This window comes from Diadema antillarum, unplaced genomic scaffold (assembly GCF_040938485.1).
Source record: "Diadema antillarum isolate AM-2024a unplaced genomic scaffold, OU_Dant_1.0 seq00002459_RagTag, whole genome shotgun sequence".
NCBI classification, from domain to species: Eukaryota; Metazoa; Echinodermata; class Echinoidea; order Diadematoida; family Diadematidae; genus Diadema; species Diadema antillarum.
Window position 1 is genome coordinate 35,907 of NW_027273066.1, and position 72,089 is coordinate 107,995.

Consider the following 72,089-nt stretch of genomic DNA (forward strand, 5'->3'; position numbering starts at 1 on the left):
TTTGAATCGTCTTCTTGGTTATTCTTTTTTTTCACGCAAATTTCAAGTGACTCTCAGGAAGCTACTAGTAATAACTACAAAATGAGCATTTCCGATTTTCTAATTCCACTCACAATGCATTTTTATCGAATAGATGAAATGTGTCATGCAAGTCCAAAGACACCTGTCTTATTTTCATCAAAGACACCTGTTTAAAAATATGTATCAAAAAAATCATAAAACACCAAGTAGGTCCTAAAACGTGGAGTACTTTCTATGAATAAATATGCATCCACACGCAGAAAGGAAAAAGGGCTTTGCTGACATTTTACCCTCATCGACAAATTATTCTCAGTTGAACCCTCTACCGAATGTTAAAATTGAGATTACCTACGGCGTTTCGGTCATGAACAGAAAGTGCTCTCCTCAATTACCAGTCCAACAGAATATTGTACATTCGATACCAGACACTCATGTTAATGGTTCCCAAAACGTTGTACGTCCGGTACCAGACGCTCGGGTTAATGATCCCTAAAACGTTATACATTTTGATAACAGACTTTATGATGGTCCTCCAAACTTTATATATCAACAGACATAGTGGTTTCTCAATATTTCGCAAAACGTTACAAGCTAAATCCTCATCTCAACCAGTACTGTACAGTCCCTTTAAACGAATTAAAGCAGCATAGACTAATGAAGTAACACACAATCCGTCCCCACCCCCCCCCCCGGAATTGAACTGAAAGGAACAAACTTAACTAAACAAAGAATGTAAAAATTGTATAGTGAATTACCTGAAATTGAATATCTTGTTCGGATTGGTATTTTCAGTATATTTTACTGCGTTATCAAGGGAAATCTCATTTTGGGAGAATTTTTTTTTTGACAAAACTAACAAACAAACAAACAGACAAACAGGTAATCACAACCCATTACATTTCTGTGAGTCTTGTGTCTAGGAAAGGATAATGTCTGTCCATGTAAGCTGAAGAAAAAAAAAGAGATAAAGCAAGCTCTCTTTCGGGCAAGATTTTTTTTTCTCCATCAGTGGAACATATCTTTTTGGATCCTGTCCACAAGCCTTGGTGTCAAATAGGGCAGGTTGTGACATACATCCTGCCCACACTATTCAAGTAGGCAGAGGATAATGAATCCACACGAGCAGGAAGCCGGAGAGTTCCTACCTTGAACTGCAGTTGATACTTTAACCACCCATCAATACACATCTAACAATATTGTCTCTGATATAGAGTAACTAGAATCATTCTAACATATTTCATTGTCTCCAATCTGTCTTGTGATCACACAACAAGCGTTTATTTTCTCTTTTCTAGGTAGTTTAACAAAATGGAATATATCTGAAATATTGTAATGGGATTATCGTGCCGATGAGGATGTAGATAGATAGATATATAGAAGACAGAGAGAGAGAGAGAGAGAGAGAGAGAGAGAGAGAGAGAGCTGTTGAATCATGCATAATGATACCTTAATCTGTACCAAGACTTGAGTCATTTCGATACATATTTCCATTCTGACATTGTCGATCATTCTCCTGGATCATTGTTCACCCCACGGATTGGCCAGTTTCCCCAGCCCTCATTATTAAACAACATCACAAATTATATCTAAGAAATATAGAAATATTCAGTTCTACTCAATCGATAGTCTCGAAAAGCAGCTAGTATAAAAACAACTTTAATGTGTTCAGCACGTAGATAAACTTTAAAGCGTTTCCCTTCAGTCCCTGCGAAAGAATGATAAATTTGTTAGATATCGAAGGCGTATCAAAAAGAGCTACATATATAACAGTAGACTAGAGCCCGGGGTAATATCTAGTGAACCTTTGAACACCCACAGTCAAACTTTTTTTTTGTTTTGTTTTACCGCACCGGAAACGGACGGCACTAAGATAGCAGTTGGCCGAATTTATCATCAAAATGACGTCAGTGTCCGATAATGAAATGAAAGAAAAATAAACAGAAACATAAAACACGACAGCAATGCGAATCTTCGTCATCAACGTACGACAATTTAATAGCGACATAGTATAATATTCGCTTTCATATAAATTACATCTTTTTATATAACACTGAGGAACAGAAGTGAATATCAACTTATTATAATAATCCAGAGTCTGATTAAACATGGCAGTTAGGTGAGGACGTATATAAGACACCATAAGGTTTGTTTCAGAACATTCAATAACCTAATCGTAAAATGCGAAGAAACACCGTGCAGAGATAAAAGGATACGGACAACCATTTTGCCATCTTCGAACAGACGTCATGCCGCAGTTAAATGTCGGAGTCGTCGTTTTATGTTAGTTGGATCATACTAATGTAAAAGAAAATGGAATTTCTACTAGCATGAAATCATTAACTCTAAAAAACGCGAACTGGTAAACGTATTTGCTACTAAATTTGATAATGCAGCCACTGCACTGCAGAAAATCGATACAACACTGATAAACACAAAACACCACAGATTCGGGTCATACAGAAATCGTGACATTCAGAGTGTACATGCGCTATTTATCTGCGCATTCTTTCGTAGGCGACTAGTAGCCATTTCTTTATTGGCTGTTTTTCCCAAATGGGCTTAAAAATAAATACAAACAAACAATCAAATGGTTGTTTTTTCAATTCAATTCAATTCAATTCAAACTTTATTTCATCTTTCGAAAAAAACATAAACATTTCACTTTCATTGGTAACAAAGAATAAGGTTACATAATCAAAACAAAGTAAAATTGAAAAGAGAACATAATTGTGGAACCTTGAAGTAACAAATAATGTTGTAATGAAAATTGACTGAAGTGATATAGACGATATAACATTACACAAAATATCGAAAAATGGAGGGACCCACTAAAAAGGCAATGCTTGTAGAATGTGGGCCCCTCAAGTACAGAATGTCAGTAGAAAACGAACAGATGCAAAAAGGGGAAAAAAGATCGGGAATAAAGTCAGATTAAAAAAAAAGGTCTGGAAGCCCAATAAGAAGACAGAGTGACGGACAGACACACATACACAGGCGAATGAACATTAAACGAGACTGAGACGACAAAACTTATGAAAGGGGACTTCAATGCAAGACAGAACGAGACAAGGTTGACATATAGGAAGACAATACAGCGGACAGAAAGGAAAAACAGATCCAGCGATCCTCGACAGAACTATGTCGAAAAAATATTGGGATGCGAGGAAGGGATACATAAATATGGAAAAATAGAGAGAAATAGATGCGGAGGTACTACAAGTAGAATTGAATCTACTCAGTAAGAGTCTCAGGACATCAGGGACGAGAGAATATGTGAGAGTATATTATTGGTAATCATAATTCTTCGGAAAAAATTAAAATGAGCCAACAGGCTGATTCACTTCTGTAGGAACATAACATTGCAATAGAAACAACTTTAATCTCCTTTTAAATGAAAATATAGAAGGTGAATTTCTTATGTCATTATTCAGAAAATTCCAATATGTTGGGCCAGTATAAATAAGTGTGTTCTTAGCAAGAATCGTTCGTAAGAGAGGTAAGTGAAATTCATTGGAACGTCGAGTGGGATAGTCATGGAATGATTGATTTCTTTGAAACATAGAATCGAAAATGGAGGGGAGTGAGTTGTTGCTGTACGTATACATAAATTGCCCCAAATTAAATAAATACAAATCTTTAATTTTTAGCAGCTTATTTGCGGCAAATAACATATTTGAGTGGGAGGGTATGAAAGGATAACTGATGACACGGAGAGCTTTCTTTTGTAGAAGGAAAACTCTATCCAGTAGGTTCTGGTGAGTGTTGCCCCAAACTTTTCACATGGTTTTGCTGATGGCTGTGTTTTGAAGCATTTGTGTTGTTTTTTTTTTTGCTTTAGACATCAAATTGATTCAGAAGTTGTCTTAAAGTATACCACGAATTGATATGACTTTTCATCAATGCCATGTGATTTTTGATTTGTTGTTTTGTTTTGTATACTTTCGATAAGGGATGCCATTTTCTTCTTAGAACGGAGACCTCTTGCACAAAACCAACAAAAGGGTAATCATCTAGTGGATCTACAAATATCATGTTCTGACAGACAGGGGTCACCTGTTTCTATATCTGTTAGAAATTTGTAAGCACAAAATTAAGTGTGAGTAGTGTTTGTCACAGTTTTCGTACACCAAAGATATATGTTTGCAGTTTTCTCTCATGACTCGTAATTTTACAATGTTAAGTTATCATACGATGTAAATGATGGTCCAGTGACATTTGCTCCTGTGGCAACTGTCCTATGAAATATCTGCACGTTAAGGAAAACATAAATTCTACCTATTCAAAGATAATCCTAACCCTAATTCTAATCCTCACATCAAACAAAATCTGAAACCCTATCATAACCTAAAATCCTAACCGTAAGTTCTTGGGGAAAATAACACCGGAGCAATTGTCGCAGGAGTAAATGTCATGTTACCGTAGATAATACATGATAATGCAGATTTTTTGAAATCAACAAAACGGTGATCAAAGTAGCATTCATACCGGTTTGAATTACAATTAGATAACATTTACAAACATGACTCGAATGAATTATTCCAAAACTGTAGTTCGATGGGAGGTTAAATATTTATAGCTATTCTCCATGTTAATAGTTCAAGCTCAACGAAGAAACAACACCTTGCTTACAGAGGTTTGGTGCTAGCTTTTTGGCCACTGGCTCATCGCTTTTGCTTTCTTCTTGGGACGAATAGCTTTGAGTCCATTGTGTGTGAGCGCGAATGTAGTCTGGTGCAAGCGTAAGGCTGGGTCGAATCGGGCATCATGGCATTGAGGCTCCGCGAAAAGGCATCTTGATCGATGGACGCATACTCCGGTGACCTCGGCCCCTGCTCTCTCTCCTGCAGGTCGAAACAATCGTGGGACTGGTAAGTTGAGACAGGGCGCGAACGGCTCTTCTGCGGAATCTGGGGCGTCGACATACCGGGAAGGGCCCATAGACTCTTAGTTCTGCCCCGCATGTCCTCATCGGTTGCGTTGAGGGCTGCAGCAGCCATTGCGAGCCGACTGTCGGAGGTGCTGCGGAGCATCCTATTGGCTCGACCTTGTCCTATCTCCATGACGGTGCTGTTCATGTACTCGCTCCGCTGGCTTCGAGCGTCGTACTCTGGCTGGGTGTAACTTGAACTTTGGAAATATTCATGTTCAATGGTGTCGTCTCCCACAGTGTATGTGTAATCATTAACATTCTGCGGCGCACTTTCCGTGCTTGGCGCCACAACCTTCCTTTTTAGGCGGCATCGGACGATTGCACAAATGATACAGATACAGATAAGCAGTGCAACGGAAATGCCGATCGTCGGAACGATGATATGAATAAACTCCTGGAAAAAGTTCAATGGCAAAGACGTTGGAATCTGCGGTGAAGCTGGGATCGGAGTTCCAGTTGAAGTCGTAGAAACTGGACTAGATGTTGATCTGATCGTACTCATAGGAATTGTGGTTGTGCTTTTAATATCTTTTGTAGTCGAGGGAAGACGAGTTGATGAAGAAACTGTTGTAGGCGGTAATTCAACAACGCGAACTAGTGAAAGTCCGTGATTCTGGGTAGCAATTCCCCCGTCAGCAGAGCAATTCAAAATTGTCACGTTGTCTCGATTTCTTGCTCTGGTTAGAATGTATTCACCGTAAGGCGTGACGCGAACTCTTGAAGAATTTCTCACCTCTGCAAACGTGCTGTCACCGCTGGTCTTGGCCCTCCAAGTCACGGCTGACTGCTGGGTCACCTCCCCGTCTCGTCCTAGACACGTTACCATCGCTCGTCGTCCGACACCTACATTTTGCGTCAGCGGGTCGACACGTACATCGGCTCTCAAGGTACTGCATTGGGAAACCTGCCGAATTTTTCCACAAAGAGGATGGAATAGAGAAGACTCACAAACAATATCACTTGAAGAAAAATTTCCCTCCGTGACGCCAGTAAAGATTTTCCTGCTGATAATTAGTTTATCCTGTTGGAGAGTTAGCTGGGCCCGTATCGCATCGGACCCATACTTAAACGAGATCCCGTCGATTGGGTATTCATGGTTCCATGAGCACGACATTTCAACTTCCACCTGGTTTGGGACAAAGTTGTCAGGGTGCACTGGTAGGAAAGCTGCCCGACACGACATGGGCTTGGGTAGCAAGTCCCTATCGCAGGCAGAGCTTACCGCCAGTCCAGATGTTGTCATCGAAATACAAAGCTCAAATCTTGCTAGCCAAGAGAGAAGAATGGCGAATTCCGTAAAACGAATAGATTCCATGTTTTCACAGCGAAGACTGACACAACAGCAACTGCACAGAATAAAATTGTAGTAAATGTTTCAAAACATTGCTCGATCGCCTTTCCCGTGTTACCGTTGCTTTAGCAGTCAAATGTAATAATGGATAAATGCGCAACAGATACATTCAGAGCTATGTGCACGGAGGGCTTTGGAAACCTATTAATCAGCTGTATATGACTTCCGGAGGAAGCATGAGGTCACTAGCGCGCGCTCTCTCTACCGGTATCCCGTAGTTCTATGAGCAAAACTCGTTGTTCTTGTTGACCCACTTACCGGATGGTTGGAGTGATTGTAACTACCGGTTAGTGTGCAGCGTCTAATATGTCCTGTTGATTCTACCAGATATTGTACCACCAAGACACTGCGCTGTGAGTTTGCTCTAACCACGTCATTAAGTGGTCCGATGACGTCTGGAGAAATAGCATTTTTCTTTTAAGCCTACAGTCGGGGAAAATCCGTAACCAGAAAACACGGGATTTTATAGAAACCTTGCCGATGCTTTCTCCATCAAATGCATGACTATGCCTGTGACTTTTCAAGTAGGCCTACATCATTTTTGTGGGTTATGCATGTCGATCGCACGTTTGGTGTACAAACAGTATTGTTATTGGTGTAAACCGATACAAAAGTCAATGACGACACTTCAGGGCTGCCAGGCTCCACGCTTTGAGCATGGGAGTTACACATTCAATGTACTTCTCACGCTCTCAGAATCTCATGCTTGGAAGGAACTGATGTGATGAATATCGAAACCTTTTCAGCTTTTGACGTAAATTCTGTGCGAACGGCCTTGAAGGTATACACTTTTTTATGTAGCTAGGCCTACTTGAAGAATTATCGAAGGTCATCTAAGACACTGACAGTAAAGAGTATCGAAGAATGCAGAAGATATCACATATATCATTTACTGGGATATATCTTTCAGATACATCTTATAAAAGGTGATAATTCTTAAATTTTGCAACCTTAATTCTGCACACATTTTATATCAAAGTCAATAGAAGCACTTAAATGATTGCATATAGGCATTTTACAACTGGAAAATCTTCTTTTGAAAATTACCAGAGAAGATATGAAAATCTACTCATGTTTGCTGGTCAGATGGAGTTTGTTAAAGATGGGTTCTTTCATGTTTCCCTCGGCATCTTCCCAATCCATGTCCTTACATCAGGTGATTACTATATTTTGAATAACGAGAAGACAATATATTATTGTAACAGAGCAAGGGAGAAGTTGCGTGACAGAGTGGGGAAAGAAGGAATGGTATAAGAGTGGAGAGAGAGAGAGAGAGAGATAAGGAGAGGAAAGAGTGAGAATAGAGCAATTAAGAGAGGGAGATAGAGACCGCGAGAGCTGGGAGAAAAAATAGAGACGGTGAAAATACAGCAGAATTGCTGATAACAAAGTAAATTCCTAGGCAGCCGCGCAAACACACTTAATTTCAAACATCTCTAATTCGTTTTGTAGATCATCTTCATCCGCAGCAGTCGGATGCAGCGGAGAGCTCGTCTCTATCGACCGCTCATTTCGCTCTTGTATTTCACGGGAATAGAAATCATCGCGATCAGATGCGGTTGGTACCTCGTCAGAGTAACCACGAATCGCCATGTGTAAAACGAGGAAAATTGACGATGGCACTCCGGACGTTAAGTTGGCGCCAAATCTTTGTCTTGTCGTTTGTTGTATCGCTGCCGCGGTGCGAAGGATGCTCAGGCATACTCTTCTGTGAGTAATTTCAGATTGGGATTTTGTCTTGATCTCGCTTGCTTCATCTAACATATCATATCTAGGATTTTGTGATTTGAAATAGAATATCGTTGCCATTTGCCTTGAATGACGGTAACTTATGAGATTAGATTATACCCTTCAGTAATAAGATGAACAGCTATATGATGTGCATGTCATGAGGCAACGACGTACGTAATGCAAAAGAAGGCAAAACTATTCAGCTACAGTGTTAAAAGGCATTTTGTTGTTCATCCCATCCATTGAAACCGCTTGGGTTTGCTTCTTCGTTCCTACCATGACTGAGTAATTCTTAATCGTTTCATTAACAGCCCGTGTCGCCGCAAGTTCCCTGAGTGTTGAATTTAACACCGTCCATTCTACAGACATCGTGTCAAATCGGACCATGTACGATCTCCGGGCAAACATTTCTTGGGAGAGACCAACATCCAACGGTAGGAGAACACAGTTTCGTCTAAATTCAATGAAGGGACACGAATGACATTTCCTAAACTTAAAGATATTTAAATGAAATTCTTCCTATGAAGAAACATTCTTTTATTCAATCTGGCAGTTTGCGTTTATGAACTTAAATCTTCCACCGTATAACTTTCTAGTTGATACCTTTTCACAAAATTTCTTCTTTTTTTCGGGGGGGGGGGTTGATTTGCAAAACATTAAAAAAATGTTTCTTTACCAATTTTAAGCTGCCTCGAAATCGCTTCATATTATTTCAAAAATAATTTCCAGTTTTTGTAGTTTAGTGAAAATCGCTGGTAGGTTAAATTGTTTCAAATTGTTTCCTGTATACAAGGATCACTTTGTATTTTTTCCCATCGACTTTTGCAATCATGTCTTAAATACCGGATGTCGTCTCATTTTGAACATAAATTATTTTTGTCCTTCTTAATTGCGCTTAGCAGCGGAATACATATTAAATGTCCCTTGGTTTCCGTTGTCCTGACTGTTTTATGCAGTGAAATAATCTTAACTCGGAGTTTTTTTAATATTTGTTTTATTTTTTTATCCGAATAGCATATCCAATGTTTGGCTTTAGTGTGATGATCATGAGGAAATGGAGGATGTATGAAAAATGAAGAAATGATGGCATATGGCTTTACACGATTGGTCGAAAGTCTCAATACGCATAAACGCGTTTAATAAGCATACAGTATTACGTCATACTTTTAACCTGAATTAAATCCATCTCATACGCGCTATTATCATTGTGTAGGGGGCCTATCCTTTGCACGTTATGTCTTTTGATTTTCTTTTCTTGTTTTCATGTAGATTATGACGGGTTCCGGGTTCGAATCGTGAGAGAAGATGAAGAAGTCTCGAGTTTCCTTCTATGTTATGCTGATACAGCACTGTTTACGGTTAATCATTTAATCTATTTTCTCAGAACGTGTTACTGCGAATGTATACTAAATGTATAGGACTATTCTAAAGAACTTATAGTGTAAAGACATGAATACAATGATTCAAATATAAATAAAGAAAATAATGAGTCACAGATATCCTTTGCCTGTTATATACTAAGAGCACCTAAACTTGTTCATCCTTTCTTATTACATGTAATATGCAGATGTTAAACTGAAAATAGTTGTTAATGAATGTGGTATAATTATAATCATTATCATCGTTTGAGTTGAACATAATATGCCGTTGAAAAACAGCGTAGAAACTTTTAATTATTTCAAATGGCCTATGTAGATATTGCATAGAATGCATAAAACGCTCTGTGTACTAAGCCTATACATACGGAAATACTGTTACTTGAACTTAACTTAACATGTATTTTATTCTACAGGGTGAAACCTCTGTAGAATTCCGCAATCTCCTCCATGGATATCAATACAGATTTCAGGTAAGATCATAGAAAACAGTGGGAAACAAAGGCTCTTCGTACCATGATTACCATTTTCCGTAGCTGCACATTGAAGATTGTAGACAGTAATTACATAGCATCATTCGGGGTTTTTTTATGATGGAAATATAGGATTTTTTAAAGAGTGTATTAAAACATCACTTTAGAATACGAATTCCATGGCCCTACTTTCAATGTAATGGCAGTAAATGATTTCCGGTTATCTTTTTGTTTCTTAAGGGTTGACATCCGCTTCTTATGTGTCGATTCTTTTTTTACCGAACTTTACGGAGGTAATAGTGGATTCGTAATGATAACAATGTGAAATAATATAGATTGTGAACACAATGCCTGTGATAGACTCGCATGTTATATGAATCTATAACCTTATGTTTCATAACATACGCACACGGCATATACCTCATATAGAAGCTGTTGAAACTTTTTTTGTACCAAACCATTGCTTATTTTCAGTAGACTTGAGATTACAAACAACTAATAAATTAAACTATGGATTAATATGGTACTAAGAATTACGTTCATCCGTTGTATACACGTACATATAAATCTGTTAAAACAAAAACGCTTACATCTCGGCAAAGATCATAACAATGCAATCATGAACAAAATAATGAGCTTGTAGAAAGAATGAAAAAGGAAATCTCGACTGATGATATCTACCGTAAAAAAAAAAAGCTTTTGAAATAGGGACGGAAAGTGACGGATATTTTGAAATTTCCCTGCCCTCACAAAACACCCGCTTGAGCAATTGAACGAGATGCGAGGTGAAGCAATGTCATTAACGTTTATTGCGAGAACAAATAAGGCATTCCATTTCATTTCATTTCATTTTATTTCATTTCATTTCATTTTTAATTCCATATCCGAATAATACCTAATTTTTGCGAGATTACACTCACGATTGGGACAAGAAGGTGAAATGGCATGAGGCAAATACAAATACAAACAATCGTATCACATTAGCAAGAAATACACACACCTGCACATACATGCACATAGATACACATAACATACAAATATCTTGATCTTCGTGAAGTCAAGTGAGTTGAAATAAAACGAGGTAGTAAGGAATACGGAGGGAACTTGCCAAAAAAAAAAAAAACCCAGAACTCGTTCATTTAGCAAGTTGCCTGTTGAGTAGAAAAAAATAATAATAAAGGAAAAAGAAAAGTCTTTGCGGACGTGCGTAAATATTTAAATAAACGGATGGGCACTGCGAATCAAAAGTGGTCCAAGTAAAGCAATGGGACAAGATGACAGAGAGAGAGAGAGAGAGAGAGAGAGAGAGACAGAGACAGAGACAGAGAAACATCCATGGAAACCCGAGCAAATAACGCAGGACAAATGGGTTTTGTCGGTACAGTTTATCTATCAAAATAAAATTCGCACTCGTTTTTCTTTTAATTCTAAAGAACTATATAAGTGTGTGTTGGTGGTGATGGGAGGGGGGGGGGGGGGAAGGTTGCAATCCATCCTACCCACCTCCCCCCCCCGCCACTCCCCCATCCGCAGCCCCTGAGATAGGCAAACATAGATTGCATTTCGCAGTGTTGGCCAAGCTAATTTGTTGTTCTATGGATTGTGAAATCAGGTTGCAACGTACAACTCGACCTCCAAGAAAGGGTCGATTCGAGATGCGGAGATCGGAGCAACAACACCAGGTAAGTCGAAAGCAAAACAGTCGTTACTTGAAATATCGTCCTGCAAACTTCTTGACTGGTTGTTATTTCTGTTCTAATGTGATCAGTCTGAGATTCTCGGAGATTTCTAGAGTTGGTGATTGAGAATTAAAGGAGCAAAAGAATGGAAACTTCACAGAGAATGACGATTATTTTGAGAGAAAGAAAACGAACTTAATTTCCTGTCTTATTTTGTCATCATTCTTTCCAAATTTGAAATGAAGTAGAGATTTTCTGCTGTGTTCATCTTGTTAAAGATAACAGGCCTGGGCATTGTCGTATGAAAAGAGTGAAAACACATTTTACAGTATTTGTTGTTAAAAGAAGTCATTATGACCAGTCCTTTATCATATCTTAACTAAAACATGTATAGATATATAGATAATATTTATGGTATATGAATGTATGCACGCATATGTGGTAAAACCTTATTGCCTTGTATGGCAAACGAGAGACATGGTACACTCTTTGTAATGCCATTGCGCAATGAATGATCTAAATACAGCTAAACCCTGACAGTTTAACCAAGGCAACTTATTAACGAATTATACCTAATATTCTTACTTCAATAAGTGACGTCTATCAAAATCCAGAACAACAAAAAATATGATGTCAATCTTCAAATAGATGCCATATTTTTATCCGTATTTCTTCGACGCTTCTTCATCTGCATTGAAGGATGAAAGCATCAGCTAAAAGTCGATCTTTTATTCCCACGTCTCCAACTCTCGCTAGATTGCTACGAGGAGACGCAGGATCGCATCTACTGCGCCTCGAGAAGTGAGTCTCGCCTAGTACCTCCTCGGTCTAAAGGGGGTGTCTCATTAAAACCATGTCGTCAGACCCATTAACGAGCCTTCGTCACCAGCCAGACGATATGGAGACGTCTTTACTTTGCTACTGTTTCGTGCTGCTATATTTGTGTGTAAAAGTTGACGACGCGAGCGCTGAATGGCAGTTTTCTTTCCTTTATTGAAGTCTTCTTGAAATCTATGTTCTCCTTTGTCAAGGAGAGTTGCCTATTGATAATGGGGGGGGGGGGGGGAGGGGGAACCGCCCACAAAGAAGGAATAAAGGTAGCAATGACTTCTCATTGATAAGGCTGCTGTGATATCATAGTCAATAGATTAAAAAGGACACTAGAAAACGGGTTTGAGCGACGCATACACGTCATTGTCCCTACTGCGAACTTACGGAACATCCCATTCATGCCATCTATCATTTTCTTTCATCCATGTTCTCACTATAATTTCGTCTAAAAAGAAACGAAATTATTCAGAGTATACACTACAATTGTAAGCAAAGAGAGAAACAACTACAAATGAGAATGTAGAATCAATCAATTCTTTTCGTGATGATATTTGAAAGGTTCTGATGAATACGAGCATGTAATAAGTTTCTGTTTCAGTTTTCAGTTTCAGTAAGTTTTATTTCTCCACTTGTATAAAAAACATAAGTATGGCAATATCAAACATATTTTTTACAAGTCATAAAGATATAAGCAAGAGTTCACATTACAAATATATAATCATGTGAAATAATACATAAACATTTCAGAGCAAATCTTTTAGTCTTTAAATACAGGTGAAGGAGACCGTTATCAATAAGCGAATCGCTTGACTTGGACAACGGCCTCAAATTAATCAGTGCAGTGTGAAAATCTTCTCGTTAAAGGAGACCTCCGGATGATTATCATATTTTTTTTTCATTTGAACAACTATAAATTAGTTATACTAAGGACAGAATTTCAGAGTTTGTGATAACTGGGATGAAGAATAAGAATATTTTCAAAATTTAGAACAAATTGCAATGAACAAGGGTGATGACATGGCAGAGTTACTATAAGAATGCATGAGTTGGGGCTCAAGGAAGCAGAACAAAAGAAGAAGGCATGCATAGATTATACACAGGTGAACTCGCAAGTAAGCGATATTATCAAGGAATTACACTGCTACATTTCTGAAATATGTGAACCTCCTACGTCATTATCCTTGTTCAGTGTAATTTGTATAAGGTTTTTCAAAGTATTGTTTCTCTGCTCAAGAACCACAATCAATTCACAAATCTATACATGGAGTTGTCAATTTATGTACTACATGATGTGAAATTATGAAAATCGTCTGGAATGTCCCTTTAACTGATTCATCAAACCTGCATTTGGCCACAAACCTAAACAACTGCCATCTTTCATGCGTTTCATCTGACATCCGAAAATAAGAACCAACCAAACGAGATCAAAGTTCTAGTCAACACCAACACTCCACTTTGCCTTCTCAATAAACATCTTCAGGCGTACAGACCATTGGTATCTCATTGGATCTCCGCGTGGAGAGTGTTACCAAGTTTTGGAACAAGAAGGGCGTAACAGCACGAGTGACGTGGCATCGTCCGATCCAGATCAACGGCACTCTCTCCATATTCATGATCGCACTGTACACGTCAGATGCACATTCACCTCTGTCCTTCTCCGAAGTTCTATCCGTTGATCCAGAAGTGAGTTGAATCTCTACAGACAATGATTTAAATTCGATATTGTGTTGTCAAAAATTATTGTTATTAAAATGCAACGGAGTAGTGAGTGACCGCACTTAACACTAGTTTTGGAATAAAAAAATGCCTGTCGGAATCAAAGGCATAGCGAAGTATGTATATATGAAGAGTTTGTTCGCAAAAACCGTTAAGTCCATTTTTGAAGATTTTGAAGTACGGTCTCTGTCATAAAGTACAAAATGATACCTTTTAAATGATATATTGGTCACTACATATAATTATAAAGGTACATTTTTGAAGTTATGGTCAAAAGAAGCAAAAAATTTTCTATTATTCTCTTTATTTTTCTTGACCTTTAATCGCAAATATCTCCATTTGGCAAATATGGACTTATCGGTTTTTGCAAACAAACTCCTCATATTTTTAATTGAGCCTCCACAATGTTTGACAGTTTGTTCAGTGCTGACATGTCATAAAGTGTTATTTTCTTTTTGTTTTTTTTTGTTCTTTCTGTTATCTTATGTTATTTAGGTCATCATTTTTATCGTTTAATTCCTCACCCAAATAAGAGTGCAGGAAGCAAGGTCAAAAACCTGTTATTTCGGGTGCCAATACGGCAGAACAAAAAAACAACCACGACAGTGACTTAAGTGCACTTTAAATATGAAATCATTAAAAAAAATATCACAACTTCAATATGATGATTGACTTCAAAAACAGATAATGCCTAAGAAAGGTACTTAATGATATGGAATATGCATTATTTCTTTATCCATATCTCTCTCTCTCTCTCTCTTCCGATAATAACTATAACTATATTAGAATTTATATACTTAATTAAAAAAAAAAAAAAAACTCAATGCGGTTATTTTTTTTGCATTCAAACTTTTCACATAATATATCAAGGGTTTGAATGAAAAAAAAGTAAACAAATTTTTCATTTTTTTAACAGTAAGTTATAAAATAAATCTCTTCAATTAGATTTTACTCGTTACATAACAAAAATGAAAATATTATAAAAATTATCACATTTATGTTGCATTACTTTCTATTTTTTCACTAACTTTCTTTTCAAAGATATCAGGATGATAATAAATGGCTATGTCTCGTTTTTGCATTTAAACTCTTCCTATTATATGTTATATTTGAACATACATGTGTATGGTTTGATAGATAATTCTGCCATGAAATGGAAGTGTTTTATCCGTAGAAGTACAACAGAGTAATATGTGATGATGTCATATTTTGCTCCTGGTCTATCTTAGGATGCGGATGTTGATGGGGGAGACGTCACTTTTTTCCGGGACATAGGTGGGCTCGAGGAAGAAGAAACATATATCATATCGGTGAGCCAGCACAGATTGCGTGGGAGTATGTTTACTTGGAACTTAGGATTAACTGACCTCGAGTCTTGTGAATGTTATGAAAATGTAAATTTCCTTTTTATGCTGTTTTAAGTCTCCGTGATAAATGATTGTGCTTGGGATTTTCTTTGAATTTAATATGTATGTTATTTATGTGTGTTTATTTATGTATGCATTATACTCATTCCTATAAAAGAAAACCCAACCCGCACACCAGAATAGGGTTGATTTTACAAATAGATATAGCCAAATTATTTCATATACCCATTCATAATTGTACATGTACTTCAAATTATACATTATATTTGCACATGTGTGTATATTCAAGCTTTTGGAGTACGTATGGCAAATTTCTTAGACAAATATTGGATCGTATAAAGAGATGAAGAAATGAACCGTCCACAGTCTCTGATACACTTGATGTCTTCAATGCTGAAAATGTCAAACTTGGTGATATTTTCACCCACAGGTCAAAGCATGTGTTCAACAAGGAGAGAGAACTATCTCTATACCCGGTCCTCCAATCATGATAACTTTTGTGGCCATCGTGACTAGTCACGTGACAACTCCTGCTCCTCCTACCACGACAAAAGGTAAATGGTAAAACACTTTAAAAAAGGAAAAAGCCTCCAGGGGGCGTTTCACTTGGCCGATATTCTTTCTGACAAATATCCTCTCAGCCAATCAGTCCGTCAGATGCAAAGTTTTCAGTAGCTTACAACATTTTGTCAAAGAAAATATTTGACAAAACACTTAAATGAAATCCCCCCAGATAGTTTTCAACCTTAAAGGACAAGTCCACCTTCTTATATACATAAGGATTGAGAGAATGCAGCATTAGTAATAGAACACATCAGTGAACGTTTGAGGAAAATTGGACCATCCGTTCAAAAGTTACGAATATTTTAAGTATCTGCGCAGTCACTGCTGGAAGAGAAGACTACTACGGTGTATGATGTCACATGCGTACAACTATATAAGGAAAATAAAGAGAGAATTTCACAAAACTTTACTTTTTGAATAAAGTGCACATTTCTTCGAATTGATACAGACGTATGTTAAGGGTAATATTATTCCCCCTGCCTTCTGAAAGAGAGAAGTCGAGTGTTCTTTTGTTATGCGAGAAAAATGGAAATATATGTTGAATTTTCTTTATTCTTTCTTTATATCGTTGTACTCATGTGACATCACAAGCTATAGTAGTCTTTTCATCCAGCTGTGACTGAGCAGAAACTTCAAAAATTCGTAACTTTTTAACGGATTGTCCGATTTTGCTCAAACTCTCACTGATGTGTTCTACTAACATTGCTGCATTCACTCAACCCACATGTCTATGAAGGTGAACTTGTCCTTTAAAGACCCAGTCAACCATGGAGTGGGAAGGTATAGCCCTGTTCGGATAAATTTTAGAATCCCCGTAACGAATTGTCTACAGCTTTATCACTGTTCTCCATGTAAGTATACACAACCGAAGAACGTCGACTGGTCTGGAGTCGAGCGTTACCGCCTATCTGGTGTTATTCGTAGTTTTCCAATGTACCCCAATTGGCAGCGAATGGATATAATAATAATAATAATAATTGTTTTGGATATAAACTCCAAATTTTATTATCCAAGAATGGAAATTCATTTTGCCCAATTGATCGTGGGCCCGACAGCCACTGAGCAGCGCCAGATCGACGTTGCCCTAACCTTTTCAACTGTTGAACGGCAAACAAGGCAGCAGCAACTCCCATCTTTTAACGTCTTTTGGTATGACGCGGCCGGGGTTTGAACCCACGACCTCCCGATTGTGAGGGCAGCCGCTCTACTCACTGAGCCAACACATCGGATATGGGCCACCCATAAGAATTAAACCCTACCGGGTCTTTAATCAACTTTCACAACGAAAGTCCATTATTAGCCAGAACTTTTTGCCCCGCTGTTGTCAAACCTCCGCGATATTTACACAAGCAATGATTAAAATGACAATGGTATAACGTTGCCAACGAACAGTGATGTATTAATCACAATGATACAAGAAAAAACAAACAAACATTACTCCCAATAATATTGTGAGTTGAAACAAAAAGTCTTCAGATATCTTCACAGACATGTCATACTCAGCGCACTATTCGATTTTCCTTGCTCAAAGTCGCTAATCTGTTACACCAATTTTAGTTGTTGCGTTGCATCAGCAGTCGAGCAGAAACGTTTGGCAGGACCTGGCGGCTGCTATGTAGACTAATAATGATTATCAAGTGTTGAAGAGTGTCACTCAAGCACTAATATTCACCGTCACGAAGCCTTATCAAGTTTACCCGGTAAATCGATTAATGTCCGAGGTTGTAAAAGTGAAAGAGTGAAAACACTGAAGACGTTTTCACACATTACGGATTGGTAAGCAATGTTTAAAAGCTTTAGAAATGTGACTTATCGGGTGTGTTTTATTGATCCGGAAAAGACCAACCGTTCTTTTCCATTGATTACAATTTGCAATTTATCACTTCAGCTCAGATAGGTTTCGCCCCGGGATTCGAGTTGGTGAGGACCAGGCTACCTCGCATACTTCCCGTTATCAACGACGGGCAGGTGACAACGAATGCTACGACAACCGCTGTTACCACGCCGAACGTCGAATCCAATGATCAGACCACACCGTCGTCCACGACATCGTATCCCGTCAGTGAGAATTCGGCCACAACACCTCTGCCGGTATCAGAGTCACCGCTCAGTGAGTGGACGAAAGTGCTCCTGTACTCGGGCATTCCCGCTTTCGTGCTCGCGTGCCTGGTCGTCTTCCTCGTCGTTAGTCTACGTCGTCGTCGGGCCAAAGCGAGCGACAAGACGCAGTTCATCCGCTATCCGGACGAAGGTAGCGCCGATCGCTCCCCGAGTCCGAAAGTTAAGCGACCGACTGAAGGCAAGTCATAATGTTTTGTTGTTAGCAACGCTAATATGCTTTTTCACCCAGTCGTGGTGACATCTGGTACAGCTGTAGATGAAGGACCCCTCTAAAAAAATGAATGCATGAAATAGAATAAACAGCCCAAAACAAGCCACCGGTAAGATCTCGTTTGAAGGCTGGTATTCATTTTCCCCTCAAACAACTCAACTCTTTTTTGTTTGTCTCTTCTTTCTTCTTCATTTTTTTTTAAATAACTCGAATTACAGTAAGATTTATCTAAATATTCCAAATTGTATCGCAGTAATCAAAACTTGGTGCCTTTGGTAGCACTTTATATAAAAGAAAATGGGAACACTTACAAGCCTCGAAGTATAGCATTAAAGTATTTATCATGAAAATGTTATGCAGAACAATAAAAAATCTTTTGAGACAATCATTTCAGTCAATCTCGTTTAAGCTAAGAAATATCTAAATTAGTGAAGCAAATCTGCGCCATCTTAATAATGTTATTATTAAGTACATGTATAGGTATGTCTGGAGCGAGCTTGTGCTCGTAGAGGTCTCTCTTACTGCTTTGGTAGCATAATCAACGGCGTAGCCAGGATTTAATCTTAGGGGGGGCGGTTAGTCTGCGAGGGAGCGAAGCGACCGAGCCCGAGCGAGCGGAGCGAGCGAGGGGGGGGGGGGGGGAGGGTGTGGGAGGGGGGTGTCCCCCCTCCCACGGTGAGAACTCTTTACATTTTGATGTTGTAAATGGTGCAATTTGATGCATGTTTTTGCGCGTTTTATCGACGTGAAACAGTCCCACTTGTTTAAGGTAGCAGTATATTTTGATGTAGATTATCATTGAACAATTTGCCTATAAAATGCTACAATTTAAATATGCTTCTTGTATTAATTCTTTTCACTGAATATCATGAACGCGACTGAACCCGAGAGAGCGGAGCGAGCGAAGGGGGAGGGGAGGGTGTGGGAGGGGGTCCCCCTCCCACGGTAAGAACTTTTTGCATTTTGATGTTGCAAATGGTGCAATTTGATGCATGTTTTTGCGCGTTTTATCGACGTGAAACAGTCCCACTTGTTTAAGGTATAGCAGTTTATTTTGATGTAGATTATTATTGAACAATTTGCCTATAAAATGGTATAAGTTAAATACACTTCTTGTATTAATTCTTTTCACTGAATATCATGAACGCGACTGAACCCGAGTGAGCGGAGCGAGTGAAGGGGGAGGGGAGGGTGTGGGAGGGGGGTGTCCCCCTCCCACGGTGAGAACTTTTTGCATTTTGATGTTGCAAATGGTGCAATTTGATGCATGTTTTTGCGTGTTTTAACGAGTTGAAACAGTCCCACTTGTTTAAGGTTGCAGTATATTTTGATGTAGATTATCATTGAACAATTTGCCTATAATATGGTACAATTTAAATACACTTCTTGTATTACTTCTTTTCACTGAATATCATGAACGCGACTGAACCCGAGTGAGCGGAGCGAGCGAGGGGGGAGGGGAGGGTGTGGGAGGGGGTGTCCCCCTCCCACGGTGAGAACTTTTTGCAATTTGATGTTGCAAATGGTGCAATTTGATGCATGTTTTTGCGTGTTTTAACGAGTTGAAACAGTCCCACTTGTTTAAGGTTGCAGTATATTTTGATGTAGATTATCATTGAACAATTTGCCTATAATATGGTACAATTTAAATGCACTTCTTGTATTACTTCTTTTCACTGAATATCATGAACGCGACTGAACCAGAGCGAGTGGAGCGAGTGAAGGGGGAGGGGGGGGGGGTGTGGGAGGGGGGTGTGCCCCCTCCCACGGTGAGAACTTTTTGCAATTTGATGTTGCAAATGGTGCAATTTGATGCATGTTTTTGCGTGTTTCAACGAGTTGAAACAGTCCCACTTGTTTAAAGTTGCAGTATATTTTAGTGTAGATTATTATTGAACAATTTGCCTATAAAATGGTATCATTTAAATAATATTCTAGTATTAATTCTTACACTGATTATCATGAACACTGTCTGTTCAGCAGTCAAACAGAAAAAGCATGCACACGAGGGTGTAGATGGGGGCATATCCCCTCCCACACGAAGGTGATTTTGCGTTTTCAGACCTGAAATTCAGCGATCTGTTGCAAATTTTTGGTGCAATACTTTTTCATCGAAGTGATAAAATCACGGAATTTAGCTCTTATTCCGAATGTGCACCATCTGTGTGTATGTATAAAGTCTAGTGAGGTAGAGCTTAGGGGAAGGGGGATTCCTCCTCCCGCTCGCGGAGCTTTTGCGTTTTTAGAATTGAAATACAGCGATCTGGGTATAGCCACAGTCTACTTCTATGTATGGCGGAAGGGGGGGGGGGAGGGGCGGGCGAGCAGGGAGAAGGCGTGGGCGAGTGTTATCCCCACCCTTCCCCACCCTTCCCCACCCTTGGAGCTTTTGCCTTTTTAAGGTTGAAATTGAGATATCTCGTCTACGCATATTTGATGGAATCAACATTTTGGGAAATATCACACACACACACACACACACACACACACACACACACACACACAAAACTGATGGGGGGGGGGGCTGAGGGAGGAAAGGGTAGATTAAAAGGGGAAATTCCCCTTATACATGAGGGAACCTTGAGTTTTCGGAATATAAGTGATAAGTCTTGTGCACTCAGAATTATTCATAATTTTTTTGTAAATCTAAAAAGTGTACTAAGCTAGGGAAAGAGGCACAGAGGGGGAGGGTTTGGGAGGGGGTATCCCCCTCCCAAGCACGAGAGATTTTGCATATTTTGAATTGAAATTCAACGATCTGGTGCACACTTTGAGTGAAATATTCAAAAAAATATCTTATTTGATGAAAGGTTGCAAAGGAGACCCGCTTCATGTGCATGCATACAGTATACACGCATTTTTTTTTCCGCCTCCCAAATCCCCGGTCCAAATCTTAGGGGGGCGATCGCCCCCATCGCCCCCCCCCCCCCCCCCCCTGGCTACGCCAGTAGCATTGACTACAGAGTCCAATACTTGCTGAGTAAACTTCCTTGTTTTGTTTATCAATTAGACTAACTGGCATTGACACTGTGATCGGTGGCATGCTGCCTACCCGCAGACTAGGTATACATGACTCCTGTTTTTTAGTGCAGCATGCTAAAGATTAGTGGCTATGCTTTAAAAGGAAAACAAAAATCATCATTAGCTACTTCCCGTCAACGTAGATGGCGTATGTTACACTCCGGCTCTCCAACAGTATTGAACTCGTCATAGTGAGATGTGTGCGTGTATGTGGAAAACTATGTGGTGTGATGGGAATGGGGATGGGGGTGGGGGGAGGGGGTGGGATGATCCGTCAAACTGGGATCTACGTTTTCAGGTGTGATCTATGGCGGAATATCGAGTGCGGGGTCATCGAGTATCCCCAAACGTGAACGTAGAAAATATCCCCGTCAACGCAGAATGGCTCATGTTACAATCCGGGCTCTCCAACTTAGTATTAAACTTGTCATAATAGATGTGTGCTTGTATGTTGAAAAGTGTTTGGTGCGGTGGGAATGGTGGTGGGATGGGGAGGGGGGGGGGGGGGGGAGTGGGGGATGGGATGATCCATCAAACTAAGGATTATACTGGCATATACGTTCTCCGGTGTGCTCTTTGCCGGAGAATCTAGTGCGGGGTCGTAGACCATCCCAGAACATGAACGTAGAAAATACCGCCACTTCAGGGTATAGCGTGTCCCCACTGACCACAAAATGAATAAATGATTATCAAAAGCTCAATGGAAAAACGTTTTAACTTCATTTTTGTCAAGTTGAGATGATGGAAAAAAATGTGTAGAAAATACTGCCACTCCGGGCTATTGCTTGTCCCCAATGACCACGAAATGAATATGATTATGTGAAAAGCGTAATGGCAAAACGATTTAACTCCATTTTCGTCAAGTTGAGATATGTGCGATTAAACCTGCTAAAAAGGGAAACGAAAATATGTAGAAAGTACTGCCATTCCGGGCTATAGCGTGTCCCCACTGACCACGAAATGAATATGATTATGAAAAGCTTAATAGCAAAACGATTCAACTCCATTTTCGTCAAGTTGAGATATATGCGATTAAACCAGCTAAAAATGGAAAAGAAAATATCTAGAAAATACTGCCATTCCGGGATATAGCGCGTCCCCACTGACCACGAAATGAATCTGATTATGAAAAACTTGATGGCAAAACGATTCAACTCCATTTTCGTCAAGTTGAGATGATGGAAAAAGAAAATATGCAGAAAATACTGCCACTCCGGGCTATAGCGTGTCCCCACGGACCATGAAATGAATGTGATTATGAAAAGCTTGATGGCAAAACGATTTGACTCCATTTTCGTCAAGTTGAGATATACGCGATTAAAACTTCTAAGAAATGAAAAGAAAATATGGGATAATTTTCATCAAGAACAATCCCGATTGTGCAACAAGCAAGGTATCAATTAAGAAGTTTTATTTTACACTATTTGATGATGGACTTGATTTCAAAATGTTTATAAAGAATTGTACTTAACCCGTTTTGCCACCAAACTTTTCAGATCATACATATTTCTGTACCAATTTTCTCTATAGCAAGGATGTCAAAGGATGTATTTCAGCCTACACTGACAGTTCCTGGGATTCCCTAAAATATGCATTTAAACCAATTTACTAGGACCTTTTGCATCAAAACGAGCGGCAAGGGTTAGTGTTCTCCAAATGAAATGTCTTGGTCATCTATGTATATCACTTAAGATTTTTGTGGCTTATCCTTGTTTTATGACTCGTTGTAGCTAATAACACAATCAATAGCACATCTTAATTCTTATGGTACTTCTGCTGCTTTCTTAAACATAACATAATATTTTCTACATTGTCGAGATGAGGTGTCACGTTTGGATGCTGATGAGAGTAAAAAAAAGAAATTGACAGCTGAAGATTTTTAATGATATATACAGAAGGTAAAGTGTTTATAGAAACGTTAAAGTTTTTGACTGGGATCCTCTTTTCCGTTATCAGTATACAATGTATTACAACAAGATCAAATCTTTTCAATAATGACGAAGCGTGTAGTTACAATAGACTTAAGACCTCCAAACTTAATTATAACCAACCAAGCAAGCAACCACCAAAATGAGTGTTTGTTCTCGTCCCAATGTCATGTCACGCGATGAAAATTGGGATAACAGAGTACCAGCCGAAGGACCCCGCATTCCAGGGGAAGGAGTTTGATCGCTCCTTGCTGAAGATCGAGAAGGAACTGGGCGCCGGGCAATTCGGCATCGTGTACAAAGCCTTCGCCTTCGGGATCAGCGGTCTCAAGGAGTACGTTTCCGTGGCCGCCAAGAGTCTGAGAGGTGGGTAAATACGTTTTCTCTCTCCCCCGTCTGGTCCCCGTGACATGGTTAATGCCTGCCAAGCCGGATCTATCGATTTCCTGTCCCTCTCACGTGCATTTCTTGTTTTCATTTAGTTATTTCGTTGGGACAGGCGGTATATTCATTAGCGTTTTGACAAGTTCCACTTTAATACACGGTTGAAATTACAAAAGAGGAAATACCTTTCTTCGACGAAATTCCGTCATTGAGGAGAGCGGGAAGCGATGTGAACATAGTACAATAACTTTCAACGAGACACCATATTTGGCGACAAGTTTAATGTTGTTCACATAATGTGGCAAGGGTCGTCGAACATGCACACAGTCTGAGGAATAATTTGATCGGCCAAATAAAAACTGCAGGACAGCATGAGGCAAAGTGATTTCTAGATTAGTCCTGAGATAAAAAGAGTTGAAATATTGCGACAGCAGAAATGAAAATTTCACGATTTGCTGATGACGCATACAATTATAGTTTGTTATTCCGAAGGTTCGTTAATCCGAAAATGAAATTGGTTCGATATTCTGAAAATTCGTTAATCTAAAAACGAAATAAGGTTTATAATTCCACGGTTCGTTATTAGACACTTTCCTTTCATTTTCAGACCGAAGATTCATTAATCCGAAAATGAAATTGGTTCGATATTCCGAAGGTTCGTTAATCTGAAAACGAAATAAGGTTTATAATTCCACGGTTTGTTATTAGACACTTTCCTTTCATTTTCAGACCAACAAACTTATTTTCGTTTTCGGATTAACGAACCTTGGGAATAACGAACCTTATTTCATTTTTGGATTAAGGAACCTTCGGAATAACCTAGTGTATTTCATTTTTGGATTAACGAAACTTCGGAATAACGAGCAACATTCCCTTCTTGCCACCCCATGACTACCACCTGTTTGTTGGTTCGTTCGTCATCTTTGGCAGTCAATGCCACATCCGCCATGAAGGAGGACTTTCTGAACGAGATACGGTTGATGATCGACCTGGGCCTCCATCCAAACATCTTACCAATACTTGGATGTTGCACGACGGAGGAGCCTTACTATCTCATCACCGAGTACATGAAGTACGGCGACCTCTTACACTTCCTCTGGAAGTGCCGAGAGGTGAGATCCCGAAGTTCATCTCCGTGTTTAGATCCACATTGCACCCATTGCAGTATAGTCATTTTCAACAGCTCAGTAATGCTATTTCCCCCCTCTAGTTCCCGACTGATATCCTTATTTACAACGCCCTCTATCGTCAGAGGTAGAAAACATTTAAACGAGCTAACCTGTGCGAGCTTTCTTTTTTCCACTGACATAATTATCCCAGAAATGGTTTTTTTTTCTTTTTTTATTAAGATTCTAAACTCTCATCGCCTGATGATGTTCTACGTTCTCTTCTCAAAGTCTCCTACAGACTATTAAACTCTACTAATACATTGTATTTCCATCGTTTTAGACATGGAATCGTCTTTAATCACAAATCGCAATTCCCTTTTATATCTCTCCCTGCGCAGGACAAGTACCGACAACAAGATAACACATTCGACCTGACGTCTGCTAACCAGCTACAGATAGCTCGCCAAATCGCAAGAGGAATGGTATGTGATCTTGTTTGTATTGTCTGTTTATGTCAGTCATGTGGACAGTGAATAATGTCATAATGTTTATGTTTGAGATGTGGATCAATAAAAGAACTGTATTACCCCCAAAAAGAGGAATGGTAACTATACAGAATCTCTCTATAGTTTCACATCTTCCTTCCATGAAGCGATTCCTTTTGTATATGACTATAATTATTCATCCGAGCTGAAAAGAATGAATATCATTATGTTACATCTGATAACGACACGATTCCTCATCATTAACGAGTAACCTAATGAGTGATCTTCCACGTGGTATTTCTGTCGAGTTGCTTTATATGAACCCACATCGTCCTTGGAGAAAATAGGGAGCTTTAGATTTTAGACGCGCGGACGTTCAGAGGAAAAAAAAACAATGTTCTGAGCGTGCGCAGAAGCGTGCGTCAACTTGACCCGCGCTTCTGCGCACGCTCAGAACATGTTTTTTTTCCTTTTGAACGTCCGCGCGTCTAAAATCTAAAGTTCCCTAAACTTTCTCCACATAAATCGACTGTGATTGAAAGTGCTTAAGTTTCCATAATAACATAATTACCTGTATTACATTTCACGTTTCGTTTAAAACGTTTTGCATAATAAAAGACTAGATTTTCTACTGAAAGAGGGGGGGGGGGTATACTAAAAGGCTTCTTCCATAGTTTTATGTGAATCACTTGTTAATGAATGCCTATAAAATATAGTAAAAATTCATACCAACAAATCTTCATATGGTTCAATACATTTTTAACCTATAATTAGGCATCTTTTAGCCTCATATCATTATGCACAGTCAAATTTTGAATCGTAACCCGTTTCTCAGGCATCCAATCTGACCTTTCTGGATTTACCATATAATGATTGCAAAATGACACGCTCCCGTTTAAGAAGACGTTACTATAATGGTAGTGATATGCTTCATAACATTGCTCTTTAAGCGGGCAGTCACATTGTATTTTACTCATAGCTGTACTTCGCATCTCTTCGTTTAGGGTTAGAATGTTAATTTCACGTAATGTAAATGACTCATGATATCATGCCTATAAACTACATACTTCGAATTTAAATCTAATGTTAAAGAATCTTCATTCTTAAGGCTATGATACAAAGAGAACGGGTAAAATGTGCAGTAGAACTATTGACATGTAAAGACAGTGGTCGTAACTGTTAGATATGAATAAAACTTTTACTTGGTGGTTATCAGTTCTTTAACAAACATACATCTACAAAGAAATTAAAAGCGCACATGAAATACCTTACAATGCGACATGATACCGCCAACGCTTCCTTATTCAGTGTACTTGAAAGACATAATAAGATTTAACATGCGTTCACGAATATGACTGAAGTACTTTAAAAATTGATAAGGCAGTAGTGGAGGTTAACAAAGCAAAACATGCCTTTAGTGAGGTATTCAAACAAAAGTAATCTCATCTCACAATTAAATTTCCAGCAATGATAGATGGAAATTATTGGCAATGTAATGTGACTAATTCACCTTATACACGATTTCTCGCATACCGGCTGATTAAACATATATAATATTGAGAAGCGAATAGTGGCTAAATCTACTCACATCTCATGTTACCACCCCATGGTTGACTGCAATTCAAACATTAGTGAAAATACATATTTGGTTTCTTCAAAAACGTTCTGGCACTTATGTGCATTATATAAAAAGAAAATAACAGCAGCAGCAACAGCAACAGCAGCAGTATCATTGCGATTAAAGAGATGGGGAAAGAAGCCCCGCTTGGAATACGAGAAGATTTTCTTTATATCTTACAATATTAACACAAGGCTGTGGAAATGGCAAGAAAAGACATTCAAGCAAACGACGGGTAAAAATTATGGTGCACACAAAACAAAGTAATGAGCCAATATCGAATTTCTCTACACGAATGCGACTTAATCACGAGAAGTTATTTTCTTTGTAATTTTTTGTTCAGCTCTCCCCTTGTAGTGGTCGGGAAGCTTGTGCGTCTCAGTGACCCCTAGAGCTATGCCAGCGGGAGATTTATCTCCTGGTAGGGCCCCCCATGCTGGACAGGTCGAAGGGTAGAGGCCAGACAAAGAGCAATCCACTGGTCCTCCAGGTTGGGGGTTGAGCACAGGGCTAACAACTCTGTCTTGTAAAAAAGAACACGTTACGGAAACAGCAACAGAAGGAATCAACACTACTAGGCGTAATGGACTTCCAGGGCTATCGGCAGATGCTAGGATGAATGCCATTGGTGAAAGCCGAAAGGAAGCCAATGGCAGGAAGGTGGAAGTTCTGAATGCCAAAACTAGAACTAGAATAGGCTTCTGGAATGTTAGGACAATGTATGATACAGGGAAATTAGCACAAGTAACATCAGAGATGAGAAGATATAAGTTAGATATATTAGGAGTAAGTGAGAGCAGATGGACAGGATCAGGGAGGCTTTCAACATCCACAGGAGAAACGGTGCTGTACTCTGGAAGGGATGACCAGCAACATAGAGAAGGAGTGGCCATCATTTTGAAGAAAGGAGTGGAGAAGAGTTTAATAGAGTGGCAACCTATCAGCAATAGGCTTATGAAGATACGATTGAGGGGGAAACAAATCAACACATCTATTATCCAGTGCTATGCTCCAACAAACGACAGCGAAGAATGCTTGAAGGATGAATTCTATGAACAACTTCAATCTGTTTTAGAAGCTACACCGGAACATGACTTGAAACTAGTGATGGGAGACCTAAATGCCAAAGTAGGAAACAACAACTCCGAACATGACAGGGCAATGGGTAGAGAAGGCTGCGGGAGAATGAACGAGAATGGGGAGAGGTTGGCAGAATTTTGCTCCATGCATGACTTGGTCATTGGCGGAACCTTGTTCCAACACAGGGAGATCCACAAGTTAACATGGCACTCTCCAAATGGAAGGGATCGAAATCAAATCGACCATCTAATGATAAATGGCACCTGGAGACGTTCTTTGCTTGATGTCAAAGTTAAACGTGGAGCTGACGTTGGTAGCGACCACCATTTGGTTACAGCTCTCCTGAGAGTAAAGCTCAGAAAAGAAGGTCCCAAGAAGACAGCCAAAAAACAGTTTGATGTTGGAAAGTTGCGAGACAGCAAAGTCAAAGGTTCATTTGTACTGCAACTAAAAAACAGATTCCAAGCACTACCAGATATGTTGGACCAGACAGAATCAGAGGATATCAACATCATGTGGGAGCAGACCAAAGCAGTCTATGTGAAGACAAGTGAATCTTGCCTTGGTTACAAACACAACAAGAAGAAGGAGTGGATAAGTGAAGACACTTGGCAAGCAATTGAAAATAGAAGGGCTCTGAAGAAGAAAATAAATGACACCAAGTCTGAAAGATTGAAGGAAAGATACAAGAAGCAATACCAAGAAACAAACAAAACAGTGCAGAGAAAAACCAGAGCTGACAAGCGAGCATACCTAGATGATCTAGCAAACCAGGCAGAAGAAGCAGCTAGAAAAGGAGAACAAGGGAAAGTGTACAAGATCACCAAAGTAGTGAGTGGAAAACACAGACGAGCAACTGAGATGCCAATAGAAGACAAAAATGGTCAGCTGTTAACAACCGAGGCACAACAGGAAGCTCGTTGGGCTGAGCACTTCAAGGAAGTGCTAAACAGACCCTCACCCACAACAGAACCAGATGTAGCACCTGCAAGAGATGACTTGGAAATAAGCATAGATCCACCAACAAGGGAGGAAATTGTCTCAGCCATTAAGACCCTAAAAAGTGGAAAAGCCCCTGGCCAAGACAATCTGAATGCCGATCTTTTCAAGACAGAACCTGACATGGCCTCCAAACTACTTCAACCACTTTTCACTGCTATTTGGCAGAAGAAAGAGATACCTGATGACTGGATGGAAGGCATTATCATAAAGATACCAAAGAAGGGCAATTTGAGAAATTGTAATAACTGGCGCGGAATTACACTTCTATCAGTACCTAGTAAAATTATGGCAAAAATTATTGTGCAACGTTTAACAGAGGCAGTCGATGAAAAGCTGCGGAAGGAACAGGCAGGATTCCGCAAAGGGAGATCGTGCATAGACCAAATATTTGCACTACGTAACATCATTGAACAGTGCACGGAGTGGCAGAGACAGATATACATCAACTTTGTTGACTTTGAAAAGGCCTTTGATAGTATACACCGGGACGGCCTGTGGAAAATCTTGAGGATGTATGGAATCCCACAGCACATAGTGGAACTCATCAAGGTGATCTACACCAACTTCAAATGCAGGGTGGGGAATAGCGACCTGGCATTCCAAGTAAAGACTGGAGTCAGACAAGGATGTGTGATGTCAGCATTGCTCTTCAACGTCGTTATTGATTGGGTAATGCGCCGTACAACAGAAGACAAAACAAGAGGCATACGATGGACTCTCTTCTCAGCACTAGAAGACCTTGACTTTGCTGATGATCTGGCCCTAGTCTCACACACTCACCAACATATGCAAGAGAAAACAACACGGCTGAGCTACTTTGCACAACAAGTCGGCTTGAAAATAAACCAGAAGAAATCTGAAGTGATGGTCTTAAATGTCTCGGACCCACTACCAATCCATGTAAACGGTGATGCCCTACCAGAAACAGATGAGTTCATTTATCTAGGCAGTACTGTAAAACAAGACGGAGGCGCACACAGTGATATCAAAAACAGAATCAACAAAGCTAGGAACGCCTTCAGAGGTTTAAATAATATTTGGAAGTCACAACAGTACAGAATCAAGACAAAACTCAAGTTGTACCAGAGCTGCGTTCTCTCCACCCTCCTCTATGGTGCAGAATGCTGGAGAATAACAGCCAATGATATTCATCAGCTGTCGGTATTTCACACCAAAAGCTTGAGGAAGATTTGCCGGATTTTTTGGCCAAACAAAATATCAAATGAAGAGCTGTTGATAAGATGTCAGCTAGACAGTATGGAAGAAATAATAACAAAGCGGCGCTGGAATTGGATTGGACATGTCCTGAGAAAAGAACAAGAAAGCATCCCAAGAGTTGCCCTTCACTGGACACCTGAAGGAAGAAGGAGAAGAGGGCGACCCAAGACCACCTGGCGTCGCACAGTTGAGGAAGAGATGAAATCCCTAAACCTGACATGGGGAGGTGTCCAGAAGCTAGCCCAGAACAGACCAGAGTGGAGGACCTTCGTTGCTGCCCTACATGCCAGGAGGCATAATGGGCAGTAAGTAAGTAAGTAAGTAAGCTCTCCCTCTCTATTTGTCTGTGTGTCTGTCACACACACATAAACACAAGATGAATATAGCTATGGGTATTTTTGGGTGATTTTATTTTACATGGAACTGTAAGAGATGTTTTACGGAGTACTTGATTGATTGCGATTAACCTTTGCCTCTATGTAGGCAAACCAAAGAGATTTTGGGGCCTACAAAAGAAGTCACATGTTAGGATTTCTTTGGAGTAGATGGTTAGACGGCATTAGACTATAATATACATATAAACAAGAAAATAATTGCCATTGTCCCTTGACTTGTTATAATGTAATGTTTAAAGCTGGTAGCCCTCAATTTCGACTGAATCCCGACAGATTACGTATACGTCTCTTGACATAAAGTCACAATAGTGACGAAACGCCGAGTTAAATAAACAAGCCGATTATTAACTACACTTGTGCGCAATAAGCTTTATTTTGTATATTTCGCGCAAGTCACTTTATTCCCATGTTACATTTCGTATCTTAAAGAATGACTGCTCAAATCGGTAAACATGTGTGAAGAACAAAGAAACGCTTTATCTTTGCATTTGCTAATAGTGTTATTGTCATAACGTTTATCCTGCTTGAATCAACATTTTGTGCAAAAAACTGTGCTTCTGCATCAATCAGGTATTTAGTAACAAAAATAAAGTTGATGTGGTTCGCTATAGGAGTCGACATAAATGCTATATTGTAGAGGCTGTTTCCTCGTATAATCTGTTGTAGTCAGCCGTCTTTATTCCGCCATGCGTCGAGTGGTAGCCTCGCTTCCAGGCCATCTGCCTGTACTATTTTTTTTTTTATTTATTTTTTTTTTTTGCTTCACGGAATATCGACGCCCTCTAACGATTAAAGAAGTATCATCATTGAGCTAGATGGTCGTGCAGACGTTCGGCAAAGACGACATCGAAGGGCATCGAAGGGCCCATTTTATAGAAGGGACTACAGTTTGCAAAGTGTCTGGAGACCAGACTAGTGGAGTGACTGATTTATATAGAGAATGACTTGTGTGGAGAGCGCTGCGTCTTCTAACCATTATGCAAGCACTGCACTGTTGTAGCAAACGACCGTGCACTTCCGGAAGCGGTCAACGCCTTTGCACGACCGCTAAATCGATTTTTTCCCGAATTACCACAGTAACTGTATCTTTCACACGTCTGTTCACACAAACTTCAGCGAGTGAGAGAAGAAGAAGAAGTAGAAAAAAGAGACTTTATTTGTCGCCCCCGTTCCCCCTCTCCCTCATTTATTGTCGCCCACTTGTCTCAAAACGATGAGTTTGCATTTTAAACTTGCATGGGATTTGACTCTTTGCTGACCCATCCTTTGCAATGAATAGATTATATTTCAATATAAATGAATCAAATGGCTAAAAACTTGTTTTGACTGCAGAATCCGAAAGACGGAGAAGGTTGCGAGGAATGATATTAGAAGAAGCGATGATAATGATGACTATTAAGTGCATTCGCACCGAGCATTTGAAAGAGGATAATTTCTTTTTCCAACGCATTTGACCGGAATTAGGAGTGTTTGTGATTCAGAGTTAACGTTATTTTTGGAGCAGTTTCTCAAAGCATGGCAATTAAATGAGAGCAGCTGCTTTCTATTTTAATAAAACTACCACAAACTTCTTGAAGCAAATATATGTAAATATATATGATTCATATATATATATATATATATATATATATATAATATGTTATATACATAATATATTAATATGTATATATGTATGTATATATATCTATATATCTATGTCTATATATATCTATATATGTATATATATATATATTATATATATATATATATATATATATATATATATATATATATATTGTTATATATATCTTGTGGATGGCGAAGTGATAGTGTTGAGTGTGTGTGTGTGTGTGTATGTGTATGTGTGTGGAGTGTGGGGGCTATATAGAGGTTATAAACGGAGCAACGAAATTATGTTTATTTTTCTACCATAATACATGCTCCAGATTCTTACAGATAGCCCCTTTGAGGATGGAGAAGGGGTAGGATTGTGACCCCCTACCACGGGCTTTTGGAAGGGAAGCCATCAAAATTGCCCCCTTATCAGTAGTTTTTGGAAGATATATAGCAAACTACCCCCTAGATGAAGGAAGAGTGCCAAGGCGAGGAGTGTATAGACAAGAACATGTTTATAGGAACTTTCTCATACCGAATACATGAATATATCAGAGAAGATGTACTTCCCTGCAAAAAGAGGACCAGCGCCCGGCATGCTTTGCAGCAAAACATGCTCGGTAAAGCACATTCGGTAGAATCGGACCAAGCATCAAGAAGCCGCAGTACCCCTATTTTGTTTGTTTGGTGTGTTTTTTTTTTCCGGGGGTTTGAACCTAACCTTTTCGGGACCCTATTTCGGGATTGGAGCGGAAAGATTTTTAAACTATACCCCCAATTAAAGATATTTAGGAAAAATTTTAAAAGACCCTGTATTTCAACGATTTTTTTTTCTGGAATTGAGCCCCTAAAATGAACTCCTTTTCTCGAAAAATCAGGCACGCGCATTCGGTACAGGTGACCACCCGAGGGGGAGTGGGGCGGAGGATGTTTATGGTCGAGGGAACGATATTTCAGAGCCGGGAAATCTAGTGCCTAACAAACGCGTGGGATGATCTTGAAGGCGATGAGTAAATATCAATTCGTCAAGCCGACACGTGCACCATGACTTGTGCACGTCGTATACAGTCTTGTCGCTACAGCGTGGATTCTACGCGCCAACTGTTGATATCAGGCCAGACTTTCTCCTTTGCCACTCTCTTGCAAAAACACGGCTTGGTCTGATCGCCAAGTGTGCACTTTTACGGACTTGCTCGCACGATTAATGTGCCAATAAAGAGCGCGAAAGGTAGATAAGATGCCTAATTCAAAAAACGTCCCCCGGGACAGATTCTGCACACAGTCGAAATGATCCGGCATTATCAGGTAATGTGTTGACTGTGTAGAAGCGGCAGCTGTAAAATTACAGCCCTGCCTCCTCAGGTGCTTGTGTAGGCGTGGTAAATGGATACTTTTACGATCCTCGAGAGTTCTCTAGGGGATAAGATTATTAAAGGGAGAATACGTAATTCATAAATCGCGTGACTGTAAAATCTATATGGGCTGAATCCTGCGTGATGATAACAAAAATCTCAAAAGGCTAATAATTAATCCTCTTCGTTCACAGACCACTCTAAGTTTTTTGTAGAGTTAAGAATTTAAGACGTCTTCCTGTCCATGTATATCTTAAAACGGCTGGACATGTTATAGGGTAACACAAGTCAGGCCCCTCCCTAGCCTGTGCTTTGAGGGGAAGATCTGGCGTATCCCTCCAACAGTCATGGACTCCGTTGTGATTTTTTCATTATGATTCTGTTTTTATTCTCTCTCTCTTTTTTAAAGAGTCAAAACCGTGTGTGTTTGTGTGTGTGTGTGTGGGGGGGGGGGGTGGTGATGCATCCCCACCCCACTGTTCAGCATTCCCTGCATATGCGCCACGAGGGCTTGATATGTTGTTCTATCATTATGCAGAGTGCATTTTGTTTAACACACTCTTCAGAAACAAAAGAATGACGATGTGGGAGCCGTGGGGGCTAGCTACATTCGTGGTCACAGATATTATGTTGATCAAGAAGCGCCGACAGCACACTGTATCATGCTCAAGTTAAAAGCAACATTAAAGAAACCAAAAATAGTGTGTTTGTGTGTGTGTGTGTGTGTGTGTGTGTGTGTGTGTGTGTTTGTGTGTATGAGCTGGTGTGCATCATTCTCTCCGTACACCAGACTGTAATGTGCAATGAGCATACGTGCACGCCACTGGAAATCTCTCGCTCTCTCTTCTCTCTTACTCTCTTAGAGGGCAGATGTAATAAATTTTGTTACATTCGGCATATTCATTACTGACGCAGCCCCTTGTGATGTATCTGTAATTTCCTAAAACATCCTTGAAAATGTCAAACATCAGAAAGTTTCTTGGGTCGAGGCGAGGAGGGTGACGCGACATAAAGCCAAGACGAGGTGTTCACTTAGGTTTAAGTTTAGCTCATCACTCCAAGCGATTTCAGATTTAGATTAAAACTGTCGTCGTAGACTTTTCTACCTGAATGCAACAGTTTTACGCAGACATACGAAGAAGCATATATATATATATATATATATATATATATATATATATACACACACACACAATGATACGTCTTTATGCATTATTCACTACCCTTTTATGGGTAGGCCTACATGAAAGTGGGAATATTATTATCATGTATGTTTTTGAAACGAGTGACTAAGGTGACTTGCAATTTTGCTTGGTTTATATATAACATATTTCAATGCACTCACTTACTCTGACATTCATGCAAGATACAAAGACAAAAAACAACGACAACCATCTATCCATCCATCCGCCCCCACACACATACATGAATAGATACGTTTGAGACACAGAGATATGCACGCACAGAGGTTCCCACACATGTATAATGTTACAATTACAGACGCACATGCGAAAAAAAAAAAGAAAATGAAAATTATCGTCACATTCGTCGTCGGAGAACGCAATAATGTATGTGTAAAGAATGTCTTTGAAGCAGGGGAAGATTGAAGTTCTATGGTTTTTATTTCAAGCGATTTAAAATGACGAAGTGATGCAGGAAAAAGCGGGAAGAAATGGTGAAGGAGAAAGAGAGATAGATTTTTTTTTCCAGGCGAGAAAACAAATAGTGAATTTGCACACTTGCTACACAATCTTTTTCGAAACATCGAACGTTCGTCTCTCATAGTAACAATTTCTCGTGTTCCGATCAAATATGATCAAAATGGCAGAGTGCAATCAAGTTAGCACAAGAGACTCCTCCTCAAATTACTTCAGCGACATATTCCTTTCAGTCATGTCCATCAAATGATATCAAAGATGTTAAACTGAGGAATCGGTGGAATATGTTTCGCATTATTGACGGTTACGTGACTGTTTTTTGCCAACTGCATTCAGCTTCATTGGAGGCTTGATTATTCAAGAATCTGATGACGTGGTAATGCAATAGAAATCAAACATCACGAAAGTGATTTGTGGAAACGTTTCCGGGTGAGCATTTTCTTCTCCTTTTTTTCCCCCCTCCATTTTCCGAGCGACGTTAGTGACAAATGCAGTGAATAGTGCCACCCGTGACCAGGAGTATTCTGTGGTGTTTTTCTTTAGAATGCATGGCTGATATCTTGTCGGCAATCATTACCCCATATTTAAAAAAAGAAAGAAAGATGAATGACAATTTGATGATAATTTTTATCGTATGATTGTCTGCCTGGTAGGTTGTTATACGTCAGAAGTTTTCCTCTTCCAAGTGTTGCGTTTTTTACTTCTCTAATTCCATGCTATGAGGAGATCATCACATCCCCCAAACCACAAACACTTCTGTTAGATCCTTGCAACGGAGCGATGATGAGGAAAATGAAGAGTTAAATAGTTCTAAGTTTGTCTCAAATTTGTCATGTTTGCCCACTCCAATCCTGTTTTATTGAAATGTTTTAAAAAGGACTATGAAGCTTGCGGGTTTTTTTTTTTTTTTTTTGGCAGTATGTCAACCCTGAGCTTGCTCCTTTTTCTTCTCCCCAAAATGCCATTACTTCTTCTTTTAGATACCAAGCTGCTCAAAGCTACGATGATGATTTAGAGTGGGCAGATTTTAGGAGAAATTTGATCCTTCTATTGGTATTGGCCTTATCTTGGTTTACCGCATGCTTGATATGTGACAAAAATGATAAAAACGAAGAACCATCTCTCGGGAGCTCCTACCACCATCCTTTAGAATCGTTTCATCTTTCTATGTTGTCTCCCAGAATAGGCTGTTCTCCATCATCCTAATAGCTGGTTTATACACCCACGGGGTGGATGCGGACGGATTTGGTGCTGAAACCTGATCTTTCACTATAAACTCTCGATGTTTTTTTGTTGGCGACTGCAGGAGTACATCTTCAAGGCGCGCTACTATCACGGAGACCTGGCGGCGCGGAACGTGCTGGTAGGTGAGGGGCTGGAGGTAAAGATATCGGACTTTGGCTTGGCAGACGACATTTATCAGAGCGGATACAAGCGACTGGCGCCAGACAAGAAGCGACCCGTGAAGTGGGTTAGCCTGGAGACGAACACCATTGGCCAATGCACCATTCAGAGTGATGTGTGAGTTCACCTCATCTCTTTATAATCTGGAAAAAAACATAAATGCACAAAATCCATGGGAAATCCCCCGCTTGTAGAGATCTCTTTGAAGCTTTCCAATTTTTCAAATCTGTCATGGAAAAATCGTCAAGACTGAAACTGCTAAAACTGCGTCATAGGTCAGTGAGAATCATTCTTAGCCATCTAGGGGATGCGAAATCTCCCTTACCAAATATTTGCACACTTTAGTTGGTACTTATATCAAATCAATTACAGGCGCCAGTAATAGATGATCAGCCTACATTTCACTCATTATTTTCTTAAATTTGAAGGGGGTTTGCGCATCACTAAAATCTTCCCCATCTTAGTTGTTACATTCTGTGAGTGATGATGAATCGCACCTCTCTTGGTAGAATCTTGAGGAACGAGGCCAACGCCTTATCACGTGATTTTATTTCACCAATGTGCGCGGTTCCCGCTCTTTTCTTCCTGCAGCTGGTCGTTTGGGATCGTATTGTATGAAATCTACACACTGGGCGGCATTCCTTACTCGGGCATGGACGGGCGAGAGGTGGTACACAGGACACAGGAGGGGTATCGGATGGAAAAACCCGATCATTGCCCAGACCAGATGTAAGTTTCCCCACTTTTTTCTTTCATCGCGGCCAGATGATATGACAGAACAACAAAAGTAGCACACATTCTTTCGAATTCCCCGAAACAATGTTCGCTGTGACATTCCGCAAATCCAATGCTGCCATTTCTACCTCTACTCCATGTTTCGCGCTCTTTCAGGCGCTGTGTATAATGACCGGTGGTATTTTCCAGGTTGTCCTCACCAGCAAAATTTGATTTCCTGTCAGCGTTGCCAGATGATATTTCAGTCACCAAACTGCTGAAATTTATTCATTTTTTTATTAAACCGTTGGTGTTCAAATTTCAGTCTTGTCTTCAAATCAATACTTGGTGATTTTTGGTTGTTTCGCAACCAGCATGATATCATCAAAATAGACGAGAAAAAAGTAGGCCTCTCTCTTTCCCCATTGCAATGAATTATAATTTACTGCAGTTATAGCATGTGCTTATCTCGCCTTAGTATAGACATACTGCCCACACACACACGCACACACACACACATGCACACGCACACGTACATATAGTACATAATGTGCATTGCACGTTATAGTGTGTGTGTGACTGTGTGTTCAGCTATAGTGTACTACAGTATGGTGGGTGATATTTTTGATTTGTTTATGTTATCACAAAGAAATTGATTAAAAAGGGAAAAAAATAAAGTCATCAAGATATGATTATAAGATCATGATAAAAAACCTGAATTGCGGCTTTGCAAAGCTATCTTTTGTTGTATCTAACAAATATTTGTTCTATCAAAGTTGTATCTTTTAGTAATGTCAGCTGATTAAAGATATAAGACGTAATAACATCTGCTGTTCAGTCCCTGGCACAGCAAGTACCTATGCAGGACAGCAGACATGAGCTTGACAGAGTGCGGGTACAACGTTGGTGGGGAGGGGGGGGGGGGGGGGGGTCCACTGGAATGTTGGCCCCCATAGCATCGATAATATGGTTAAAATGCTTGGAGATCTCAAGTTTCAGGCGTCCCTAGCTATTATCAGCCTGTCCCCATGGATACGCACATTTCGTTTGCTTGTTTTTTCAGCTTGTTTTGACTTCTTCTCTAGACTTCTTCTTCTTCGACATCTTGAAACCTGTATTGTCAATGGCAGAAGATCCGGGATAACCTCAAAAGAAATCGACCCATTGTGATATGATAATGATCATTACCATGATTATTGCCTGTTACTAAAGTGACATCTTTTTACTGACACGGTTTTTTGTTAAGTATCATTATACCTTATTAATGAGTATGAAGAAAATGTTAAGATATTATATAATATTATATGAATACACTGTATATGCAACATCCACAAGACATATGACTACTCAGAGATAACTATGCCCAACGAAGCGACCGTTAGTTGTATGTTGTATGACTTCAATGTTTTATTGCAAGGAAAGATGAAAGATGAATACGCCTAATTGCTCCCTCAATGGATTTCCACAGCTACGAAGTCATGCGAGCTTGTTGGCATGCCAACCCAGCAGAACGACCTACGTTCACCACCATCTTCAAGCGGCTCGACGAAATGCTCGCTATCGACTCCGATTACCTAACGGCGGAGGATGACCTCTGCAAAGCCGCTCGTTCAACAGCGCCATCTTACGGCGAGCTGGTTCGACGCTCGTCAGCAGAAGATGTGAACCCAGCGGACGCCAGTAATGAGAAGGAGGCGGATGGGCAGAGCGAAGAGGTGGATATCGTCATGGCAACTGCATCCATGGAGACATGCATGGGCCATGGCATCCACGGACCCCCGCTCGCGGAAGAGGAATGCTCATTTGAGATAAAGCGGGACGACGAAATCCTGTTAGATCCGGCCAGACTGAGTTATAGCGTCAATTTTAGAGCTTAAAAAGGACATACTTTTACTTTGACACGCTCCGGCGACATTAATCTTAAGCGGTGCAAGAGAGGGAGAGAGAAGGAGAGTAAGAGGGAGAAAATCCTCAGAGATACGTGTAACACTCTCTTTTATCTTGAGTAGATTTTGCAGGAAACTGGATCCGGTTTTTTTTTCAATTTCCTTTTTTTTTTCCACGTAGATCTTGTAACATAATGTATCATCTCCCTATCTCCATTGTGACCAGCAAAATGGAATGCAGAATATACCTTTTTGTCAAACGTACTTACGGGTTGACAAGGAGGGCTGACTTACAACGTGTTGTTTTTATTTGATAAAAAACAATCACTTTTTCGCTTATCTAGCGACAAGTGTGCACGAATGTATGCATGAATGTCTTTTAATAACAATCGATGTATTTCACCATAATTCATTTCACCTTTCAAGGATATAGAGTAGCTTTACACTGACAGATACACGACGGAGCTAACGTAAACATCAACTGATTTTTCTCATCTCTTTAAATCTTTAGAACAGCCATCAAAACAGACATGTAGACGAATAGAGAAAAGACGGTTTTGTGAAAAGAGAACCTCAAACAATTTGACAATAGGCTTGTACTAAAATGGTATAAAGCCAGGAGTCTCGGCGTAGCATTCATCATCAGTACGACTGTCAACTTAATTAGCCGTTCAGTCGCGTTGTCCATGACGTTTTTCCTATGCCATCATCATTATCAGTATGCCATCATCATATTCTGGGCCATCACCATTATCATTAATAGTATTATTAAAGTAGAGATTCATAGAATCCTGCTCTACTGGAAAGAAGAGTGTCCCACAGTGTGTTCACATAGTCGACTGTGAAAAAAAACTGTGAAATTTAACAGTGTGAAGATGAGACCACACTGTGGTGTGGTTTTCACAGAGCGTTCACATAGTAATGCTTTGTTTCACACTGTGAATTGATGAATAACACTGTGTTCACCCTGTTAAAACGCTCGAATTTAACAGTGTTTAACAGTGTGAAGAAATGTCACACTGTGTTCACACTGTGACTCTCACACTGTGGGACACTATGTTCTTTCCAGTAGGGGGAGCAGCCTTAAAACGGGTTAATATGGGAATATTAAAGGGACTGTACAATACTGGTTGAGGTAGGGATTCATGTTTTGAACATTCCTAAGTGAGATAATGAAAAGCCTCTTATGAAATATGAAAGAGCATGTAATTTTGATAAGGATTCAACGTTTATCTGATGAAAATTTGTTTTCAAATGGCTGAGATATCCAAAAAGCTATTAATTCATGTAAGGAGAGAAAAGAGAGTCAGGCTACTTCATAATCGCTATCAAAAAGTCGGTCCCAGTACTTGTCTAAGATGCCCTGCTGAACAGTCCGCAAGATGTCTCATTTCAGTGAATTCTTCCGTCACCATCATCATTTCATGTCCGTCACCATCATCATATTCATCATCTTCAGCTTTCTCACAGCCAACTCTATCATCGATTTTACCTCGAACATTCCCCCAGTCTTTACTGTCGCCATTACCATCACCATCATTATCATTATCATTGTTATCATCAATGCTATGAATGTACCGCGTCTTTGCTCCTGCCCGCTCCTGTTGCCGTAACCTCTGTCTCGAGAGCACTATTGGATGCAAATATTTTGCCGCAGCCTGTTTTTTTTTTCTCTTCGTCGCCCGAAAATGGAATGACCGCTGTCCGAAGCATTCCTTATCGTTATCGCGTGTATCTTTAATCTCTTCATTTCGCTCTTCACTTTCTGGTTCTGCTTTTTTCCTCGGAATTCTTATCCCAAAACCACATCTTGCAGCGTTATAGCCAAGGCGAGCGCATATCTGTCCATATCTGCATCCCTCATGTTGTTCTTATATTCAAGGCAAGAGACCACAATACATGCTGTATTTCCGTCATTCAAAATTCCGATGTGCCTATGCTCTGTGATGTGTGTACGTTGGTTTCAATAAATTTTCGACGCCCAGAACACACTACTAGTAGTGCTTGCTGCAAGCCTGAGTCCAGCGGTTTGACGAATTTACAGTCAAGCTATCAAAGGGAGCATCTTGGTGTGACAAACTTGCTTAGTTGTTGATGTATCACTTTTTATCTTCTGAGGCCCACTGATAGAGAGCACAGAGTTTTACGGGATCTCTTGTCGTAGACCAGTGATTACAGTAATTATCAGGGCTTATTGTCCTCATAGCCTGGAAAAAATGTTTTCTGTCATAAATGTGGATTCTTATTTCATGGTCATGATGTGTGGTCAGGTGAAATTAACAAATTTGTTAAAAAAAACAGGAAATGAAGATGCCACTTGAATGTTGATGAACTTAAGCACGAATTCCTTTATCAATATCAAATGTGTCAATAGTTTGTGACTTAATGGAGGATTTACAAGACTGCATTAGTCATCGGTTACATGTTGACTCTTGGAGATGTTTAGAGGGCTTTCAATGGCAGGCAACTACCACTACTCTTTAATCACATTTGTGTATGTTATTTTGTTCAAATTCGAATTTACAAAAAGAGGTGTACGTCCTAAAGGCAAAGTTCAAGTTCAAAGTTCAAATTTATTTTCATTTCCATCAAATAAACAGATAAAATTATATACAGTGTATAAGCAGGAGAACTCAGAGAATAAAATATGCAGTGATAACACAGAGTAGATTGAAGATACCCGCAACCAAACTTTTTGAGAGAAAAAAAAAAACAATATTGAAGAATCGTCGATGACGACTCAGATGAAAGACATGGGAAAGAAAAGTGAACTTCAGGGAATTCTCATCGCCCTAATGTCACCCATTTGAATGAATCAGTGTCTCGTTTTCAAATCTTGGGAGCAGTCTGCGTCATTTCCCCGAGTTTATTTTTCCAATCTAACTAACTAGGCAGCTGCAAAACGCAAGAAATATCCTAGTCATACGATCTTAACCCTTTTACTGCATGCTATTTACGAACACGCTGCTTAAACCTGTCACTTTCACTTAAACCGATGGTTACGAATGAGTTTAGGCCAGCATATTATGCTTCTCATGAAATTACACGGGTCGTGTTACAAGGAATGAGCAATTGACACAAAGACACGTAAAGGAAAACAAAAACCGGAAGGAATGACAAAAACAAGGTTTGTTGTTGTTGTTGTTGTTTTTGTTGTTGTTGTTGTTTTAAAAAAAACTTTATAATATATATGGCAGTGTTAATGTAAGCATATCGTGACGAAAACTAAATGAACGATGCTGCAATAAGGATTAATGAAGTCAATGTTAAAATGACCATTACTGTCTTTCTTCCATGGTTTTACATACCACATGGTAACAAAGAAAGAAGAGTCTGTACCATATATCTCCCATTATAAGCTGAAGAGTTTAATCGCAAAAACGGGTTAAGAGCCATTTCGAAATATATCAAGGTAAGTCCATCATCAGCCATAATACAAAGTAAAACCTTTCAAATGAAATCTCACTAGTTACATAACAAAGAATATTCTTGAAGTTATGAAAAATATCGCATATTTTCTGACAATTTTCTTTGCTTTTCAGCAGCTTTAATCGCAAATATTATCTCAAATTGAAAAGAATGGAGTTAAAACGTTTTGTAATCAAACTCTACAATTATACATTATTGGCTACAATGTATAATAGAAAGAACTAATGACGGAGCCAATGATGACAATGGAAATATACTTACAAGATGGGTAGATCTGGAAAATATGTTTCGTGTTCTAGTCTCGTGTGCTCTCTAATGACATAATGGATATTAATGCGAGTTCCATTTATTTGCGACAGGTCATAGCACTATTCATTTTCTGTTTTTTGAACATTAATTGTGTGTCATCCGCAAAATCGTGACTGTGTTATGCATTTGTTAATAAACTTGTGTTATCAACAAAAAGATATTTATTCATCTACTGTGCAGTGGGAGACATGGGTACATGTATACATACATACATGCATATCTATCTATCTATCTATCTATCTATCTATCTATCTATCTATCTATCTATATCTATATATATATATATATATATATATATATATATATATATATATATATATATATCTTTGTTGAATTCATCCAAATACGACCACCAACACGAAGTGACATTAGGTCGCAGGAGGAAATGACAGAGTCAAAACCCTTCAGTACTAATGATGATATTGTTAATGATAGCAGTGACTGCAACGACTATAACAATAACGATGATATGGCAAATAAAAGACCTGTTTTGTAGCCTGTTTCCAAGATGATTTGATATTACATCAAAGCTGTTAGCAGTAATGGATATTTCTCAATAAGTGTTTTAAACAACGGGGCTGACAGCACTGCTTGTGACAGATATTCCATATCCGATGGCGGCACAGTAATCGCTCTTACTTAGCTCATCTGCAACTCAAATAGATTTTCCAAATTGTTCCACCAAGTTCTCAAATAATGATGCATCTATTTTGGTGGAAAATATCGCATTCATTGCGTGCCGCTGGTTAAGCTACGCGGCGCTTTCACCGTCTCGACGTGTACAACAGTGGCATATGTGATTTAAATGTTTTATTTACCTCTTTACGCATTTCACCCTAAACTCCACCATGGATTGTTAAATGTCAATTCAATCAATAGATACGCCTCTTCTCCATTCGCCCGCCGTTAGCTGCCGCGCAGTCACGAAAACAATCAACCCTTTTCTCAATGCCCTGAGTCGGTCGTTGACATTCTTTTAAAAACTGCTCCTGTATCGGTGCTTGTATTATTAACCTTTTTTTCTTCTTTTGACGTTCACGATAGTGCAAAAGCATCATAGCTGGATATGTGTTTTCAGTTGTACCTTGCAATGTAAACTTAATTAAGCCGGTTTTTGTAAATCCTCCCGATGTTAAAGTCAAGCTAATAACTTAAGAGCACCAACGCGGAATCGGCTGGCACGCAATACCACATGTTCATTATTTCAAATGAACGAGGTTTACAACTACTATCTGTTCAGGAAGGTTAAATGAGGACAAATATCATCCGAATGAAGTGCGTAATTATGTTATATTGCCATAGACTGATTAAGTAAATGAAAGTGAAATTAAAGTGAGGAGGTTATGATTATTGTGGCCGTGTGAACCGTTTCCATTGGCTTTGCTCCACACCTTGTTGATGATCAAGTCCCACTGGATAAAATCAGCCCGCAAACTGGATGTAATCTTTAAGCCTCGACCGCGCAGGCCAAGTACAATAACACAGGTTATGCGTAACGTAATATGGATAAATCAGTAAATACGAGTTACTATGTCAACGCCTTCATCACATTAGCGAACATGTGTAACCTTTTCAACTCTCTTCTCTCCTTTGCAAATTGAATGTATATGAATAAATTCAACAAGACACCGGTTGGGAGTGAGGACACAAATAAATTTTCAAGGGTACCAAGCAGGTAGCATGTCGATCAAATATTTGTCGAAGCACACACACGCTCACGCGCACACACACGCTCACGCACACGCACACGCACACACACACGCAGCACACACACGCACGCACGACGCACGCACACGCTCACAAACACAGAAGAAGTCACATACAAACACACATACATACACAGACACATCAACTCCTCATGTATTTGCAATACAAATGTCGTGTCATTTGAACAGAGAGAAATATATTCGAGATATTGTATGTCCAATAAGCATGATATGTCACTATACCATTTGGTTATCAACAATTCTGTGAATGTATATCGAAATCAATATGACTGACCGCCTCGTTCAGCAAGTTATGTTCCAAATCACATTTTGTTTGTCTTCGTAGCGTGGTCGGAAGGAGGGGGAATATATCGCAAGTAGGAAAGGTGAGAGGAGAAATGTTCGTCTCTTTTTTAAAAATAAGATAATAATTATGTCTATGCGTGTGCGTGCGTTTGTGTGTGTGTGAGAGTTTGAGTGTGTGTGGGTGAGTGTGTGTGTATGTGTGTGCGTTGGTGCAGTTAAGAGTATACAACACTTTGCTGTACATTGAATTTAATATTCAATATTGTAATATTGCACCCGGCTAAGTTCTACGTTTCCATTTTGATCAATTAGATCATTTTTGTTCAATAAACAGCGATTTACAGTAAGCATTGCAAGGATGACAAATATCAGCTACTTTTTTCTTATCCAAGCAATAGGTTATGCAAGGCTTTTCCAGTTAAAGGGATGGTATGTTATTGGTGGAGATAAGGATTTGGCTTTTATTATTTTTTTTTTTGCATGATACCAAGAAACCACTTATGAAATAGTACAGAGTATACCATGAAAGAGGAATTCAAGTTTATTTGATGAAAATCGATTTTGGAATGGCTGAGACATCCAAACCAAAAGTTAAACAAAGCGCTCGTAATATAAGATGGGTCCCACCTTTTATTGGGATCGTTATATGTAGATATCTCAGCCATTTCAAAATCAATTTCTATGTTGAATTCCTCTGGAATTACATGCCCTTTCATATTTCATAGGAGGTTTCTTGTTATCTCATTTAAAAATGTTAGAAACCTGAAGCTAGTTATCAACCAAAACTACACGATCCCTTTAAAGATGATACGTTCAGTTGCTAGGTGATGAAAAGGAACTAAGAAAAACCCTATAAGAATCTCGCTTAATTGTGTATGTCGTTGTTTCTTTGTAACTCCACTTTTAATAAAGACTGCACAAGGAAATACACACACCACTGAAAGAGTATGCTCTAAGCTTTTCTCTATTTGAATAAGTGAAAGATCAACTCAGCTGATGGACAACCCAAAACATTTACTTTGTTATCAAAACGGTAGATTTTAACTCGCTTCGTGTTACTGATACCATCGCCAGTTGAAAACATAAATTATACTAGTATATCAATGTGAAAGCAGGAAGATGTAACTCGTCATAATATTGAAATTAATTGCGCAGCGTCGAACAGTCTTCTCCCTGCCGCGCACACATACATACACACACACACGCACACACACACGCACACACACACACACACACACACACACACACACACACACACACACACACATCTGCTATTACAGCTCTTCCAACTACCGCACTCTTTATTCACACAAAATGTATATTTCGCAATTATAAAGCTTCTCTTCATCATTGTCACTCCCCTTTCTTCCTCCGCTCGCCTATATATGTATTTGTATAACATCATATGCTTTTGTTCTTCTGTGTACACGCCTTGACAGTGGGGACAAAGCACAACCATCTCGTTTACGGCGTGAGTCTATCTGTAATTTCCCGGATGACTTCCATTTTACTGGAAATGTTTCAGACCGTCAGTCGGCTCCCACTCTTTTATTTATTTATTTTTTTTTACAGCATATACAGGTTTTATTATTTAGGTGCCTGAGAATTCAATTTCCGCGTATCCATTATATCATGTTGTTTCTATACACCTTCTTTTCCAGGGTAGTGGAGATCTTTTATTGCTGTCATTCAGCCATAGCGATGATCAGGAAATGAATAATGTTCATGCGTCATGACTAGATTAAATGTTGCCTTGCAAGCGGAGAATTAAAGCATATATGTGTTGAATTCATGACGCGTGTATTGCTGCTCTCGCAAGAAATATGAACCAGGAATATTAGGCCTACAGCTGCAAAAGGCATATTCTATTTCGTAGATAACCAGATAATCAAAAATCAAAATCAAAAACAAAAACAAAAACAAACAAGATGTTTAAACTTTCATCTAAAAAGAAATCTCCGCTTATTGAAGACATTGCCAACAGATTGTTTGTAACTTTACTGTTCCGCATTATTCCTTGAGTTTGTCTAAACATAAAAGAAAAATGATGACAGGAGGATTACGAGATACAAGAAATGTGTCTCCAAAAGATGTCGCAATTTCTTTTGCTCAACTTACAATCAAAACGTAACATGATGAGAAAGGAAACTTATCTGGGTTTTTTTTTATTCATTTTTTCGTTTTGTGATTTTACTGCGAGGAGACAGAATGCTCATCTCACAAAGTATCAGATCGGTGATATCTATACGCTGTGGGAGGGGGACAATCACAGTAAAAAGGAACAAAAAATGCGAGAGAAGCGCTGACTACGTTGAAGCTTAGACAAAGGCATCGAAAGCGAATCGTCAACATCTTTTCCATCTGGTAGTCACATTACTTCCAAACATTGGCTTCCGGGTATCAGGTGCGAAATCTCCCGGAGTACTTACCAGATCACGTTCTGGACTCTAGACAGATATTTGAACTGGGAATCGCCAGTCATACACAGAATTGAGAGTTTGCTCATCTGCGCCCGTAAACACCAATCAGCTTCCTTTGCCTCAATACAAACAGGTGCCGAGTTTCCCTGGGAGGAGGGAGCGAGGGAGGAAGGGAGGGAGGGAAAGAGGAGGAGGAGGAGGAGGCAGGGGTGGAGGATTGTTTACGTTGTAAGATTCAGACACAAGATTTTCATGAGTTGACATGAGTTGGCACCTTGCGCACTGCGATGCATTTCCGTCGCCAGCATCATTACAAAGAAAATCGTCCATAACTCAACGGGAGGTGACCATAGATAAAGGTCACGCTCTCTTTCTCTCTCTCCGTTAATGTCTCGCAGCTAGTACAGGAGGTTGTCCTTGTGTTAGTACTAGATGTCTGTCTGTAATTGCAATGGTGAAAAAATAGAACTCCAGCATTTAATATTCTTCAGCATAAAGCTTTATGCAGACGTCACATTATTATGTGTCGTTCAATCATTTTTTTTCATCGTGTTTTTCTCAATACAGTCTGCACTGGGTGCACATTAAAAATGAACATACACGATCATACTAGTAAAAAGCAATTGGTGCTGTTGATGCTATATTACTGCCAGGGATGTACCACGCAAATTCAAACCTCTATCTTGATACTAGTCAGGATTTTGTAGTCGTTTTTTAGTGTTGTTAGATTGTTGCTGTCTTCAGTATGACTGCTAGTCAGGTGTGTAATCTAATCTCTTTTACACCAATGACTGCTTTGTAATTAAATGAAGGCCACAGACTGCTGCTTTATAATTCATATCTGAAAGAAATTGTGAACTCAAATAGCAATTGATAGAGGGATGGATGCGACGACACTTCAAATCAAAAATCCAAAACCTTAGAAAGTCAAAATAAATCATCTTAAGATTGCCCCTGAACATTGCTGTCTACTTATAGTGTTTTCAGTATAGGCTTATAGTTGTGTCCTTTGCTAAATGATTTTGCTTCATCCGCACTGTGGATTAAAGATATCTATATCTCTATATTTTTTTTTTCTTTTTTTTTTTTGGGGGGGGGGAGGTATTCATGGCATATCAGATATGTATGTTTGTGTTTGAGTGTGTGTGTGTGTGTGTGTGTGTGTGTGTGTGTGTGTGTTTGATACCACAGCGCCCTTATCAGGGGTATAGAGGATGGTATATTGTTTGTTTGGACAGTCGGTTTTCGTATGAATACACTTTGATAAACCATATTATACAAGGCAACTTGAAAAAGGAAAAACACGCGTGCACAAACTTGTACAAACAATATATCATGTTAATTTTCCTTACACAAACAAGCAAAACATACACATAAACAATATAAACAGACAAGGTAACAAGTATTATGATAATAAAAAGTATATTTTTCAGACAAATACTAATATGAAGGATTCATTTAACTAACATGACATAACAATGCTGTAAATACAAAGGAATTAAGAAATTCCACACAGGTTGTTAAACAGTGCATTCCCAAATGAGAAAAAAAAAATATTAAGTCTTGATAGAAGTGGATTCGATAACAAATAATATTACTTAAAATTAATTAAGTTAAAAAAATAGACAGGTAATAATGTGGAAAATATGACGGAATAAAAGAACAGCGAAACAGGTATTTCTATAAAACAGTAAAATCCCCAAATACAAAGAGTGTATTCAGTCGTCAATGAAACATACTCAATATCAATATGTGGTAAATGTAGGGCGGCAATTGAAGTAAAGGCTAGAGGAAAAAATAAAGATGCTGGAGGGAATAAAAACAAAATAAAAGGATGCCATGATGTATTTTTAGCTGTGGGCGATGAAGGAGAGTTAAAATCAGGGGACACGCCGTGACTCTGGTTCAGATTGTTAATTGTGATTTGCTTATTCCTTGCTGACAACACGTTTGAGTGTTTTAGGACGTGCAAGTCGCATCATTGTATAGAGCAGCAAGAGTGTTACAGTGAAACAACCTAACGCCGCAATTTCAGAAACGTGTCTAGATCGTCTAAACACTATGTTCGTGGTTTGAATGTTTCTTTCTGTCATAGCTTCATGACAGCGGAAGCACGGCTTGTACGCAAACAATTATTACAGAGAGGACGTTTCAGTTCGATTTATGTCCGAAAATTGTCACGAGTGGCGATTTTATCCAGAATCGTGCGTGATTCAGTAGACACCGCAGCGCTCAATCCTTACAGGAAAGCGTGTACCTGGCGGACATCAAAGTACAATTTGACGAAGAGAGAGAGAGAGAAAATAAAATGAGCAAAGTGACAGCTTAAAGGGGGAATAAAATAACATGCTTGTTCGGAAGTATCAATGACGTCATCGAATGGTGTGTCCTCCATACGTTTACATCAATACTACACGAAAACATTGCGCTCCCGTGAGCTACAGGAGCACCCCACGCGCCGTATTCCGGAGAGAGGCTCTGACAAAATCCAATTTACGTCAATCATTATTGACATTTCCTTTTGGAAATATATTTATGTAAAAGACGCCCATCGAACGAGTTCGATTCCTTTCATCCTGGCTCGGTGGGCCCCGGGCGTTGAAATGGATAGGAATACCACGGAGTCTTACCGGTCGTCCTGGATGCTATTACGGCCACTTGTGGAGGATAGGGCAGGAAAGCCTCCACTGATTCCATCCGCGGCGCCAGCACCATATCTTGTTTGTCCCTCACACGTTCCACGTTACCCGCGGATCTATGACAATGCTCAACATGTACATGTATTTCACATGCACAGGTTGTTTCTATGGATACAACGCTCTTAAGCACACACACACACACACACACACACACACACACACACACACACATTCTTTTTAAAAAAGCGTAAGAAGCGTTTGTTTCCACTCTTCTCGAGGAGATGTTACAAAACGTAGAGATGAATTATTGACATCCTTTAAATCAGGTGGTGGATTATTTTGATGTGAAGCTCATTCACGCCCACCAATTGATGACGTCAGAGAGTTACGTTGTGCTGAGACTTTGATAGATATAAAAATGATACTAAATATACCAGTCACTGACGGGAGATTTGAATCTCCTATTCTGTAAATCTGGCCTCTCTTTTAGTTTGTAACTATAAATTGGGTTCACCTGGGCTTATACGCCCTGCATTTCCTGTCGAATAATCTGGGTTTAGTGGGATTGAATTTCCGTTCGCACATTGTTCAATGTTTATTCAACTTCAGGCAGATTATTGCACCAGAAAAAAATAATTTATTCATTCATATATCTTTGTAAAAAGCATTTTAGATCTGTCTCTTTTATACTTTTGGGAGCAGTGATTTAAAAAATGTTCATGATATTACATTTGACGCATATGTGTTGTTGAATCACAAAACATCCTTCCATATAAAATTTTTGCTATAAAGCCTAAAATACAAGGAGATTTCAGTATTTTTCTCATTAAATCGTAATTGTAGACGGTTTAGTCTGGAAACATTTTTATCATAACTATTGTTCACATTTTGTGTATTTAACAATACTTAACATCGATTATACGGATTCAAATTTTTACAGTGGTTGTTTCTTTCCCTAACTCATATTATAGAGCTATTTTAAAGCACTAATGCTAGGTTTTTGTGTCTTCTGCAAATGGTAAATTATTCCTTTAATGTCACAATGTTTCTCGTTATTTGGTATGGCTTCTCCTGCAAGTAATCTGCAACCGAAGGTCTTTAGCTTGGAAGGCATATTTATTCCAAATTCACCATAAATAAAATTGCATAAGAAAAGGTAAGAAACGTATAGGATAAATGACATCAACCGAAGATACATAATATGTACATATAAAGGAACATAGTACATCGACATTTCGGGGAAATTATAAGTGTCTGTCATATTTTGTGAATCTCCCGAAACGGCTCTACGATATATCACTCCCCGATGTGCCGCGACCTAATTCTGAGTAATAAATTGTACAAGCCGTGAATTTTCGAAACATCTTTTAGGCCCTGAGATTCGCCAACTAAAAATGGGGGCACTGTGTCACGGTGATTGCTACTCCCGACTATCAATCGGAGTTCGACCCGTCAAGTGCATAGGTTCTGGGACATGATGTTTTTACCTGCTCTCGACCCAGGTGTATAAAATGGGTACCTGGCAAAGCTAGACCTGACCCTCTGGTAGAACAGAGTCAACACCGAAGAGGCTACCACTGAATTGATAAAACATTATTATAAATTCTTATGACTTTCTCTTCAAGTCTCTTAAAGTATTATGATGTCAGGATTTTCCTGAACGAAAATCTAAGCAAATCATTACCAAAAAAAAAAATGTAATTTGTCGATCTTCTTTCCTGGTAAAGAATGTACAAATGCCAACAATGGACCAATACATGCAGAGAGAGAGAGATAGATTTCGCATTTTTATACAGAAGAAAAAAAGATTTGTGGGTATACATGCATCTTGAGTACCGTCAGCGTGTTGCAATATATGAATGTGGCACTATATGAGTTATAGGGTGATGGCACCGATGCCCCGTAACGGCGATCAATTTGTCATGGAGATATATACTCAAAGCGTCGTTTGTAACGCACTAATTGGCAATTCAGTGTGGCCGAAGCGGCAGTGATAAAGACCCTGTGGAGTATAATAAGTGTTGATTTCAATTTGCTCTTTATACAAACCCAGCAATCCTGAGCATGAACTCGCCTTACACATGATTCGCCATTATGCCTTTGATGCACGAGGCACTGTTATCTTTGGTCTATCCAAATGTAGCTATGAGTACCGTGAGTACGGCTATTCCTGGCCAGATGGTATAAACAGTGTCTACCGCACGTCAAACGCCAGGACTTGAATAAGGTCAGATTTCAGTCGTGAGTCCAAGCAAACTCTAAATCGAGTAAGTTCGAACCGCTGGGACTGAATGTAATTATTTTTTCTTTTTTTTTACTCGAAAGGGTTACCTCGAGTTGCGTCCCGGTTTCCTAAAATGCGTTCGTTCCAGAGCACGACATCCATAATTCACAAGTTTCGAATGTAAACCGTTGGAGGTAGTTAATATTATTGGGTTACCGCATCGAGCCCCCGGAGTATTGCGAGATTTGAGTCGATAAGAACGCGCGCAGGCGTGAGACTGCTTTTGGAGATGCGATGTCATTCGTTTGTTAACTCTAATGTCTTATGAAATAGTGAGCGCGTCGGAAAAAAAGTTGCCTCTCTCTCTCTCTTCTCTATTTCTCTCCGTACCTTGTTATTTGCCAGTCGTAGCAGAGCTGTGGCGTTGTCCAAAATGTTGACTTGGTATGCGGACATTGTGTGGGTGAGCCTAGCCTCTCTTGCGTAATTGAGATGCCGAAAATGTGAGCATCTAGGCACACATGCGGCGCAGCTGTGACCAAAATACTCTGCATCTCAGAGTCGAATCGATGGTGGAGGTTTTTTTTTTCCGTGTGTGTTTCTGTGTGTATGTCGGTGTCTGCATGTTTTGTGTGTGATGTTAAACTGCGGGGTCAATGCACCGTGACTTTCGAAGCAGACATCCGAGCTAGAACGTGATCGCATGGAGGAAACAATAACAACAATAACAAAAACACCCACACAAGCACACACAGAAGCACACACACCGGTATACACACACATACACACAAAAAGAGGGAGAGAGATAGAAACTAAACACATAAACACATACAAACACATAAAACTCCTCTTCATCCGTACACAACTTGAATAAAGTCTCAGGACTTCATTTGAGATGTGCTCGATTTGTCTGAAGAGGGTACCGTTCTTTCTGTATCTTTTACCAATAATGCCAAGGCCGCGAACATAACAAAATGTGACTTGTCATGGTACTCTTTTTAAAAGCATACTGCTTGTATTTGTCTTGACTGCAGAGTCCCAATTTATAAATGAATTGGATTAGTACTCGGCTCGTAGGCGAATGTGCTTTCGGTCTATCGTACTTTTTGTCCAGTCATACACCTTCAAAGTGCCACATTCGTCTCCGGGAGTCATATACCTGAGAGGGATATAATTACATTAATGTCATAAACGCAGGAGTCAGAAGGAAGTCTTTACCATACGCTAGACGAATTGTATGTCTTTTTTAAAGCCACAGATTCGTCTCTGCATTCGAGAGTGGACAGATCTACATTCCGTAGCTCTAATTGTGATAGCAAGAATATGTACAAGAGCAGGAAACTAACCATCCAAACTCACACTGACAAAGCATGATTTATAGTTATTTTCATCACACACACACACATACACACACACACGCGCACACAAACACACACACACACACACAAACACACACACCACACAAACGCACACACACACTCACACACCCACCCACTCACACACACACACACTCACACACGTCACACAACTATTGATTACAAATTACAAACACCAGTACTTTACGAGTTAAAACGAACATAATAATCAAACATATAGAAAAAGTGAGGGAGATGAAAAAAAAAATGGAGAAAATTAATGCACCCAGTAAACACTTCTCAGTGCAGCAGTAGACTGTCACAGTAGGTATTCGGATTGATTGCAGATGAAGATCAGACGGGGAAACTGTATGTGGGTGTTATTCTTTACCTCTCTTTTTTGTCTCGAGTTTTACAGTCCTCTCGCGCTTGTCATATCTCTGCGTAATCAGATGAAGGGAGCCATATAGTTTGGGTGGACGTTTACACACGTTGTCTTCGACATACCAGCCAAGGAAAATGGTTGAGATCGGTGACAAATGTTAGTCACTAAGGATGGGGGGGGGGGGGGGGGGGGATTGGGGTAGGGGGAGTGGGGAGAAGGGAGCTTTGGGCGGGCTGACGTTACCCCGTGGACAATGGATGGGATCCGTCAATTAAGGTTAGTCATTTTATTGGGAGAGGTAAAAACACCAGTTCCCAAACCAGGATGGAATTCCCTAAAAGAAAAAAAAAATGGGTCTAGAAACGTGAAGTGCGGCCGGAATTCATAAAGTATTTAGTCATTCTAGAGGAAATGCCAATACAATACTGATAGTTGAGCAAAAATGGTGTTATCATTGGATGAAAAAATAGTAATTTTGATGAAAGAAAACGAAAACCTAACAACACACTGTCTGTACAGAAAATGACCGGGGATTCCCCGCAAGGCTAGTCATTGTCGGTGGAGGGGGAAAAAATGAAGGAAAAGTGTATTGGCCGTTTAAAGAAAAAAAAAAAAAGATCGTTTGACTCCGAAATGGTGTAGGCCCTATATAGCCCGACCCCTGACCAACTGCCTATTGGGCCAGGATACGACGTTGATTGCTACCCCAAAACCCCTGGCGCCACCATTCACAGCGACACCGTCTCCCTCTGACCGGCTTGCAGCGGATGATCGAGGACAAGCCATCGTCCGTCATCGTTTGCTATCGAGCTCCATATCCGACGACTGTAAAAACAGAGCGGAGAGAGAGGGAGAGATGGATAGATAAATAGAAAGATACAGACAGAAAAGAGAGAGAGAGAGAGAGAGAGAGAGAGAGAGAGAGAAGAGAGGGAAGAGAGGGGAGGCGGAGTTTGTATAAACAGCCTCACTGAATGGAAAATAGACAGTAAACTCATAAGGCAACAAAATTAGTACACTTAATGCTGACATTCATTGGATATGAAAATACGCACACTCATATCAATACACCTTATTGAATGTCATTTTCAAGTGTCCCAGCCTAGCTGTACAACTTGGATCCTTTTCAAGAATATGCTTCCACATTGTGGGATTTTCTCTATCAACATTTTTTTTTTTGAATTATTGTCGTAAAGCCAAGTCCTCAAGATCTAGGTCATGTTGTTGACTATTTTAGTAACGTTTATCATTGCTGTTAAAGATGTAATTTCCTAGGGTTCCAGCAGGAATTGCGACATAGCAGATGTTGATGATTAGCTTGGTTCGTTCATTGCCTCGTTCACTAAACTACTTAGTACTGGGATTAGTGCGTGTTTGAATTGGAAACTATCCCCCCCCCCCCCAAAAAAAAAAATATTATGATGATGATGCTGTTTATCTATTCAACTGCGCAAATCATGATCTTCGATTTGATCAGTTAATTGAAGATCATTATCTATATTAGTTTTGCTTCTTGCTGACACTACAAGCTACTATGATAATTCTTTGTGAGAAACGAGGTTGGAATCTTTGCGATGATCTGAAGTTTCAGTGAGAATCAGATTTTTTTCTTCAAACGTTTTGACTCTGCCTGCTTGTGCCTTTTTAGTTTCGGACTGGAACTCAAATTTTTCAACTAGAGTATGGTCATCATGCTCTAAAGACATTTCACTTTTGATAAAATTCTGTTCCTATCGAAATTTGTAGGGGAAAACAGAAGAAAACTTCCTTGGGATATTTCCACAAAAGTTAGTTTTCATTGGTGAGTTTGTGCACGTACTCGTCCTAGTATTCGCTGTGCGTGTCTGTAAAGAATGCGTGCACAAATTGATTTGAATCTGAATTAATCGCGAACTTTATATTCAGACTTCTTCGCAGTTATGACGCCTGTCAAGGCTAAAAGACGAGGGGGAACAGTGCACAGCGATTAGCCCTTTAGAACAGACGGAGACCCTACAGAGCATGTCTTATCAAATGATAATCGATGCGCCGCTAACGAAGAGGAGTCTTCGTCCCATCACACTCAACGGCGATATGTAAATTTTTCCTTCTCTCTCCGCATCCCACATTGCTTCCACTCACCCCCCGTTTCCCCCTCTACCCCGTTCTTCCACACTTTTCTCTCATCCTTTCCCTAGCTATCTTCTTCCATCAATCGTCGATCTTCATCATGTTTATGTCTCTTCAGTCACTCACTGTCTTCGTAAGAACCATCAGGAAAAACTCGCTATACGGACGGGGTAACCTGAAAATGTCAGTGCCTGGGATGCGCGCCTGTTTCCCATCACCACTAGGAAAAGAGAAAGCGAGGGCGTAGACATGAAACGACTATTTTTTGATGGGAGTAGAAAAAAAAGTGTAAGTTTAGCGAACAGCTTTGAAAATAAAAATCACCTATGTAACGTTGCGCGACAGGACGCTACCGACGGGGTCGCTCTCACGCCGATCCAGCAGATAAATCTAATTTTTGCAGTCACCGAACGTCGGTCGTCCCGCATCCTCATATCTTTCTCTAGACGAATCTTAGCTGTGGGAGATGGAGCATATTGGTCACGAGTACCCGACGTCGAAGATATTGGGGAAACTCATGTAGTATATTGAAAGACAGCAGAGCGTTGTGGACAAATGCACAATCACTGTATTGTTTCAATTTATCGTTATCATTTTCGCCTCGATGACATTATTGTCTGATATTACATGGATTAGTCAATTCCGAGTCAGCCGTTGGATGAAATTGATCATCATTGCATCATTGGTTATAGTAGCTGTCAAAGGCCCACCCCTCTATAATGTCTCTTTCTGTTCTGCGAATACGTTCTTCAAAGGCTGTACAAACAAAAGAACAAAGTGTGACACGACACTAAGTTCAAGCAAGAACATTGTTCTGAAGAAGGGCTTAAAACATTCACTTCATCTGCCACCAGGAATTTGCTCGCAATATATCGAAAAGGTTTACCAAGAAATCTATCCGGCTGACGCGGTTTGCCAGGATGATAATTTGTGTCTCTTTTTTTTTCTGAGATCAAAAGTGTAAAACAATTTCGATCGTATGCATACGATTCTTATTCCCGAAGCGCTCTGCCCATTCAGCAGTGGGTATAAGTAGAACGTTACCATGGTTACGTGATGATCGATCGTGCCCTGGCTATCGTATTTTCCAGCAAGCTGCATGCGTTTCACTCTAACGCGCGGAAGATCTTTGGATGCTGCTATGGCCAAAGTTGTTACCGTCGGGTATGCAATGAGACAATAGTACTTCCGGCGAATGTTTTTGGTTGATATTTCGCATTTTCATTGTTATCTAACGGAAGCCGTCATATCATAGCGTTATTTCACACATTTATCATCCATATGTGAAAAACTAGACAGAGAAAACGATAGAATGTTCCCCTGAAATTCTCTCCAGCCTGACGTATTGATAGACACGGCTATACAATACCACAAATAACTTCCCTGACATATTGTGAAAAGAAACGTGTGTGATTTTCAATTTCGCATTAAGTTTGTTTATCTGAGAAATAACTTTTGTTCTTTCTTTGTACATATACACATACACGCACCATCAAACGTGCGCACATCGTTATACACACATGCATCCACCATCACACACATAAACTCACGCACACACACACTCACACACACACACAACCACCAACATAACTATGCCGATTGTTCTAACATACTTTTTCTCTCTTCAAAGTTTTGGATGTGCTTGTATTTCAAGATTCTCATAGTAACGGAATAACTGGTTTATTTCCTGCTGGAAGGAGCATAGTGTCCCACAGTGTGAGAACCACAGGGTGAATACAGTGTGAACATATTGTGAACACAGTGTGAAATCTCTTCACACTGTTAAATTCAAGCGTTTTTAACAGTGTGAACACAATGTGAGTCGTCAATTTACAGTGTGAAACAAAGCATTACTATGTGAGCACTCTGTGAAAACCACACCACAGTGTGAAATTATCTTCACACTGTTGAATTCGAGCGTTTTCACATACTATAGTCGACTACACACTGTGGCCACACTGTGAACACACTGTGAACACACTGTGGGACACTGTGTTCTTTCCAGTAGGGAATTACTTGCCTTGCAACTTTGTTAGATGAAATTTAAACCGGTTACAAACAAAATTAATGTAACAGTATTGAATAAAGGATAACGTTTTGCTGATGTTTACGAGTTGTCAAAGAATGATTCTAAAAGAACAGATTTCATGGATAAACCTTGATATTAGAAAATGGATGGAGCTCGTTTGGTCTCAATATTCTAAAAGTCAGGGTCAGGAATATAGGAAAACAGAAATTGGGGATTGTGTTCCGCTTTTGAACCGTAAAGCTAATAACGTGTAATCTGCTGTCGATAGCTCGTTATTTCGGTGGCGGTACAGTCTATACATTCATTTCCATTGACTTAGTGGTTTTGGTCATATTTCGCCATTTTGGTCATCTAGTGCCGAGGGTTAAAAATGGCGTGCGAATAGGGACCTGTTGTGTTCGTCGAGGCCGTGACAGTGTGTCCTTACCAAAGTATGTGTACAATCTGTTTAGCAGCTTGGGGTGTGCGCGTGTGCACAGCGTTTAGAAACAATTATGTGATCCGGTGAATTATTGTGCTGCAACGGAAAATAGGATAAGGGTCAAGTTTTACCAACTTAGTAATGCCGGATCATTATGCGAAGCCTTACCTAAGGAAAAAAAAAATATTATACAATGCTTGGCTGTCGGTCTCAAGAGGCATCATTAAAGACAGAGAGTACTAAAGAAAGCATCTGCTCAAACGATTCAAAAGACTGCAGAGAGAAACGGGGAGGGGGAGGAGAAAGTGCTATTAAACGTGGCGATACTATGCATTTCAATCGCGAAGAGTTCAAGTAAACAACGGTAGCTCCAAGAGCACGTACGAAGGACACCAATGAAGTGCTAGATCATCCCACGTGGCTAATTTGCCACAGTCCCTACTTTCCCTCGTCTTCTCCGATGAATAAAAAAATCAGGAGATTAAAAATCTCATTATTTTCACTAGTTTATATCACACAATTTCGTGGCTTCCCCTTTCGAAAGTTGTATTTTTTCTTACAATGCTGATATTTGTGTGTTTGTTCACTCTATAACAATGTTACTTCCGTAGGTAATTTCTACACCTTTCTCTGCTTATCATTACATTATCAGATTTATAAGATGAAATCATGATTTTTCAATCAAATCAGTCCTCATGTGTTTGACATAACACACTACATTATGTACTACTATGAAGCAGTACATAAAACACTATAAACCTGACTGAATCCAGCAATATTAGTAGAACACGTTAGTGAAAGTTTGAGGAATATCGCACAATCCGTTCAGAAGTTATGAATTTTTAAACTTTCTGTCCAGCCATCGCCGGATGAGAAGACTACTACTGTTTGTGATGTCCCATAGGCATAACGTTATAAACAAGAGATTATATAAACAGAATTCCACATAATTATTTTCATGTTTCTAGCAAAACGAATGAGCGCCTGATTCACCTCTTTCAGAAAGCTGGGGAAACAATATTACCCTTAATAATTTGTTAGTAACAAGTCGAGGGAATGTGCAGTTTTCTTTTTAAAAATGAAGTATTGTGGAATGACGTTAATACATGTATTCTCTTTTCATTGCTGTACACACGTGACATCACAAACTGTTGTAATCTTCCCATCCAGCGGTGACTGCACAGAAACTTTGAAAATGCATAAATGTTGAACGGATTGTCCGATTTTCCTCAAACCTTCACTATAATGTTTTACTAATGTTGCTGCATTTACTCAATACACACATATTTGGGTGAACTTGACCTTTAAAAACCTTATGGCGGTAGGTCATTTCGGCATTATAGGGTAGTTTGTCATGAAGGTTAAGGCTGTGGTTATCTCGTCTCTACTTAGACAACGATGGTTTAAACACTTGTTAATTACATTGACACAGAAAACGCCTCGGCTTCAAACGCGGTATAAACGACAGGCATTTATCTATCCCAGGAGCGTCATTTTCTGCCGCGGAATGACTCTACCACGCCCAAACTTGAGGGTCACTTCAGATGCCACGCACGGAAGGAGTCACTATACGGGAACAGTATAACCAAAACCTCACATGAAAACAAAAACAAAAACAAAACAAAACAAAACAAACAAACAAACAAACAACAGCAACAAAAAAAAAAGCCCATGCCTGGTTTACAGAGGGCGTGGTGGAGGGCATGGCGTCTTCATTGTCACAGTTATATCATCCTTCCCAGCATGAAAGAAGCGTATAAATGGAAAATATTAATCATGTCTATCTATCTATCATTCTATCTATCTATCTATCTATCTATTTATCTTTTTATCTATTCTTCTATCTATATCATCTATAATTTCCTTTTTCTTTAAAAGAAGCTGTATCTTTAAATACTTTTACATTTCAATTGAAGATTTCTTTTTCTTAAATTCTTATATAGAAAAATTCCGAAGATTCGTTATTCCGAAGGTTCGTTATTCCAAAGGTTCGTTAATCCGAAAATGAAATAGAGTTCGTTATTCCGAAGGTTCGTTGATCCGAAATAATATAGGGTCCGTAACGAACCTTCGGAATAACGACCTTTGTTTCATTTTCGGATTAAAGAACCTTCGGAATTACGACCCTTATTTCATTTTCGCATTAATGAACCTTCAGAATAACAAAGCTCATCACCTTTTTGGGATTAACGAACCTCCGGAATAACAAATTTTCGGAATAACGAACCTTCGGAATAAGGAACCTTCGGACTAAAGAACCTTCGGAATAGCGAGCTGTAACCAAAAAATGAGGGTTTTTTTATTGGACGCTCCTATTTCGAGTCCTTTTCTCTCCCTATCGAAATCGTTTTTTCTTTGAATGCATAATTTCTTTATACATTTCGGTGAGCCCTATAGCATCTTGTGCCTCGCGTATGTTGGTACTGACCTTTCAACTTATCTTCCCTCACACTGTCTTCTCTGTCCTCCTTAGTCTCTTTCTTCCTTAATCCTTCTTTTTTGTCTCTCTCTATATAATCTTTTTTTTCACAAGAGAGCTGCCTCCAGTTTGATTGTTTGTATGTGTATAAATATGTATATATATATATATATATATATATATATATATATGTATATATATACATATATACGTAATATGTGTGTGTGTGTGTGTGTGTGTGTGTGTTCGTGTGTGTACGTGTGTTTGTGTGTGAGTGTAATTTTATTTCCTTTTTACTCTTTTTTTCTCTTGAGCAGTTTGCCTTAGTTTTATGAGTTCGGTTCAGTCATTTGTTATTGTATACTAGGAGATCTCTGCAAAATACATGCTTTGCTTTTCAACAGTGCCCTCCATGAGACAACTTTAATTACAATTCGGTATATTCAAAAAGTTCACAATACTTAATGTCAGTTCACAGTATTTTTCGTTGTCACAACATTGTATCGATTTTGTGTCACTATGTAAATGTTTTGTGTTGCTGGAAATGAAATAAAAAATGAAATGAGATGGAATGAAATGAATGCGTTAGATATCAACCCCCTTCCCCTTTACAAATCATTACATTATAGTTAGGTAGGCGAAATTTAGCAGATTAAAAGGGAAAAGTGAATACATCTGCAGCTTTTATTATACGTTTAGGAAGGTTGGTGTCTCTAAGATAAGGTTGAGCTACCATGACAGAGTTTGATTCCAAGGCGTACGTGCCGTTCGATCAATACCTGCAATTAGGGTTAAGAAAACCATGCCAGCGGTTGGTCAGTTATATCCTCGCCGGCACGCACCGCGTGAGGTCGCCCACATTTACAGCTTTTTTCAGTCGGAGACGTGTTGGAAGCGAATGCCAGCCATTCCCGGCTTCGAACGGTGCATCGGTGGAGAAAGCGATATTTGTTTGGATTGCTTAATATTCCTGTCAGTACCCAGGTCATGGTCTCTTGGTCAGAGCGGGCAGTTTCCCCGTCAACTCTCATCGACCTTCGCTGGCCTGCATGCGGCCACTAGTTTGGTATATAATGGCGACCTCAAGATTACTGAGGGAAATTGCACGTAATCGACGTTCATGAAGGCAGAAATGTTGCTTACGATGTTTTCTTTCGAAAGTAATTGACGTTGATTCAACAAATTGATACAGTTCAAATCGCCGCATACCAACGGCGACTCGATGCCAGGAGGCCGAGTTAACTCCGCAAGGACCTAAGTCTACTTGTCTGATATCATGATATCTAAACCACTTTCAGCCACACAATCTTTCGAACTCCAAGTTTTAGTATTCAAATTATCTAACTAGATAATGCCAAATATATCAATCATGTATATCAATCATGTAATTTGTATCATTAGTTTTTGGGAAATGCACCAACAAGTGCTGCTTTTTTTAAAGCATTTTACCCATTTTAGTATTTCAAATTTGTAATGATTTGCAAACTTACAAATTTCGTTAGTTGTTTCTGTGAAGATTTATATATCTTTATGTTTTTGTTGGAAATGGAAAATGCATGAAAGAATGCGTGAAAAATGAATGAAGGAATAAGAAAAATAGATAACAATACAAAGAAATCTTCGAACCATATAATGTAACACTCTTTGACAATTATTAAACCTAATAGATTCGTTACTGTCAAAAGATTCAGCGTTCGCTTGAGAGATATTGCCGTATAGTTGATAGCCTAAAATATAGCCTGAGATATTGCCGTAATTGCAATATAGCCTAAGATATTGCCGTATAACCATCATTGTTTATATTTATTTAAGCACAATCAGACGAATCAAAGATTAATGCGTTCTTTAAACTTTCTTTTTCAATGTAACGAAATGACTTTATCGGTGGCTATATTCTCTGTAGCGCAGTTAGTATTTTTAAACACCTGCTCTGTTATGGGACAGGACCAGCGTGAGGGCGCCCGTATACATTTTATCAAAGCTTTGCTCTCTGCAGACTTCCCCTCTGTCGGTCCAATCACCAAGAGTGCCATTAAGCCCGCGAGGTTGCGCCTTCTTAATTGCACCGCGCTTGTCCTAAATATTGACCCAGGAAACAGTAACCGTGATTTGTCATGCCCGTTCCTCGGACATCATCCTCTGCGACTTGAAGACACACACACACACACACACACACACACACACACACACACACACCGTCGACACCATACGCAACTATTGAAAAAAAAGAGTGCTTTGTGCACATTTCTAGTTCCCCGTGATGATGTTCTTACCAATCCCGAGGGAAGATTATGTCGCAAAGGCTCTTAATGGCCAATTACTAAGGCTCCGGCTTGAGGTTTGATCGTATATTACCGGTTCGCAAAAATCACCGGTCATCTTTCTCTCGTTTTAAACTGAGTCACCTCAATCCATCGACGCCTGGCTCCTGAATTCCAAGTTTATATCGAACAGTAAATCATTAGTATTAACCTATCACATGGCTATCGTCGTATAGCCACAAGGGATGCGTGTTCGGAGAAGACATTACATGCGAGAATACAATGTTTTCTGCTCTCCCTGCCATTCGTATTCGAAGTGGAATTATTGTTGCATATAATTGTAATCTTTTGCCTTAAGAACAGATTTCCCTTTCTGATGATAAAGAAAAACATTTCATGGATGACATAGATGAGTCTTGTGGGTTCCAGGAAGCGTGTTTTAAAGTACACGACTTTCACCGGCCGTCTCTACAAAAGATTGTAAGAATACTGAGAAACCTATTATACGGCGGGGGGAAAAAAAGACGCAAGCTGTTATCAGTGGACGCATCAATACATCGCCCGGGGATATTACACTTTACACCTCATCTACCGTCTCTATCACTATCGCATCAATACACTGCCCGGGGACATTACACTTTACACTTCATCTGCCTTCTCAATCACATCAATACACCGCCTTGGGAAATTACACTTTACACTTCATCGGCTTTCTCCAACATAAGGCTTCGTTCGGTGATAATAGCAATATTAGCCTCGGGATGTGTGTGGAACGTGCGTGTGTGTATGCATGTCTGTGAGTGAGTATGTGTACATATGTATGTGTGTGTGTATGTGTGTGTGTGTGTGTGTGTGTGTGTGTGTGTGTGTGTGCGTGTGTGTGCGTGTGTGTGTGTGTGTGTGTGCGTGTGTGTGTATATGCTTGTTGAACTACTGTGTGGCAAATGTGTTGGCGCTCGAGCAATTGGATTCTTAGTATCGGTCGTAAGCCTATCACTGAAACTCTTCCATAATATGCAATATAATAATGGCACTGATGTGATGTGACGTGATGCTATGGAGAAGGAACCTCTATTGGCCATTGTACCATGGCCGTAAGATCAAATTGACCCACTGCATACGCTAAGTGGTTATCAATCATAGCTCATGAAGTAAACATGTCACGAAAGTCCCTTTGTTCTCAACACGCGAAATTTTATTGAGGGAGTCTTGTTTTCCTTGTTTCCTTGTTTATTAAATTTCTTTAGTTATGTTTTTTCTTCCTTGCTTCAGAGGCTCCAGCGTACATCCCGAGTTGAAAATTAGACAAGCTCCATCCTAATGTCAACTGCCACTGCTGAATGGATTTCGGGGAAAACAATTAATATGACTGGCACTATCACAAAATGTTCCGTCGTCACGCTACTACGAGTGATCAAAAGTCACGACTGAGCTGAACGCCAATGCCTCGGGGAGCCACTGGTAACAGCTATACATTTAATTCGTTATGCACCGGTGTCCCACGATTATTGGGTCAACCGGGAATTATGTGTGTAAATTTTACATGTACTGACTGTGTAATGTCAACACTCGTACTTTTCTGTAAGACAATAAGGGTATAGCGGTGGGAATATTATTTGTGGGAGAGTCAGACAGGTCATGCAGCTTTTCACCATTATCTGTTGATCTGTTGCTGTTGTCTCTACCGGCCGAAGCATTTTTTTTTTCTCCTGTCTCCACCCCATCAAAAGACATTTCTGCTCATTACGCCACCGCGTAATACCCAGAGTGCATCACAATTATTAGGTCAACCAAGATTCTGTGTGGGAATTCTACATGCGCTGACTGCGTAATGTCAGGACGCACAGGCCTACATTTCGTTAGGAGGACAATACGGGTAAAGCGTTGGACATAGTCAACAGAGAAATAACATCTGTGTGTACAGGTATAGATATAAAGATTTTCTTCTGTCGATCTGTCGCTATCTTTTTTTTACCCCCTGCTCTAAAAAAGTTCATTACGCTACTGAAAATTTGTTATACAAAGTAAAGTGTCCCAGCATGATTATGGGTCCGAGAATTCCATGTGAGAATTGTCCATGCACAGACTGCGTAATGTCAAGACTCGAACGTGTCGTAAAGAAGACGATCGAGTACAGCGTTAGTGAGATTGATAACATTTTGTGCAGTGAGCTTTTTTTTTCTTGATCTGTTAACCTGTAGCTATTCTCTCTAACGGTTAAACAATTTCTCACTTCAGTCTTTAAGCTATGCACGCACTCGCATGTTTTTGTTTTTTTAATTACTTGACAGTTTTGGCTAGTTCAGAAAAAAATTATTCATGATGTGTAAAGTTCAAGAACACGTTTTTATCAACTTATTTTGTGGCTTCTTTGCTCGATTTTTCTCTTTAAAGTTTCAGTTACACGTCTCTGTGTGTCCACCCCTACAGAGTTACCGGTCAAGAAATCGTAATAACAACATTTTCGCCTCTTGAAACACACAGCGTATATGCATATGGACCGGACACCGTGCGTAGCGGCTCAAGCGTGCGGCCATGCGTAATAGTTGTGCGCTCACGCATCTAATTTGCTTTGCCCGCAGTTTGCGTATCGCGCAAAGTCCGAGCTTGTTTAGCGCCGTGGTCCGAAATTGGGAAAGGGGGGGGGGGGGGGGTGCAGACAAGTAGACCTGTTGTTGATTTTCATGTGATTTATGTTCTTGTGCATTACATTGCTGACCAGTTTTCGTAAACACGCATAAATATCCACTCGTTGGTAAACTGTCATGCATTCGTCTTGTGGAATAAACCGTGACTGAACTTAAACATAACATGCAACCGTGGAGCCAGTGAAAGAGCTTAAATGCAAAAGGATATCAACGCCATTTTCTTTTTTGATTTGTCAACGCAAGATGTAGGCCTGCACTTCCGCAGCGTAAGCCAAATTTAGCATAGGAATGAAGAGAGCTTAAACTTTTACATTTTCACGTCAGTAAACGACGAGTGTTTTTAAGCAAAACTATAGGTGATAGAATATTTGGTATGAAGAGCATCGCCCAGTAACGAAACCCCTAACTAGGGAGCAAGAAGACCCGGTAGAAACAAATGGTAGGCCTGTATGGAAGAAGAGGAAGAAAAGACCAGAGACAATAACAGTATATCTACTCACTTGGAAAGTTTCTTCTTCCCTTAAACTCCCTCAAGCAACTGACCATCCATTCCCAAGCATCTTACATCAAGATGTCTTGTTTTTCCTCCGTTCTCAAAATGATCACCTTCACAATAAGAGCGACGCTTGTTTTCACCGAATGAAAAGTAGGCTAGTTGATAATACAAGGCTATCACATTCTAACAGATACATAATAGTGACTATATTTTGTTATATTCCTTCATGGCTCAAAGGCGTCAGGGGAGTGAGGGAATAGTCATTCACGTCACGAGGGTTGGGCAAAGTTTTTCGGTGACTTTACATTATGCCCGCGATGAAGATGATTCTATTGTGGATGACGTAGAGTGGTCGCAGGCTATATTCCAACGGACTTTTTTTAGATACCTGGTCAGGACTTCTTTTTCATTCCAACTCCGTAAGAAATCCAATTTTCCTGTTTGGCACACCATTCTTGCTTGTGAGATAATTTTTTGGATGTCATCTTTTCCTTATAATCATTTGAGATGTGAAGGATCAAACAACTTTGTTAACATGTGCAGATTACGTAATAAAGTATAGAGACAACATTTTCAAAGTGTCGTTTTCCTGTGTCTACGTGCAGCTGAGCAGCAGAGAGAAAGAGAGAGAAAAAAAACCCCATGAAACACATGGAACTGGAAAAGAAATCTTATGGACCTGTTCAACAACAACGAAGAGCAATTTCAATGCTAGCAATGTTTATTCATTAATTGTTGTTGTCACAGAGTACTATGTTGTCAAAGAGTACTATGAACGTAGTTCATTTCCAGCTATGTTTAAACTTATAAGCTTCGGTAGTTTTTAACAATACAAGAATTCTAAGATTTTGTTCTATTTTGAATAGGCGTACATTGTATTTTTGGAATGCAGGCAATCTAGTTTCTCCTTTATAGTAGATGTAGCAGACATAGTAAATCTAGTTGAATATTTCTGTATTTTTTTTTTCTTAACTAGAGGAAAGTTCAAAGTGATTAGCTTTGTGCATTAGAGATCATAAAATTCATTAAATGCCAATCATCGATGTTAAGAATATTTCTTTTTGAGAAGAGTGGATGGGCGTGAGCACTTAACTTACAACCATAAATGCACCTTGAAATTATCTTTTGAGTTATAAATATTTCATCAATATTGATTCAGGCTTCTTCAAGCAAGTATTCTGTAAATCAAGGAAGGAGACATTATTGTTGAATGTAGCATTGATAAAACTTAAAACTGAAAAAAACCCCACCAAAATACTTTTAAATGACCCTTGCATTTCTTTAAATGAATTTGTTGTGATAGATATTCTAATGTAAGTGATCACAAATCAAATTTAATAGTTCAAGAACCTGGTTGAGTGTACACAATCTATTTGGACTTTCATAAATACAATTTGAAGAGAAAGGTTATGTATGGAATTACTAAATAGCCTCTCTGCTTGTGTGTGTCTCTGATGTTTGTGTGTTTGTTTTGGAAATTCAAGGATAGCCCGTTAGCTTGAACACAATTATTTAAGTGTGTCAGTCATTTCTTAATAATTTTAGGAAACATATATTTTTCAAATGTCTGAGAAAAGAAAACGAGAGAGTCGTAGACGAACAAGATAAAAGTCAAATGTATACTGCAAAAAGTCCGGTGTGAAATAGTGAACACCGAGCTGGTGTTAAATTTTCGGTGCTCATTTATGGTGTTAAATTAACATCTCCGGGTGTCATTTCCAAAAATAAAACTATTTTTTGAAGAGTTTCTTAGTAACTGCACTTCTCGTTGATTTTAATTTAAACAAGACAATCAAGAATTTTACATTAAAATACTAGATTTTTGAAAAAATGTGAAAATAAATTTACACCTCAGTTACACCAGCTGGTGTGGTCTCTTATTGAAGCTGGACGGGTGTTAAACCATTGATATTAACACCAACAAATATCAAATCAACACCATGTGGTGTCATTTTTGAATTAACACCAGTACAGTGTCAAAATAACACCAGGTACAGTGTCAAATTAACACCACGAAGTGTCAGGTGAACTTTTCAACATCATCACAGTGCATTTTCTACACCTGTGGGTGTGGTCATCTATAGAAGTTTGATCGGTGTTAGATTTAACACCCATGGTGTTGAATCTAACACCGATGTTTTTACAGTGTACCATTGAGTATGTTATATCGTTGATAAAGCAATGAAAAAAAAAGGAAGGGTCGTGATAAGGATCCTTGCGGTACACCACATGAAATGAAATTGCAAGAAGTCTCACAATCCTCCAAGTACACGAACTGCTGCCTACCCGACAGGTACTTGCTTAATCACTTAAAGGCTCTTAAAGCATACATTAATAATTCAGTTTGTGCATGAAGAATGATTTTATGGTAGGTGGTGTCGAAGGCCTTATAGAGAAGGTTTAAGAAATACCAGCGATGTGTTTATGATTATCTACTACAGAGCAGTTTTGGAATGAAAGAGAATATTGCATATGGGGTTAAATGTTTTCACATACTACTGTTTCATTATTCGAGGAGTCACATCTTTCAATAGGTCGTAAGATGTGTTATTAAAACCAGAACTACGTTTGTTTTAAGGTTCTTTGATTATATTCAATGCTTCTCGTTCATTTGTTTGGGTAACAGATAAAGATAAAAGAATGAGATCATGGAAGAAGGTATGACAGGGCCTCTGAGAGGGCGCAATTTTTGTAATATTATTTAAATATAAAAATCTCCAAAGGCCAAGCATGTCTTTCTTGAAGTTCTGAATTCAAAACGATATCGTTCATGTCATTAAAAAAAAATAGGGGGTTATGAAGTATACTTATCAAGACAGTGTTGTCGTTGTAATATATTAACTTTGCGAAGTAATACCCTAAGTCCTGATGTTTTTAACGATTTTTCAAATCATTCATTAATATTTTATTTCATTTCTGACCATACTTTCTGTTTCAGTTTCAGTTTCAGTGTAGTTTATTTTCCACCATGTATTAAAAATATACAGAGCATAAAATAAAACAAGAAGGTACAAGATGAGATACAAATAAAAGAAGTTCATAAATCACACAACGTACATTAAGAAATAATGTAGCGGTACGACTACAAACAACACAAGACATTGGTGAGGAAAGCAGCAAGACAAGAAAAGGCCCTTGTGAGTAGCTGACCCATGTACTGTAACATGCATACATTTGACAGATTAAAAAAAAAAATGTCAGTTAAGTTGACAAAACGGGACAAGTCAAAACAATACAATCATTACAAAGGAAAACTCCGAAGGTATGGACGATATGTTTAACAGGCATGTAAATCAAACGTCATGAATTCTCTTATAAAAATGAAGACAACACACTATTAATAACCTTGATATTTTTTGTTTGCTTTATACGCCTTATGGTTCATTGACGGTGTGGTATTATAACTTAACTTTGCCCTATCCCACACATTGTATTGCTGAATAGAGTGCTTATAGTGTTATGACCTTAACAAGAAAAAAAAATAATACATCCATCCATACTTTCGATACCCACGAACGCTTGTAGAGTTTGAAATGCATTGAAGTCGGTAGCATTTATGAATAGCAATCATAATGCATGAGTCCAGCTATGTTGCTGTTATTGTTTTGTTTTCTCTCTGTCTCAATACGTTAACGCTCAGACTGCAATTTAACGATTGCCTAAAGAGGTACGACAAATGGCGCCCCCCAAAAATCAGACAAAGTGCGCCCCATAGATCAATTACATCTACGGAGCTCGAGGCCAATATGAATCTTTCATGCGATTTGGTTCCTTTCGTTCTTTTTAAAACAGCTGCCGAATAATTGCCTAAGCAGAAGGACCGTGTTCTTGCCGACTCCGATAATCAATAATTCTGAGCCAAGCCCGAATGCCTGTTGATTCCGTTTCGGCGCTGGGATTTGATAATAGATTATTCCTTCGTAAATTTGATCATGATGGTTACTGTGCTATAAATGGATTTATGGAGAGTGAACCAGCGCAGGAGATTAGGAGAAGTTTATGAGAACCTAGAACCATTCAGAGATAAATTTTTCCCCCCGTTGAACTGTCTATGTTTTTTGAGGATTTTTGTTTGTTCTGTCATCATATTTTGACCTTGATGCTCAAAAGTGCACTCTACTACACTCAAAGAAAGAACTTTTAACGATCAGCCTTACTGCCAGTCGCAGTAGCGACATCATCAACATCATCAATTTAGATGACAAATACAAACATCTGACATATATCTCTGCATTGCTTCAGCGAAACGGAAGGAATAAGAAATAGAAAAAAAAATGAAACCATGTTTGATACATTAATGACAGAACAGTGATAAATGTTTCCCGTCAAAGAAGGCTCCCTGGTAGTTGAAGTCATAGAAGACATTTCAGAAGAAATTATCGTCGACGTTCACCAGCGACGTCGTAAACGAAAAACTGAAACATTAACGGAAATTAATGATATACGATATTCAGACTCTCTTGAATGGCTCACTCTTGCCATTACAAGTCTCTGTGTGCTGTAAGTAAGAACGATCGAGCCCATCAAGTCGCAGAAACCAAACTTTTGTGGCTTGTTGCTATATCCCCGTGATTATTAACTGCACTTTACATTTAAATTATCTTATATCATATGGTAGGGCAAACATTTTTCTCTCATTCAAACTCTTTTGTTGTTCGAATGCTATGTTTTGTTTAAAGTGCCTTAATAGCTTTTTAATGGATAGGTGCATTAATGGCCACAAATACTATAAGATCAGTGAATTTTGTTTTTTACTTACATTGGTTTTTTTCCAATTACGAATGTTCAATGCCTTATTTCACTTGAAATAACAAGACGTGGCAGACAGTTGGCAGGTCACAGTAATATCTATGGTGTCTTGTGGTTCTTTAGCGTCTGAAAACACCAAACTGCAGCAGAACTTGCGTTGTAGGATACTTCACTTGGGCAATTATAATAGAAGTGATTTTCCACACACATAATATTTAGGGGAGATTCACATACTGTCTAGTTCACATGACTCGAATCCTGTTTTTACAGACCTTTAGTACCGCGGCAACGTCGCAAGAACATCCGGAGAACAAAATTCCTCCAAAGTTCCTATAAAACCGCAGGAGAGAGCAAGGGGTACCATTTTAACAGACACACACTGAAAACATTACCCGGGTAGGTTTCAACAAAGAGGGTGTGTCCACTGATGCGACTACCATATCTACCTGCCCGCGCCGCCTATTGTTCTAGATTGTGCACACACAATTTCTGATATCTATCCCGTTACAATCCCTGCAGGCGAGGTCAATTAAATACATTTCATCACTTCAGTCTAGTCCACCCCAAGTAGAGGATATGCAGGGAACCTCAGAGGTGTCAATTCACTGATACAAAATGATGACATTTCTGCTGCAAATTACCTCAAGAGCTGAATGGGCTACAATGGTTTTGAAAGTAACTTACATGCGCGCACTATAAATCATACTAGTGCACCGATTACTGGAGTAAGAAAGTTCTTGTTCGTTAGTCTTCAAAGTTCTCCTTTAAAACAAGATGGATACGAAAATTTCAAGGCAAGAAAGGCATACATGCCGAGGGATCTATCTGACTGCGGTATAATGTTCATCCTTACCGCTGTATATACACTTCAGATGTACCCTTTTACGGTGCCGTGCAAGAGCTTACTCGCATTTCGCCCTTTAACGACTGCAATCTTTTAAACCCCCTGACACTCTCACTCCCAGC

General features: G+C 39.3%; 1 protein-coding gene across 1 annotated transcript; it reads left to right on the forward strand.

Annotated features, from left to right (window-relative positions):
• The first annotated feature begins 6,132 nt into the window (after window positions 1-6,132).
• LOC139714826 (uncharacterized) lies at window positions 6,133-39,209 on the forward strand. Its single transcript, XM_071626483.1, has 15 exons — window positions 6,133-6,246; window positions 7,755-7,860; window positions 8,345-8,467; window positions 9,303-9,328; window positions 9,826-9,882; window positions 11,495-11,564; window positions 12,318-12,362; window positions 13,873-14,075; window positions 17,933-18,338; window positions 23,519-23,686; window positions 24,635-24,816; window positions 25,212-25,295; window positions 36,521-36,735; window positions 37,210-37,347; window positions 38,801-39,209. Exons 1-15 carry the CDS (start codon window positions 6,133-6,135, stop codon window positions 39,207-39,209), a joined length of 2,346 nt encoding a protein of 781 aa, XP_071482584.1.
• The last annotated feature ends 32,880 nt before the right edge of the window (window positions 39,210-72,089 follow it).

What these genes read in the sequence shown, in the direction of transcription:
- LOC139714826 (XM_071626483.1), top strand. Translation starts at nt 6,133, where the DNA reads ATGGGCTTGGGTAGCAAGTCCCTATCGCAGGCAGAGCTTACCGCCAGT. An exon ending in GGAGAGACCAACATCCAACG is followed by an intron (nt 8,468 to 9,302) that starts GTAGGAGAACAC and finishes GTTTTCATGTAG; the next exon opens with ATTATGACGGGTTCCGGGTT. An exon ending in TCCTCTGGAAGTGCCGAGAG is followed by an intron (nt 24,817 to 25,211) that starts GTGAGATCCCGA and finishes CTCCCTGCGCAG; the next exon opens with GACAAGTACCGACAACAAGA.